General features: G+C 38.8%; 5 protein-coding genes and 2 long non-coding RNA genes across 18 annotated transcripts in view; 3 read left to right on the top strand and 4 right to left on the bottom strand.

The window, feature by feature from the left end:
- The first annotated feature begins 5,388 nt into the window (after positions 1 to 5,388).
- On the top strand, positions 5,389 to 5,829 carry LOC114820367 (uncharacterized). Its single transcript, XM_029090970.1, has one exon. It carries the CDS (start codon positions 5,389 to 5,391, stop codon positions 5,827 to 5,829), a length of 441 nt encoding a protein of 146 aa, XP_028946803.1.
- Positions 5,830 to 13,384: 7,555 nt separating this feature from the next.
- On the bottom strand, positions 13,385 to 13,936 carry LOC103452829 (leucine-rich repeat extensin-like protein 3). Its single transcript, XM_008392364.4, has one exon. It carries the CDS (start codon positions 13,934 to 13,936, stop codon positions 13,385 to 13,387), a length of 552 nt encoding a protein of 183 aa, XP_008390586.1.
- Positions 13,937 to 17,344: 3,408 nt separating this feature from the next.
- On the bottom strand, positions 17,345 to 54,973 carry LOC103452802 (uncharacterized). Of its 10 annotated transcripts, XM_070810511.1 has the most exons (12): positions 36,159 to 36,298; positions 35,939 to 36,087; positions 35,697 to 35,754; positions 32,556 to 32,660; positions 32,123 to 32,226; positions 31,167 to 31,223; positions 30,224 to 30,407; positions 29,324 to 29,547; positions 18,580 to 18,684; positions 18,139 to 18,234; positions 17,721 to 17,762; positions 17,345 to 17,581 (listed from the first exon to the last, which is right to left on the bottom strand). In XM_070810511.1, exons 8-12 carry the CDS (start codon positions 29,544 to 29,546, stop codon positions 17,430 to 17,432), a joined length of 618 nt encoding a protein of 205 aa, XP_070666612.1. In that variant the 5' UTR covers position 29,547; positions 30,224 to 30,407; positions 31,167 to 31,223; positions 32,123 to 32,226; positions 32,556 to 32,660; positions 35,697 to 35,754; positions 35,939 to 36,087; positions 36,159 to 36,298; the 3' UTR covers positions 17,345 to 17,429. The 10 variants fall into 10 exon arrangements, with proteins under 10 accessions (XP_070666612.1, XP_070666615.1, XP_070666616.1 ...); XM_070810514.1 differs by lacking the exons at positions 35,697 to 35,754; positions 35,939 to 36,087; positions 36,159 to 36,298 and adding exons at positions 34,474 to 34,690; positions 35,238 to 35,390 and having other exon boundaries at positions 32,556 to 32,679; XM_070810515.1 differs by lacking the exons at positions 35,697 to 35,754; positions 35,939 to 36,087; positions 36,159 to 36,298 and adding an exon at positions 54,824 to 54,853.
- LOC139190500 (uncharacterized) lies at positions 46,765 to 48,355 on the bottom strand. The gene is made up of 2 exons (XR_011574746.1): positions 47,915 to 48,355; positions 46,765 to 47,209 (listed from the first exon to the last, which is right to left on the bottom strand). It is a non-coding gene; the product is annotated as an uncharacterized lncRNA (long non-coding RNA).
- LOC114820686 (uncharacterized) lies at positions 49,841 to 55,118 on the top strand. 2 transcript variants are annotated; one of them, XR_003768125.2, is made up of 3 exons: positions 49,882 to 50,391; positions 51,293 to 51,962; positions 54,857 to 55,118. It is a non-coding gene; the product is annotated as an uncharacterized lncRNA (long non-coding RNA). The 2 variants fall into 2 exon arrangements; XR_011574546.1 differs by lacking the exon at positions 54,857 to 55,118 and having other exon boundaries at positions 49,841 to 50,391; positions 51,293 to 52,226.
- A 10,130-nt stretch (positions 55,119 to 65,248) lies between these two features.
- LOC103452805 (COBRA-like protein 7) lies at positions 65,249 to 68,731 on the top strand. Its single transcript, XM_008392343.4, has 2 exons — positions 65,249 to 66,131; positions 66,942 to 68,731. The coding sequence occupies exons 1-2, from the start codon at positions 65,579 to 65,581 to the stop codon at positions 68,360 to 68,362; spliced, it is 1,974 nt and encodes a 657-aa protein (XP_008390565.2). The 5' UTR covers positions 65,249 to 65,578; the 3' UTR covers positions 68,363 to 68,731.
- Positions 68,732 to 69,427: 696 nt separating this feature from the next.
- LOC103452804 (two-component response regulator ARR1-like) overlaps positions 69,428 to 71,615 on the bottom strand; it is a 4,188-nt gene continuing 2,000 nt past the window's right edge. The window contains exons 4-6 of one of the 2 annotated variants that reach the window (XM_070810521.1): positions 71,559 to 71,615; positions 70,260 to 71,414; positions 69,428 to 70,151 (exon numbers count right to left, since the gene is read on the bottom strand). The exon at positions 71,559 to 71,615 is cut by the window's right edge and continues 20 nt beyond it. In XM_070810521.1, the coding sequence (XP_070666622.1) occupies positions 70,083 to 70,151; positions 70,260 to 71,414; positions 71,559 to 71,615 (1,281 nt within the window). In that variant the 3' untranslated portion in view covers positions 69,428 to 70,082. Of the gene's footprint in view, positions 70,155 to 70,259; positions 71,415 to 71,558 lie in introns of both variants that reach the window. The other variant, XM_008392342.4, reaches the window with a different exon arrangement.

The raw sequence follows: 71,615 nt of genomic DNA on the forward strand, positions 1-71,615 counted from the left end.
CGTCAACACACTCATCCCTTCCTCCAACCTCTTCGTATTCTAGCCTGAATCTTTCCACCTACCCCTCTCCTCTGCTGAACCCTCTCTTCTGCCAAAAGGTCCATCTTCCATCAAACCCAGCCCTAATCCCTTCTCCTTCGTCTGATTCACCATCGACCCGACTTCTTCACCGAATCAAATCAATCATATCACCTAATCAACAAAGCAGCCCTTCTAAATGAACTAAATGAAGGAAGTTGAGGTTTCATCGTAAAACCAATTGGCAATATGGAGAGTAGCCCAACATCTCCTTTATCTTCACATCCTCACACGCTTCCTCACGTGTGGTGAATTTTCAAGCCAAACACGTGGACACACGAATTCGGTGACGTGAAGCACGTGTAGCTGTTGAGCGTCACGCAGCTCTGATACAATGAAGAAAGTTAAGGTTCCAGTATAAAACTAATTGGCAATATAGGGAGTAGCACAACCTCTTATAAGCCTTTGCAATATTTCTCTTTTCACCAATGTGAGACTCTTTAACCTTAACATCCTCACACTAGAAGCAACAATACCGAGTTTTAAAGATTTAGATATTAACATGTCATTTTCTAAAAAATCATTTATCAAATTGCATTTGGAAAGCACAAAACAATGGTTGATCATTGGGCATGTATCGTGTCTGGGGTTTTTTTTTGTTGTTGGATCATGTATGGGTATTTGGCAACAGAGAAGAAGGGTGTTTGTTACGGGTGAAAAGAAAAGTAGGGTCTAAATTATACAGTGGATGAACAAATAGGACAATGAGGTATAGTCTCAATTATAAAGTATAGTCTGAATTTCTAGGCAACTTAATAGCACTCAAGTTAATAAGCCAGACTGATGCGCCAATTTATTAACCAACACAAAACCGAACTTCTAGGCAACTTGATAGCGCTCCAGTTAATAAACTTGAATGATGCACGGGTTTATTAATCAACCCGAAACCATTTTTAAAGCCTAAATACTAAATTAACTAGTGATGCGATTTCAATGCTACGTAGTAATCAGTGATACGACTGTTTTAGTCATTAAATTTGATTTTCCTAATTATTTAAATATTCTATTTTGAATTTCAGTTACTTATTTTTCGTACAACTATATACTAAGTCCGATCGAAGAAAAATTGATTAATTAGATAAAAAGAATTGGATTAACAAAAAGAAGGAAATGCAGTGAAGTGGTATTTACTGCCATGCATGATGCATGCATCTAATTTTGGATTTGATCATGATTGTTATATGATGAAGACGGCTGCTAGGTCCTTGTAGCGCCACAACTATTGGTGAATAATAGAAAGACAGGAAGGAACTCAACGGATCGTCTTTTTCTTCCCAAAAGGGTAAATCCTGCATTGACTTCTTTTTCATTGTGATTTGTTTGTTAGCCACCCTATCAGGCAATGGCGCCGTCACTGTCTGCCAGAAGCAATAGCATGCACCAATTTACTTCTACGTGTGTGGAATTTAAAATCATTTGTGGCATGTATTTACCAAGAAAAAAACTTTTATTAAACCAGCTGGTTAATTAAGTCACTCGTACAAATCCTTGACCAAAAAAAAAGGTCACTCGTACAAATGATGAGTCCGTGTATTTGTATTACGTTGAGTAGAATGGTACTTAAATACAATTGAGTTCATTCTTACGTGAGAGTATTTATCATCTAAATGTTCGAGTTGCCATATTCAAGTTTTTCTTGTATTTATGGTCCTTATTGACTAAAGGTGACAAACTTGAATATCACGGATTCATATAATCCCTATTTTTTTTCTCCCTTGTTGTGATTTGTCATATGATGAGAGAAATAAAAGAGATTACTATAATTTTGAAATACATTCATAGCCCAAAACGGGATGAATATTTACTGAACAAGACAAGAGATTAACCCCCAAGATCACCGGCGGTCACCCACCACATCATAGCCTCTTGTCTTGGGGGGGGGGATGATGTTCTAGTTGAATATCAAAGTGTAGGATGAACAAACGAATACAAACTACGATATTATTCTATTAATTGAAATCAAATAAACAAGAGCAAAGACGACTGTAAACTCAAGACTATAAGCTTAGGACTAGATTGTGACTGCTTATTGTTCTACGAGATATAAAGCATCTATTTATAGTGAAAACTAACCTAACCCTAATAAGCAAGGAAACAAAACCCTAATTCTAACGGGTTAGGGAGAAAAACCTAAACATTAAAATAAACCTAAATATTAAAATTTTCCAACAATTCCTTCTACGATGATGTTGGACAATTGCATATGATTCACAATTCTAAACAAGAGTTGTATTAACTTGTTTCATGTAAATCTTTTTCTCGTAGATGATATGAGAGTGAGTCAAAGCAATACTTCCCTCCTCATAATGTACAAAATGAATTGAAAACCATGAATACATGCACAATGTATAAAGATTATGCGCTTGGGAGTGGGACGGTTTGTTGTTGTCTAAAAGTGTTTCCAAGCTGACAAGCTAGCTATATTATTTCCTTGTTTTATTATTTATGTCATGGACATATATACAAGACTATATCAAAATAATTAGTATAATACTCTTAAAGATGGAAGCCATTTAGTAGTTGGAACCTTAAAGCTAAGCGCAATAGCCAAATATGTTTCCCCCTTTCATGTCAACACTACTATTTTAGCTTCACCAAATAATAGCATTGAAAGAACACTATTATTTTAGAGCACTTTGCTACTAGATGGTGCACGGTTGTTGAATGCTCAAACTTAATATTCTTAATTACTTTTTGTGCCGGATTTTAAGAGCAAGTTAAATGACTTGAATCATATGTTAATGCGTATTTCGCAGACCAACATCAAATATTATATGATCTATTTTTTACTTTTAAACCAAATTGAACTAAACTCGTCACTTGTGTCTGTTTCCCCAACAAAACCAAAAGCACTCAATGCGTGCTGAAAATGATCACATAAACCATGCACCTAATCTAACTGCTTTGTAATTTTGATTGTTGGGTATGGACAAAACCTACCTTGAGTGCCGCAATACATATTGGGTGACGTAGAAACACGTATGACTGACCGTTTGGCTAATGCGTGAATAACGTGGCTCTACGGATGTAGCCACATAACGAGCGTCATAAGGGGCATGTCCCTTGTTTCTTCCTCAACTGCTTGACCCTTTGGATTCCGGAGTCCCTCCTGCCGTATAAGGCCCCTCCTCCTTTGTAGTCTAGCTCCGCCGGCTAGCTTTGATAACTTGTTAGAATTGGAATCTCCAACTCATAACTAGCAGGCAATGAATGAAGAGACATACCAGACTACTTGAACAATAAAATTAAATCTTTATAAAGCATATAGTTGCAAGTTAACTTTATGTTCTCTGGGTGAATGTTTCGGGGGTCAGACAGAATGTTGGATTTTGTTCATATGTCATGTTTTGGGTGATTTACTCTAGGGTCATTTTGGTTCCGGTCCTTAATCAACCTAATTGTTAGACTGAAACCTTGTTTGTTTAAATATTTTGATCAAGTCCTTAACATCATTTAAGAGATTTAACTCATGCATTTATGCATTTAATGTCCCACAAATTATAAAATTTAAACAAATTCAAATAATATTTTTAAAATATAATCAATACTTAAAATAAATATTAGAGTAATATTGTTCTTCACAAAATTATAGCAAGAAAATAATGTACCCATATAATTATTAACATATTTTAAAAATTAACTACTGATATATTTTAAAACATAAAATAAATACATATAATTAGCATGGGTACATTTAACAAAATAAAAAATGGGTACAAATAAATAAAAAATATGGGTACAAGTACAAATAAAAAATAAAAAATAGGGGCACAAAAAGAAATTAATTAAAAATGGGTACAAAATAAAAATAAAAATATATGATAAAAATTTAGCCATAAATATAAATATACTAATTGTAACATTTTTAACACTAAATGAATATATTTAGAAATAAAAAATATTTTATTATTGAAATAATTAATGATGTTATTAATACTCAATGACCTTGATCAAAAATTGAAAAGAAATAAGGTTTTAATCAAACTGAGGGATGTGAACCTAATTTTACTCTATCCTAATCCATGAATGGTTTCTTGTGTTTTGGGCGTGTTGGTTCCAGAAATAGAGAATGTACTTGTAAATGCAGTAGAACAAGTTGCATACCAGCAATACGTGCCCAAGTCCTCCACATGCCTTGTGCTTGTAAACTTTCCCCACTGCCTTTTCTTTGGAAGACTTGATTCTTTTCCTAATTCCCTTGGCCTTTACTTGAGCTGGTTCATTGATCATATGTTGTTGAAGTTTTCTTTTCGATGGCACTTCTCCAACACCTAAACTTGAGCGTAATCCTTTAATTTCAAATTAAGCGATTCAATTCCTTTTCTTACAAGTTGAGCTGTTCTTCCACAAGGGATGATTCATCAATTAAGCATTGTGAAAGTGAGACAACTAAATATGCCTCATCACTTCATCCTGGAGCTTTAAAAATATTGTTTTTATATAAACCACGCATCTTCTTTTCAATTGGAATAATGTCTTCAATTTTGGTACTTCGTTAACATTCACATGATTAGAAACCAACTCTTTGTGTCTTTGGTGTCTAAGTGCACTTTCAACTCTTTAACTAGTTGACATTCCTGTAGAAAATATATGCATATAAAATGTAGGGACCCATTGCTTACGGAGTTTGTATATTGGGTGCAGCCATTCATGATTCTCCAATGCACTGTGTTGCAATAATGCATGCTTCCAAATTGTGGCAGATAAGCTGAAAGCATTGGGCTTCATCAATCTCATTGTGTGGATCCTTCTTTTTGGAAGCTTATTTGGGGACTGCACACTATGCCTAAGATAAAATTCTTCCTATGGTGGATTGCTAACAATTGCCTCCCCACGATGTCGGGCCTATACCAAAAACGCTCATGTGATTCTCCTCTCTGCCAGTTATGTTCTGAATATACAGAAAGTACGGAACGTTCTATTTTGCTTTGCCCTTGGACAAAGGCTGTTTCGTTTGCTTCTCCGCTGAACTATCATATTGATATCCAAGCTATTACCTCCTTTGACCAATGGTTTATTGCTTTGGCATCTCTTGGGGAGGGCAATAATCTTAGTCGCGGTCGCATCCTCTTTGCCGTGACCTTCTTTTGCTAGGAAATCTGGAAATCCAGATGTCACGCTTGCTTCAACGGCTTGCCTCCCTTTCCTTCCCTAACTGTCAGGAGGGCTATGTCGTCCATGGTGGAGTTCAATGCAGCCAATCCCCTTGAGATTCTTCAACCATCTCCGGTTGCCCCCATATCTAGCATCACTCCCTGACAGCCTTCTCCCTTTTCTTTTTTGAAGGTCAACTGTGATGCCTCATGGTCTATGGATTATAGGCGTTCTGGTTTGGGGGTGGTTATCCGTGACTCCCACGGCTCTTTGGTTGCTGGCAGTTGTGTTAGTGGTTCTGCATCTTCGGTTCTTGAGGCTGAGGCTAAAGCCGCGATTCTTGCTATGCAAACGGCAATATCTCGGAACTTGGACAATGTTCTTTTCGAGTCCGATTCTGCTTCTCTGGTCCAATACATCAATGGGGATAAGAAGAAGGTTTCTTGGTCTATCTTTCAGTTACTACGCCGGATTTGGAATCTCCATCACCGTTTCCATTTTTTTAAATGGTGTTGGGTTCCTCGCCAAGTGAATTCGGCAGCCAATTGGGTCGCCTCGCATTGTAGAAGAGGGATGTGTCCGGAGGTCTGGGTATCCAGAACCCCATCCGCTCTAGTTCATATCCTTTCCATTGATGGACTTCCTTGTCCCCAATGACTTAGCTCTTGGATGCTTGGTTCTTAAGGATAATGACTCAGCTAGGCTATATGTCTCCCCTATATGTCCTTAAGTTCCATGTCTCTCCTGCTTATGTGTTTTGTTCTTTCTTTTGGTCGACTTTGGCTTGTATTCTCTGTTGTTATTTATGGAAGAGTATCTCTGTTCAAAAAAAGAAAAAACAAAAGCTCAAAGCATTGGGCCTAGCTTTTGTGAAAACTTATCCTTAGACCATCTCCAACCCTTGGGCTAAAAGACAATTTTTTTAGCCCGAAAAATTTGACTTTTAGCCCAAAAACATCTTTTCTGCTCCAACCATTCTGGCCTAAAATTTTAGTCCGGAATTCTTAAAGAATGAACTTAGGCTAATTTTTTTCTTAAATCAATTTAAAAAAAATAAATATGTAGACTATTGTAAATTAATTTTATGAACATTTTAATCCAAAAAAATTTAAATTCTGATAAATATTGAAAAATCATTAAATTTTTTACAAAGCAAGCTTTCAACTTTCACCAACCTTAATTAATAAGACATAAATTTAATAAAGTACATAAACCACATAATAAACAACATAAACTTAATACAAACGACAATTAATAAACTTAATTAATAAAGCACATAATTCATACACTACATAAACTTAACAATCATATCCACCATCTTCACTTGGTGATGGACTTCGTTGAAATGTTGGGATATAGGGTTCAGAGGATTCATCATCTTGAAACATACTCCTTGAGACAAACTTTCGCATAATTTCCTTTTGCTTATCACGTAAGAACTTCTTCCTCTCTGGAGTGTATTTGCTGAGGTCCTTCATCATGAATTCAATTTCAAACCTATTTCCCTCCCTATCCGAGATTTCCTTCATTTGCAAACGCATTCGGGTCGCTTCTTCTTGGCGAGTGCTATGAGTTTCGTGCAATTTTGTAATTCCGGTAGCAAAGTCTCCCCTCATCGAATCTTGGGCCTTCCCTTTTCTCTTTGATTCCTTTTGCTTATCTCTTCCTGGGGGCCTTGCTAAAGAAGGAGATGGGGTCATTTCATCGACACCTTCATTTCTCGGTGCGGCTTCACGTTGAAATAATCTTCCCCATTGTTGGTCGGCATCGGTTGCCCACCTTGGACAATCCTTGAGGACGTCCCAAGCATGTTGCAACTTAAAAACTTGATTTTTTTGGTGTTACTCTTGTCTTGTAAATTTCCATTGCTTTGTCACCCTATGCAAAAAATACATAAAAATAATTAGTTGCAAAATAATATTATGTACATGACAAATAAAATATCAAGAAAAAAACTCACAATTTCTTTGGCGCTCCTTCCACTAGGCATGCCAACCATGGCTCTCTCCAAGCTTCCCTTCCATAAAGTGCATGCTTTGTTGATAGTCTTCCACCGATCATAAACACCACCACTGTCCCGCCCGCTGCCGTTGCAGTTTTCTTGAAACTTTGCAATGATTTTATCCCACAAAACCTTTTTATTTTGATTTGTGCCAACTGCACCATCTTCGCTAACAGAAACTCATGCCAAGCATAAAGAAACATCTTCCTCACAGGTCCAATTACGACCTCTAACATGCTCTCTTGCCATGTTGAACAATTTGGAAATGGAAAGAAATGGTAGAAAGATAAATTGGAAGAATTGTAGGAGAAAATTGAGTTTTGTGTGGATGTTTGAACAAATACATAGGTATTTATAGAGTTTTTGGGTAAATTTTATGTTAAATAAATTTATTTAATTATTTTAGCCGTTGGATTTTAATTTGGGCCGTTAGATCTTTTTTTTACCGTTAGATTTGAGTATATTCAATCTCAACCGTAGGATTCAATGTATTTTAAAATAATATTTTTTAAAATGAAATTTGAATATGGACCGTTGGATCCAACGGTCCTTAAAAGATGGCCGTCAGATGCGGAAAAGAGCCGTTGGGCTCAGGCAAGTGGGCGACATGGCCTTGACACTGGGGTCTCATGCTGTCGGGACGTGATGGCAACCAGCCCGCGTGGGGCGCGTCCGCGAGTGACCGGGCCGAGACTGGCCCAAAATCAGGCGAGTCCACGCGTGTTTGGGGGGAATTTTGGGGGGGGGGGGGGAATTTGGCCCAACTTTAGCATTTGGCTTTTAGCCCAATGTTTTAGCTTGGGTTGGATGGTGTTTGGGGGGAAATTTTGGGGGGAAATTTGGCAAATAGCCCAGGATTGGAGTTGGTCTTGTGTGCAAAATAATACTCGTGGAATGTAAGAGTAAAAACTTGAGCTGTGGCCCTTGATGTGGACCGCTAGGAATAGCTCTCGACCATTGCTTAAATAACTAAATGAATGACACAATTTTCTCATTACTTGACAACCCACAAGCAAATATAATTCTCTGGGTGTGATTGTTAACTCCTACAAATGGAGCAAAGATCATACTATACTTATTTGTGTTATAATTCGTATTAAAAGCAACTACATCACCAAAAAAACAAGTACGATTTTCTTGCAGTAGAATCAACCCAAAAACAATGGTTCAACCCTTATCATCTCTATCAATTTCGAAATAAAAAGATGGGTTCTTTTCCTTTTTTGAACCAAAATATTCAAGAAGCATGTCGGCATCATGTCCCTTGATATTTTTCTTCAAATCTCTTTCAACGTTTCTCAAATCCTTGTTAATACATCCAATGTTTGCAATTCCACCTGCCTCAAACTCCATTATTCTGAATTGTTGACTGGTAGGTACATTGCACTGCTTAGTGTTTCCATGTGAAACTTCTTTGCTTTCAAAACTTTGCAGTGTGAAGGTAGTAGAAGTACGTTTGTAGGAGTTGAAGGTACATGCTTATAATACTCTTCAAAGTTACAAATAGACCACTTCGTCCCAAACTTGTCAAAAGAGATGCTTAACTTTGCCTTACAACTCCTTCGTTATCTTTGCAAACAATTTGCCTTAGCTTTGCCTCATTCTTCATTATTCTTCTTTGTTTTATGATAAGTTTCGTCTGGTTCACCTTTCTTAGAACAAACAAATTGTTTCAAGGTAATTTCTTTCGTTCATTTTTCTTCTTACTTTAACCCATTCTGACACTAAACCCAACTTTTAAATCATCCTTTTTCTTCTTCTCCTTCTTTCTCCTTGCACTTTCAACACCAGCAAAACTTTACTAAGCTTGGCACATAAGTCGGGGATGACTATGGAATTGACGGAGAGCGATTGTGCTCCAAATGAAACGAAGTCTGCGAGATAGAGAAATGTGTGGGCTGCTTTGGTGTGGCTAGCATTTTGCTGGTGTTGAAAGTGCAAGGTGACAGTTTATGATGATGATGAGGTCTTCGTGCTTTTGGTTTGTAGAGATTTAGTACGCGAGGCTTGAGATCAAGTTCATGTATAAAAGTGAAAGGAATTATTCTGGCTATATATGATAGGCTTGATAAGCCAACGTGATGATCAAATGAGTTGGTTATGTTTGCTTTCTCGTCTGGTTGTCATTCATGCATTGTTCTTGTAATAACGAAATCATACAGGATTTAAGTGGTTCGTCAATTCGGCTACGTCCACCAGAGTTGTATATGTATTTGTATTTCACTATGTAAGAGAGATTTACAACATACAATGAAGATGACTTAGAGCCTTTAAGAAATGGATGATGAAAGATGACTGGTCAGAGAAGGAAAGAGATCTTCTTGTTGCTCGGTGTGTCGTTGCTCATGCGTTCGTTCTTCCCCCCTTTTATAGAGAGATGAATCATATATATCAAGACTGAAGTTGGATGCTTGAAATCTTCACTTACGTCTCAAGTAGTCCACCTGTTATCATCTCATTGCAAGATTTGGAACAAAATCGAATAAGAGAATATTGCAGCCAAATGATTGATATCCCTATAGGTTGATGAGTAATCACTTCTAATACATAAGGTGTTGCCACCTGCATGATATATTAGACACACGTACAAGCTATAGACCTCCCGCCACCACATTTTAGAGTGGTGAGTAATCACCAAGTCATTAGTTCTCAATGATTACCAACTTACCACCTCATCTTTGGAGAAAATCAAAGACAAAACTACTCAAAATAGTCCCACCTCAAGCTCTCGGCTCTTTGTTGCTGGTTGTATTTTGAATTAAACCAAAGAGGCATATAGCAATGATGAGTTGCCATTAACAAGTAAAAAGCAATTTTAAGGCCTAACAAACAATCTAATGAGGATGGCAAATAATAGAAACCTCTCGAGCTAGGCTTAAGATTATATTCTTGTAGTGAAAGACTCTTTACTAATTTACATGCTAAATATACGAGTTCTTATAGGCATAATGTATAAAAGGAAATTGAAATAAAAATTGCTACAGTTGTAATAAAATTAAATACTCACATACACACACGCATATATATACTCGTTTTTTTTTAAGAATGGTATTACATGAACCCTTTTTTTTTTTTTAATTAATTCGTGCTATGCAATTTGTTTAGGTATAACACAATTATATAACCTCATTAATTTTCCTACCATTAGATTAATTCAGGGTTCATATAAAAGAGGTCTTTGCAGGTTCTCAAAATGAAGACCTCATGAGAGCAACTCTTTACATCTGAGTGTTATCTTTTCGAGCCAACCCCTACACTCTTGTAACTGATAATATTGTTCGACTTTCATACATAAGGAGTCATTTCTTCTTAACTTACACATATTCAAAAGTACACCTCTTACAACTACTAAAAAAGTTAGACGTGGATTGATTTGCTGGACAATGTATTATTCTTTTACTCATTATGCACCAGATTCAAATCTCAATCTCATAATTAATTTAGATAAATTTAATACAAATTATCTATTATTTGTAAAAATAAAATACTTTAAATTTATGTTTACGAAACAAATTCTAGAACTAGAAATGATGTAAAGTATTTTATTCATATAATTTTTTAGCTGGTATTTCGTTTTATGCAAGCGATAGTGATAAGGGAAGAATCAAACTTATCCTTGATATCTATTTTTTGAGGGGCCATTAGAATTTCGATGCAGAGTCAGAGTAAGATTGGCAATCTCGAATCTCTATCCTTTCTATTTCCTGTGTGAGTACTCGAGCCTAGGATGCCATATGCCAACTTGTCAGGACCCCCCCCCCCCCCCCCAACCCAAAACCCATTTGATTACGTGCCCTCCAGCTAATTGTTCCCACACCTCTACTCATCTATACAACACATTTTTTCCCTTTATTATTTGTCTCTTTAACAATCTCCTGAGCCACCATCCATTCACAATAGCTGATGCTGACTTGTTTGCATATCACCCATTCTTGCTCAATTTTATGTCGAAAATCTCGTAAGTTTTCTTTACTTTTCATGTCCAAATTCTCAATTTATTATTTACCAAACGAGTTTGGCTTCGGTCGTTCAACCTATAAAGTAATCTGATTTTTTTAACACTCTTTACTGTTTGATTGTTTAGAATCAATTTTTACTTTTCATATCCTGAATTACTCGGTTATTCTGGACGAAGAAAAATTGTTATAAAACATTGAAAAGTTATATAACCCCCTAAAGAGAAGGGAAAGTTTGTTGATTTCTGCCGACATGGTCGGTGGATCTATCGATGATTGTACAACTGAGTTTTGATCTCCAGAATCTGTTAGTCATTTTATTTTTTAAAGAAAAGAAAGCACTTTGAGAGGTTCCTGTTTTTGGCACAAAGAGGGCAACGCATGATGCACCCGTTTGCACATTGATTAATTAATAAAAAGGGACGACTACCGGCACACTTTTGAGAATCTTTAATAGGAGTGTCACATGATTAGATATGTAAGGCAAACTAATAAGACGTTATCACGTTACATAAGAGCAAACGAACAAAATGATGGCACATTGACACGAGCAATGTCGGTTTAACCAAACAACAAAATAGTTTTTGTGTGTGTGTGTGTGAGAGAGAGAGAGAGAGAGAGAGATAGGCCAAAGAAAGACACTGCTCCCACTGAAGTTTTTCCCATGACACGCCACATTCATCAGAAAAGCATACTAAAAAGAGGCCTCTCTAGCACACAGTTTTTTCGTTGTGATGCTAAACCTTCCTTTCTATTCCTTTCTCTAGCTGAGTAAGAAATAGATGCCTCATGACTCATCAATGACTCTTAGTTGCTTAAGCTAATCAGATCAGTAACGCGTGTCAGAAAAACAGCATCTTCCATATCTTTTGCATACTATTCCTGTTCAAAGCTCGAAAGTAATGATTGCCAGAATATTCTCAAAGACAGTCGCTCACAGGCGCATCGGTGGGTGTCCATGCATGCGGATGCGGACTACTGCCCTAAAATGCCAGTAGAAATATGAACTCAAGTGAAATTATCTCATGGTTGGAATAGGAAGTTCGAAGAGTCTCATGTGTTACTCTTTTTAACCTACCAAAGGTACGAGACATCGTCCCTAATATGTCAGAGAGACAGATGTACATTGCATTTGGGAAGCTGGCAAGGTATTTTTTAGTATGTTTTGTGATAACCTTTACCATCAGGACTTTTAGCCGTTGCATCGTTAGTCAAAAATATAATAAACGTTATTTAACGACTAAAAATCTCTACGTATATAGAAGAATACATCGAAACATAGTAGAGTTTTCAAGCTAGAAACCCTTGGATCAAAAAGAGGGAAATACAGTACTCGGGAGATGGGTCCCCGCAGAGCCTATGTTTGTACCCGAATTAATAAATTTGTTGACATCAGGCACCTCTTGGGACCCAATTGTAAATTCAAATTGCTTAATTAGGCTCGAGCTTAATCTCAAACTGATTTGAAATTACTTTTAAAATAATTTAAAAAATTTAGAGAAAATATTTATAAAACCAATTCTTAATAAAAATTCAAGTGAATTGTAAAAAAACACTTCAAGTGCTTTATGCATAAAATACATAACTGGTGTTTCTTGCAAGAAATACTTTAAGTATTTTTAGAATTCAAATTAAAAAAAATAAAAAAAAACTGTTTCGGTTATTTTAAAAACAGTTTCAAATGAGCCATACAACCAAAAGATAAATATTGGAAATTTAATCTACCAAAGAATGAATCAACAATGTACATTCTACTCTAAAAACACTAGAAGATAATGGTAAAAAGAAGAATATCGAGGTTTATCGATACAAAATTCGTCATGCACAAATAATTTCCACGGAGCTAATGCAAATTTTTAGCAAAAATGAGTAACAATTTACTTTATTTTCATTATCATATTAACCAAATTACAACGGACCAACCTACAAGGCTACTACACCATTATAATTCAGACAGATAAATTAAGGCCAAAGAGAAAAAAAAATTAAAGAGAGATTTGAAGAGAGAGAGAGAGAGAGAGAGAGAGAGAGAGAATTTACTTCCCATCTGTGTTCTTTCAGCTTTAACTTCAAGTGTCAGTGAACAGAAACCCTTGTTCCTCAAGGGCATTTTTGGAAATGTAAAATCAGCAGTAGGCAACTCCCATCTCTTTCTGTCTTGGTTTTCTTCCTCTTCAATTGTTTGCTCAGTCGTAGATCCGTGAATCTGCCACCACATTATTAATTCCACCTTCCTTGTCTGCTTCCGTTTCCGTCAAAACAAACAGAGCATAACAGAAAACAGAGCAACACTGAAAACAGTGTAAACTAATGGGTGGCTAGCCACCAGCTGGACTGAGCTGGACGCCGTATGGGGAGGAGGGTTATAATAGTAAAACGGAAAGTACGGCACAATTGGGTTCGGCGGCGGTGGCACTGGGTAGTTCTTGCCGTTCGGCGGAGGATAAAACGCACCCCCGCCACCCCCGCTGCCGCCTTGCGGTGGCGGGTAGTTGTAGTAAGTGGGCTGGGAAGGTGGCGGAGGAGAGTAGTAGGTGGTTCCGGAGCTCGGTGGCGTGGGAGGCGGCGGACAGTTGGAGGATGAGGATGGCGGAGAAGGCGGCGGAGATGAGGGCGGAGGAGGTGACGGTGGAGGAGGGGATGGCACTTTGCCACATGGGTTTTCGCAGACAGAGCACATTTCGCATTCGATCTGCTCCTTGGAAGTCACTTTAGGCTTCGGCAGCGGCGAAGAAAGCGTTGTGGTGGCGACGGTGAGTAGAAGTAGAAGCTTGAAAGAGAAGTGGGTCTGATGAGTAAATTTCATGGTTAGCTCAGAAAGATCAAGAAAAAGTAGAGAACAATGGAAAAATGGAGTGGGAAGTGGAGGAGTGAGAGTGTTGATAGACTTTAAGAGAGAGAGAGAGAGAGAGAAGGCGCGGGGGCAAGTAATGGTCTTGTCTTGAAGCTACACCACATCTTTTTGTAAGAGTGGGTTTAAATAAGGGGTGTGTAAATACTAAATAGTAGAGTGAGACGAAGGAGCTGGTTAAAGTTGTAAAAAGAGGACACCGAACCGACGCGTTTTACTTTCACAGAAAGTGGCCTCATATTACTCGGAGGACGTTTAGGGCAAAAGTCCAGAATTTGAGCTTAAAGCTTAGCTAATAGATGGGGGGTGGTGGGGTGGGCGTGGGGGGCGCCTTTGATTTTTAGGGGGGGTATCCCTTGTCCTCAATTTCGGCCTAAGCAGAGGAAAGGTGACGTGTATTAACCTTTTTTTCAGTTACATGGGTTGTATTATCCTAATGCCATAGGTGACATGTAACGAAATGTACTACGAATGTGCAATGTTGGGAGTTGATGAGTTTTTCAAGCATGAGAGTAGCTGACACATGAAAAGATGGATTGTATATGCGCATGAGTTGAGCCCTATTTTGTTTCATGTCACTAGAGAGACGGAAACATTAATTTTCTAGTGTGTGGAATTTACATTCTCATTAAATAGCGCGTGAGCACATGAGCTGTTGAGATCGGTATGATTAATATTTACTTTGAAACCGTATTAAAACCAGAGTATCTAACCCAAAACCAAGGATTTGGATCCTCTCCGAGGCAACTGATCAGGATTCTCCTGACCAGTGTTCTTGGACCGTTGGATTTTTATCCAACGACTACAATTATTATAACTTTTAGAGAGCCCCTTGTTTGTAGCCATCGGATAAAAATTCAACGGTCCACAAATACTGATAAGGAGGATCTGACCAGTTGCCTCAGAGAGGATCCAAATCCCAAAGGACAAGGATTGTCTGCCCTCCCACTTCCGATGCCTTCCCGTGCCCTCCAGTTTGTATGGTCACGGTTAAGCCACGTCAACATTTTATATTACTATTCATTTTTTGTCTTATTATCTTTATAAAAAAAATAATATAAAATGTTAGTGTGGCTTAACCATGACCATACAAAACAAGAGGGAACGAGAGGGCATCGGAAATGGGAGGGCAATCAATCCTTTTCCAATCCCAAAACCAATGCGTTGTGGTTGCAGAAAGGAAAGTAATGATGATGTGTTGAAATGATGGGAATCCATTTAGTTCAGTAGGGTACACTCGTGATTAATTAGTTGCTAATGACTTGGTATACTTTGCTAGTGAGTAATGAGCTGTGTTAAAAGGAAGGGATATTTTGATATGGGTTCAAAGTAATTAAAAATTAGACATATTTTAAAAGTTAAAAATCATTAAAAATTAAATCTACTTCAAAACTAGAACTATAAAATTGAGTCTATTTCAAATTTTCTCTAAAAGGAAACGGTGAAAAGGTTGAGGAATTAGCACAATCATTATTGTTGGGCTTGACTTGTACACAGATGTTCATACGTGGAAGGATGACATTTGAGGTGCCGCAGACGTAAACAAGACGCAAGCTCCACGTGGGGTGTGCATGGTATTTTACTAGCATTCAGCCAGATATATTTAGTACACCAAATACTATTGCACTGGAGGATGATTTAAGCAAGAGAATTCTCTTCGGATTCTCTTGGAGGATTCTAGGGATTCGTGAATAATGTTTATTTATCGTATATTGTAAAATTAGTTTTTGTCAGGTACTGTTTGTATTTAATTTTAAATAAAAATATTTAAAATGATTTTTGATCGCATGATGTACGATGAACGGACCGATTCACAGCTTTCTTGTTTTTGTGATCAACAAAAATATGAACGGCAAAGCTATACATACATATACATATACATACATACATATATATATATATATCTCTCTCTCTCTCCAAATGCATGCATAATGGAACATCACATATATATCGACAAATTTTGAAACACGATACCTTCATTTTCAACTTGGCTAAGTAGATAACTTCAGCTCAATCACGTTTGAAATCCTAACTTCGTCTCTGCATATATATTCCTAAGCTGGTATAAAATGGACAAGAAAGATTTAAGTTTGTCAAAATTATACGTAGGAACAACATTGAATTATTATATATACATGTTCATATTCGACCGATTTTGTCAAGAAATAAGTGATGAGGAATGAGTTGTTAAAGGACACATATATAGATATGGGCCAGCTGGCATGCATAAAATAAAATAAAAAGATTCTGCTCTTTTTGGTTGGAAAATTGATAAATCAGATTGTTAACTTGTTAATTTGTTAAGTTAATACTCAGTTAATTAGCTCTTGGTTAATTAATTATTAGAAGTTTTTTTGTCCAAAATGATTAGTTATACGTACGATTTCTTACTTCCCACCGGCCACCGAGTAATTAGGGTTGACAATTCCTCACTGAAGCAAATTTAATAACTGGGAACGTAAATGAAGCAAAAAAACTTGCGAGCATAGAGCATGGAGCTACAGAATATGCACGTATGATGCCAAGAAAAGTTATTCATCAAACATTAATGTTTGGGAAATGTTTGAAATGCACGGTTCCATCTTATGTAAGGTAATGCTGTATCAGTGATCAAGCTGCTAAAAGCGTGCATATTGATACAAAAGCATTGAGTAGGGATGTATAAGACAAAACATCAGGCCGGAAACTACTTTTCTTAATCTCATTAAAAACTGATACGCCTTTAACCACAAGGTGTGGCGCGATTGGCAAATCAAATCATCAGTGGGCGGATTCCTTGGTGCCTAACTGGCAGGGGTTTGAAACTCACTGAAAACACTTTGTGGCCAGAGGCAAGCCACACCTCGAGCGTAGATTAGTCCCATCCTACGGGTGTGGGGACACTGCCTGGTACCTGGACCGAACAAAAAAAAAGCTGATACGCCTCTTTGCTCATCCCATGTGAAGCATATGAACCTAATAGTGCATTATATGAAACAGTGATAGGTTTTAGGCCTTATGTAATAATAAGGCTTCTTGTTCTAAAAGACTGACATAACTTAGAAATTACAAATGCATTTGTCTCCACTGCATTCTATCTATTAAAACCTAAAAAAAAGCTGATACGCCTCTTTGCTCATCCCATGTGAAGCATATGAACCTAATAGTGCATTATATGAAACAGTGATAGGTTTTAGGCCTTATTTAATAATAAGGCTTCTTGTTCTAAAAGACTGACATAACTTAGAAATTACAAATGCATTTGTCTCCACTGCATTCTATCTATTAAAACCTAAAAAAAAGCTGATACGCCTCTTTGCTCATCCCATGTGAAGCATATGAACCTAATAGTGCATTATATGAAACAGTGATAGGTTTTAGGCCTTATTTAATAATAAGGCTTCTTGTTCTAAAAGACTGACATAACTTAGAAATTACAAATGCATTTGTCTCCACTGCATTCTATCTATTAAAACCTAATAGTCTTCAGAGGGCAGTTTTTAGTCGCGTGGTCTTTCTCCTTTCCACAACATTCACAAGGACCATATCTAAGTTTTGCTTCTTCTTCAGGTGTGAGTTTAGTCCCAGAGCCAGCAGCCTTTCGTTCATTGAATTCTTCCACTGTTTGTTTGTGGTTCCGTTGTTAAATACCCACAAATTGAGTAAAACAAATGGCAGTATTTTCCCCTCAAAACACAGAGGATCGACGAGTCCAATAAAACTTCACAAAACCGTAAAACAAAAATAATCAAGAGCGTACCTATAGCCAGCCAATGCGCGAAGTTGTCCGCAGGGCGACACTCTTCATAATAAGTTGACGATGAGAAAACCAGAGAAGAAAAAAACAGTCGGTATATGAATGGGGTAAATATTTAGATGTTTATTCTTCTCCAAGATGGAGGTACTCAAAGTAAATATAATGAAACAATTATATATCAAACACGAAATGAGCATTCAAAAGCAACAAGAACTAGGAAACTACGTATATACAAATGGTCAAACTATTGAGCCAGTTACACAATTCCCAGGCAACTAATTCCTGGCACAATTTCAATGGGAAGCAAGCTAGACATGCTGACTTACTATATATTTTCTCGATTTCATTCAAATACTGCAAACAGAAATTTTACTACAAAAACCCTCAAAGTATAGAAAATAAAGAAAAATCAAAAGCATACCATAATGAGTCAACGGTGAACACGATCCTTTTTGAATTTCATCAACCACAACTTGGCGAGAGTCTTGAACCTTTGGTTGTTCTTCTGCCTTGCTATCTGTTTTCACATTGCAGTTCCATTTTAATGTCAAATACAAATAAAAACAATGGGAGATGACGAGAACGACAAAGCCAAAAAGCTCAGTAAATATGGGGAACATGTACAAGCAACTAGAATTAGGAAACATAAGGACACTACAAGACTGAGTATATACACAAAGTCAAACTATTGAGCCAGTTACACAAATTCCCAGGCTACTAATTCCTGGCACAATTCAATGGGAATCAATCTAGACATATTGACTCACTATATATTTTCTCGATTTCAGTCAAATACTGCAAACATAAATTTTACTACAGAAACCCTGAAAGTAAAGAAAATAAAGAAAAATCAAAAGCATACCTTTGGGCACATCATAAGTAGACGCTGAAGAGTATCTTCTTTGAACTATATCAAGCAAAGATCGGTAACAATATGGAACCTTTGCCTGTTCTTCTGCCTCGCTATCTGTTTTCACATAGCAGTTCCATTTTGATGTCGAATACAAATAAAAACAATGGGAGACGACGAGAACGACAAAGCCAAAAAGCTCGGTATATATGGGAAACATGTACAAGCAACTAAAATTAGGAAACAAAAGAGAACTAGGAATAAGTAAACTCATGTCCCCGAGGGGGGGAGGGTGGGAGGACGAAGAGCATGCCAAGGCTCGTATGGTAGGCACAGCTGAAGATTTTTGCCAGTCTATAAAGTATTGAGGCAATTACACAAATTCTAAGGCAACCATTCTGATGCAGACAGAGTAGCAGTTACATATATGAATTATTGTGATGAAAATCATGCACGAGGAGGTCCATGCATTGCATTAGAAAGTAATTTTAGCTTTAATAATATTCCATGTACTAGGCTCATTGTATTGCAATTAATTGGCTTCATGCATCACATGAATTTGGGTTATGAGTTCAATGGATGGGGTGGAGGATAAAGCCTATAAATCATTGTAAGCCTAGATTTTTCAGGGCAGTTTTTGGGAAGTTAAAGTAAAAGTAAGAGTTTAGTCTCTTCCGTTCTATCAACTTGGCTATTCTCATCTGTGATAGTCAACAAGAATTAAGGGATTATTGTGTTCTAAAGTTTGTTCCGTTTTTCCTATATTATCCGCTGCATCAAAATTCCCAGCACACAAAGTCGATGGGGAGCATAATTAGGTGAGCTAGACATACCCACTATACACAAATACTCAGAGATCGTACATTTAGGTAATGCTCTTTTACTTGTTCAATACATTATCTATCGATCTCATTCAACTACTGCATGCAAAAGTTATTATTCGTTCTTCTACAAACACTACAATTACAAAGCAATTCAACCATTCAATTTCAAGGATAGTATATCCATTCCCCTAACTAAGGACTAAGATAAAATATAAGGAAAATTAATGATAAGGGCTCTAAAACTTTGGATTTTAACCAAAAACCATCTAATAAGTTTATTTAATGGTTAGGACAAAGTCCAACACTTAATCAGTCCAATCAACATGGCCCAACTGAAATAACCTAATGTGTTTCCAATTTTACCCTTGACCTTCCGTTAGTTTTTTCGTGAAACAGACCAAACTACTACCCGCAAGCAAAGCAACAAAAATCCAGATCAATGCACTGCCAAAACCGCATAAAACCCAACCCTCACAAACGGCCGGCCGACTCCAACCGCACTTCGAACAATTTTATCCCTTCGAGTTCCCCATGGTAAATCATTCATTTATGATCTTTTTCTTTTGAATTCTTTCTGCTTTTTGTATGTTTTGAAGATATTTTTCACGCTCTTTTCCCCAATCGGCGGGATGTATTTATGATCTTTTGGTTAAATAATATCTATTCGAGTCTTTCTACTCCAGAGAGCTGGAGATGTTGTTCTTCATCCCGGGTTTGCTCTGCATTTTCATACAAAACTCCTGTTCATCAATAGATGTGCGCGCGGATTGTTGATATATAATTGTTCGTAGTGCGGTGATCATTCCTGACAAGGTACTGTAGTCTGTAGCATATGATTGTTGCCTTGGGACAGCATATGAACTTAATGAAAAAAGATTGGTAGCAAATCAATAGCAGGTCATATGTGGAGAATGGATTACAATATATTCAATTGTTTAAGCTCTCTGATGGCTTCCACTATATATTTTAATTCATGTGTGTGAAGGAAGGATATGTGAAATTAATAAGCCCATATACAATCAGTGGGATCTATTTTTGATCTTTTGGTTAAATAACCGTTCTTTTTATTTTTCATACCATTCTTTTTTAATTTTTCAAGCTCCCCACGGGAAACCTTAGCTTTTTGTATCTTCATAACCTCTGTATCCTCTCATCACGAACCCAAACTGTTATAGAAATAGTTAATATTCAGTTTAAGAAATAGTGATAGTATCCTTATTTAGTTCTAGAAATAGTCAGTGTTCAGTTTAATAAATAGTGATAGTACCAGAGTTGAGTTTCAGAAATAGTGTAGCACCCATGTTTAGTTTAAGAAATAGTTAATATTCAGTTTAAGAAATAGTGATAGTACGGGAATTGAGTTTCAAAAATAGTGTAGTACTAGTGTTCAGTTTCATAAATAGTGTAGTACTCGTGTTTAGTTTCTTAAATAGTCAGTGTTCAGTTTAAGAAATAGTAGTAGTACAAGTGTTCAATTTAAGAAATAGTGATAGTATCCATGTTCACTTCTAGAAATAGTGTAGTACTCGTGTTTAGTTTCATAAATAGTCAGTGTTCAGTTTAAGAAATAGTAATAGTACCAGTGTTCAGTTTAAGAAATAGTAATAGTACCAGTGTTCAGTTTAAGAAATAGTGATAGTACCAGTGTTCAGTTTAAGAAATAGTGATAGTACCCATGTTCAGTTCTAGAAATAGTGTAGTACTAGTTTTCAGTTTTAAGAATTAGTTAGTGCTCAGTTTTAAGAAATAATTAATGTTCAGTTCTACTAGTGATAGTATCGGTGTTTAGTTCTAAAAAATAGTGGTAGCAACTTTTAAACTCGCAACAATCTCAAACTGACTCTTTATAAATAGCTTATAAGAAATTTATATTAATCTTACTTTGATTCTATAAATATTTTGATAAGCATTTCAACACGAGTTTGATTTTAAATCTTCCTCAGTCTAAATCTTTTTCAATTCAATTCCTTTGATTTCATTTAGTAGTTAATAAATTAGTAGATGAGCAATTCTTCCTTCTCATTTTAGTTTCTCTAATTTCATTTACAAATTTTTATGCACGACATAAATAGTTGAAGCTCCTCTCAAACCCCATCACCTCAAAAATAAAAGACATAACCTGGCTCAATTGCCCTTAAAAATTGAGATCAATCGAGACTTAATCAATTCAATTTTAATTATACATGAGTAATGTTCAGCAAGTAAAAGAGTATATGGCAATGGCAAGCGAATGGGGAATATGTTGACGCTTAACTGGGTTCTGAACTTAATTAGTAGATATCATATAGGATGGAAGGGCAGAAGGGACTTCAACATCACATGCATTCAAACAAAAACCCAAAAGCAGACCTAAAGAGAGGAGACGCAGAGGAAAGCAGTTTGCCATGCTCAAAAATACCTCACGAACCTCCACTATATGCCATGCACTCTTTTCTTTCTTGGTTTCAACAAATTTGAATAGGTTACAAAATTGAATATTGACTTCTATTTCTGAACTGAACCAAAATAACCCACCATATTTTTGGTACTAAACCAAAATAACCAACATTATTTCTGCAACTACAACAAAATAACCCACACTATGTTTGAAATTGAACCAAAATAACACACACTATTTCTGAAACTAAACCAAAATAACCAATACTATTCTGGAACTACAGCAAAATAATCCACATTATTTCTGGAATTACAGCAAAATAACTCACACTATTTCTGAAACTACAACAAAATAAACCATACTATTTCTAAAAATGAACCAAAAGCCCACACTATTTTTAAAACTTCAGCAAAATAACCTACACTATTTCTGAAATTACAGCAAAATAACCCACACTATTTCTAAAATTTGAAAAAAAAAACCTACACTAGTTCTGGAACTATAGCAAAATAACTCATATTATTTCTGAAATTGAACCAAAATAACCTATACTATTTTTGAAACTACAGCAAAATAACCAACACTATTTCTGAAATTGGACCAAAGTAACCTACACTATTTCTGGAACTACAGCAAAATAACCCACATTATTTCTTAAACTGAACTAAAATAACCCACACTATTTCTGGAACTACAGCAATATAACCTACACTATTTCTGAAACAGAACCAAAATACTATGCACTACCACTAATTTAATTACAATACTATGGATGATATCATCAATCCCAATATATATTATAGGCCATGGCATATATAAGATTGTGACCATGAAGATAGATCAAAGTACATACTACAAATTTTCTCATCTTACAAGTTGAAACACAACATTCCATTAACATAGCTAATAAGCACCGCTGAGTCTTTATATCGGAATCTTGACTCTTTGGTATTTGATGCCCTGCACTCTTTGAATTTAATATAATTTACAATTGCCTTTTCTTCTAATCTTCTAACTTTTGCTACTTAACATATGATTAATCATTACCTTCTCTTCTGCTTTTTTTGCTTTTGCTACTGAACAAGTAGCTCAAACCTCACTTGCAATCACATCTAATAAAAAAAATATGAAACATTGTTTGTGTTTTTTGACAGCGGGTGGGTTGTTATGTAATTAGCTCATATGATTAAGATGAAGGTCATACAACATGTTGCTCAAACGTTAGACATATTTTAATCTGGTATTCTTTTTTTTGTTTTTTTAATATATAATCTCAAGATGTAATTGACATCTCATACAATCAAATAGCAAACTCAACTAAAACAGAATCAAAATGCAGCATTGTCATACTAAGTCCAGAGCGATCCTAACAAAATTAAATATCGAAACCCAAACCTAGATAACTGGACAATAACAACAGCAGCACCCATTTCTTTTCTTCCACGAGATGAACCTTCAAAATGCCTGCTTTCACATAAACTAACATGAGTCAAAAATGGTATTGGCAGGACAATCAGTCCCCATTCCTCCTGAAAGAGGAACCCTCGGTCTCGGTGAGTCTGGCACGACCACCAGTAGGCTGGCACAGCACAGTCTGGCAGTTCCCACACACCACAACTGTTTGCGAGTGACTGAACACAGTGGTTCTGCACAAACATATTCGATTACATTCACTTTTAAACAACAAATAAATACTCTTATTTTCTAATTTAGCACATAATTTAATAAGTACTTAAACGAAAACAGCAAAAAAAGGATAAAAATTCACATGTTGAAACACCCCTGGCACTTGACATCCTATTCAAGTTCAAAACATTCAAAACTAGTATCATCCCACTTAAACATTCAAAACTACAACAACAACAACAACAACAACAACAAAGCCTTTTCCCACTAAGTGGGGTCGGCTATATGAATCCTAGAACGCCATTGCGCTCGGTTTTGTGTCATGTCCTCCGTTAGATCCAAGTAATCAAGTCTTTTCTTAGGGTCTCTTCCAAAGTTTTCCTAGGTCTTCCTCTACCCCTTCGGCCCTGAACTTCTGTCCCGTAGTCACATTTTCGAACCGGAGCGTCAGTAGGCCTTCTTTGCACATGTCCAAACCACCGGAACCGATTTTCTCTCATATTTCCTTCAATTTTGGCTACTCCTACTTTACCTTGGATATCCTCATTCCCAATCTTATCCTTTCTCGTGTGCCCATACATCCCACGAAGCATCCTCATCTCCGCTACGCCCATTTTGTGTACGTGTTGATGCTTCACCGCCCAACATTCTGTGCCATACAACATCGTTGGCCTTATTGCCGTCCTATAAAATTTTCCCTTGAGCTTCAGTGGCCTACGACGATCACACAACACGCCGGATACACTCTTACACTTCATCCATCCAACTTGTATTCTATGGTTGAGATCTCCATCTAATTCTCCGTTCTCTTGCAAGATAGATCCTAGGTAGCGAAAACGGTCACTTTTTGTGATTTTCGCTAGATTGCTCCGGTCATTAGTGTGGATAAGTATATAAATGGATAGAGATAGGAAAGCAAACACAAGATGTACGTGATTCACCCAGATTGGCTACGTCCACGGAATAGAGGAGTTCTCATTAATTGTGAAGGGTTTACACAAGTACATAGGTTCAAGCTCTCCTTTAGGGAGTACAAGTGAATGATTTAGTACAAAAGACATTAGGAAATATTGTGGGAGAATGATCTCGTAACCACGAAACTTCTAAGTCCCGGAGTGTGGTATCGGCTTGACTTTCCTTATCTGTCTCATAGGTAGATGTGGAATCTTCTCTGGAAGTACTCTTCCTCCATCCAGGGGTGGTATCTGTAACTGGTGGAGATGCACAAGGTAATGTATCAATGTCACTTGAAGCTTACTTGTAGTTTCAGGCTTGGTCAAGCGCGATACAAACCATGTAGTAGGAGTCCCCCAAGTCGCCGAGCTAGGGGATCTGCTGAAAGAGGTAACAGACAAGGTAAGCAATCAGAGCTCCGGCTGATTGTTCACATTCTCCCTATCTTGCAGGCAGCATGAAGGATAAAGAGAAGAAAAATGAGAAGAGATGATATGGGATACTTTTGCTTTTGAAGAAGTAACTTTCCACAGGCTTATTCTTGAACTGGGCTGGAGGGTTTTCTGGTTTCCTCCAAAGTATAAGGCCGACTGAAGAATTTGAGGGTCAAAACAAGTCCATCAAATCTAGAGTACGTTCGACCCTGCTGATATGGGATACTTTTGCTTTTGACAGAGTAGTGGATGTATCGGCACGTGTGCTGTTACGCTTGTTTCCACATGCTTCCTTGTATCCTTCTCACTTGCCCTATCTGTTCCTCAGGCAGATGCGGTATCTTCCTTGGAAGCATAAGATGTTAAAGATGAGTACTCGGGAGCAATGTCAGGGTAAGGGGTTCCAGGCAGTCAGTTCCTGGCTGGAAGCTTGATTCCAAGTGCTGACTGATTGCTCTCTTTCTCCTTGTCTTGCAGGTAAGAACAAGGCCAAAGGAAAAGACAGGGAAAAAGCATGATATGGGATACTCTTGCTTTTAACCCTGATGATATGAGATATTCTTGCTCTAGTATAGCTTGTTTACAGAGGTATTATCGGGGGGAAAGAAAGCTGAATATTTCGAAAGGCTTCGTTGGGAGTGCCCTCTCAGATAAGAGGAAGGGTTGAGCATTTTTGCAGGTCTGCCTGTCCGTTGGGGATGGAGGTCGACATATATAGGAGTCTCCCTAACATCAAGTAATAATGCTATTCCTTTACCCTGCTTGGTCATAGCACGGTAGTGGGAGCTGCCAGCTTCACAAGTTTTAACTCTGTCAGAGCACTTTGAAAAAAATGGTCTGTGGTATCTGGAAAGCTGATGTTGCGTGTGAAGATTACAGACAAGCTTTATCCAAGGAGATCCGGCTCTTGAAGTTGGGAAAGTGGTGCCTCTTCGGTTTTCGAACAAGCAATCATGTCGGGGATCTGGCTCTCGAGATTCGGAGAACGATGCCTCTTCGATTTTTGAGAAAGCAATCATGCTGGGGGTCTGGCTCTCGAGAATCGGAGAGCGGTGTCTTCGATTTTTGAGAAAGTAATCATGTTGGGAGTGTTTTCTCGAATATGAGTAAAGGTTGGGCATGTTTGCTAGTCTACCTTGCCACGAAGCACAGAGGTTGACACACAGGGACTTTCCAATTATCCAGCAGTGGTACTGTTCCTTTACCCTCTCTTCGATTTTTGAGAAAGTAATCATGTTAGGAGTCTGGCTCTCGAGATTCGGAGGGCGGTGCCTCTTCGATTTTGGAGCAAGCAATCTTGTTGGGGGTGTTTTCTCGAATGTGAGTAAAGGTTGGGCATGTTTGCTAGTCTACCTTGCCACGAAGCACAGAGGGTGACACACAGGGACTTTCAAATTATCCAGCAGTGGTACTGTTCCTTTACCCTCTCTTCGATTTTTGAGAAAGTAATCATGTTGGGAGTCTGGCTCTCGAGATTCGGAGGGCGATGCCTCTTCGATTTTGGGGCAAGCAATCTTGTTGGGAGTGTTTTCTCGAATGTGAGTAAAGGTTGGGCATGTTTGCTAGTCTACCTTGCCATGAAGCACAGAGGTTGACACACCGGGACTTTCCAATTATCCAGCAGTGGTACTGTTCCTTTACCCTTGTGGGTAATAATATGGTAGCTAGGCCGTCAAAATTTATGTGTCTAAACTTTGTTAGTGTTGTTTCTTTGCTATTCTTTTACCCTTCTTGGTCAGAGCGATGTAGTGAGAGTTGCAAGCTTCACGTGTCTCGACTTTGTCAGAGAACTTTGGCAAAGTTATATGTGGTACCCATGAGCTACTGTTGCGTGTGGGAAGTGGGTGATTGAACAGTACGATTCATGTGCTTTCTACTTCGCCAGAAATCTTCGACAGAATGCCCATAATTTCCGCAAAGCTGAGTGTGCGTGTGACAGGTGCTGACAAGGCTGGAAAAGTAGTCTCAACTTTGTCAGAGGACTTTGGCAAAGTTATATGTGGTACCCATGAGCTACTGTTGAGTGTGGGAAGTGGGTGATTGAACAGTATGATTCATGTGCTTTCTACTTCGCCAGAAATCATCGACAGAATGCCCATAATTTCCGCAAAGCTGAGTGCGTGTGACAGGTGCTGACAAGGCTGGAAAAGTAGGTGCCTCTTCGATTTCTGAGATCGACCCTCGTGGTCTCTGAGCAGCCCAGCTTTTGAGAAAGCAAACCTCTTCGATTTCTGAGATCTGCCCTCGTGGTCTCTGAGCAGTCCAGCTTTTGAGAAAGCAAACCTCTTCGATTTTTGAGATCGGCCCTCGTGGTCTCTGAGCAGCCCAGCTTTTGAGAAAGCAAACCTCTTCGATTTCTGAGATCGGCATTCGTGGTCTTTGAGCAGCCCAGCTTTTGAGAAAGCAAACGCCTCTTCGATTTCTGAGATCGACCCTCGTGGTCTCTGAGCAGCCCAGCTTTTGAGAAAGCAACGCCTCTTCGATTTCTGAAGCTTCGTCGAGTGCAGATTTTTATAGAGGCTGACATTAAGTTCCAAAGCACACTTGAATATCCACCAGTAGAAGCTCCATTCTTGCACTTCTAAGATCTTGATTTGTCCGACCTCTTCTCTTTTCTACACCTTTGAAAATGTCTGGCCCCTCCGACCGTCGTTTTGACTTGAACCTTGTTGAAGAGGCAGCCCCGCCTTCTCCAGACAACATATGGCGCCCATCCTTCGTCTCCCCTACTGGTCCTCTTACCGTTGGGGATTCCGTGATGAAGAATGATATGACCGCTGCGGTAGTGGCCAGGAACCTTCTCACTCCCAAAGATAACAGACTACTTTCCAAACGGTCTGATGAGTTGGCTGTTAAGGATTCTCTGGCTCTTAGTGTTCAGTGTGCAGGTTCTGTGTCTAATATGGCCCAACGCCTATTTGCTCGAACCCGCCAAGTTGAATCATTGGCGGCTGAAGTGATGAGTCTCAAACAGGAGATTAGAGGGCTCAAGCATGAGAATAAACAGTTGCACCGGCTCGCACATGACTATGCTACAAACATGAAGAGGAAGCTTGACCAGATGAAGGAATCTGATGGTCAGGTTTTACTTGATCATCAGAGATTTGTGGGTTTGTTCCAAAGGCATTTATTGCCTTCGTCTTCTGGGGCTGTACCGCGTAATGAAGCTCCAAATGATCAACCTCTGATGCCTCCTCCTTCTAGGGTTCTGTCCAGTACTGAGGCTCCGAATGATCCCCCTCCGGTGCCTTCTCTTTCTGGGGCTCTACCGACTGCCGAGACTTCTCCTAAGCAACCTTTGTGAAGGCTCCCTCTTGTTTGTTTATTTTGACTCAAGTATATGTACATATTTGTAATTTATCGGGGATATCAATAAATAAGCTTTCCTTCATTTCAACGTATTGTGTTAAATCACCAAAGCCTTCTTCGCTAAGTTCTTTGAATTTTCTTTTGTTGAAGCTTGTATGTTGGAGCTTTGTGAGTGGAGCATGTAGGTTGAGGTAGTGTTCCCTTAATTTCCCGAGCGAGGACAACTTCTCGGTTGGAGACTTGGAAAATCCAAGTCACTGAGTGGGATCGGCTATATGAATCTTAGAACGCCATTGTGTTCTGTCCTGTGTCATGTCCTCTGTTAGATCCAAGTACTCTAAGTCTTTTCTTAGGGTCTCTCTCAAAGTTTTCCTGGGTCTTCCTCTACCCCTTCGGCCCTGAACCTTTGTCCCATAGTCGCATCTTCTAATCGGAGCGTCAGTAGGCCTTCTTTGCACAAAATTTGGACCATCGTTCGACCAAAAAAAAAAAATACAAAACCCAAAATTAGAGCGAATAAGAATAAATACAAAACCCAAAAGCGTAAGCATCCATCGATTAATATCCATACCATAAAGAAAGAGTTGGGGGTCTGTACAAGCCTCTTGATCTTGTGCTTCCTCTTCTCAAGCTCAGCTGATGGATGGAGCAAATCGATATCGTTCTGAAGCACCATCTTGATTGAAATCGAAGATCGTAGAAAATAGCGGCGACCGCGAATGGAAGACTCTAGGGAGAGACCGAGCTTGCAACAATGGCGGGTGAGAGAGCAATTTTGATTTGGTATTTTGGTTGACACCTTTGGTGGAACTGGTTGCAGAGGAAACCATGACAAGGCAACCTCTGAATCTACTAGAAGATATGCACCAAACAATCCTTCATTCAATTCACCAAGGGCTGGCTTCCGTTGGGGTAATTTTGGAAACTTAACTTTGTTCATTTTGGGCTCTGTAATCCAGCCCGTGTGAAATTTGGAACCCTTGTCCTTATGATTAATTTTGAGGTGCTTTTGATTAAAGAAAACTATAAGATGGTTTTTGATTAAAATAATCTTGATCTAAACTCTTTTCATTAAAATTCCCTAAAATATATGAACGAAATCGTGCTGCATAAACCCTAAAAAAAACTTTCTTTTTCCTTTAAAGAAAATCCAGATGAGAAGCAAAATACCAAAAGCTAGCAAACTCCTCGATCACAAACCCTAAAACAAATATCGATTAAAGGCATAATACCATCATCAATCGCGGCCACTGTTTGATTCTGCCCCTCGCCGGATGATCTTGACCCCACGTCGTACTTGACTAGTGGTTTGGCTTCAGAGTTGAGTGCGCGGCGAATCACGGAAACGGATTCGTGTGCGCGGCCAATTACGGCTACGGATTTGTATACGCGGCGGATCATGCTTTTGTCTGAGAGAGAAGAGAGGGAGAAGGGGAGAGAGGAGATACAGGGCATGCTGTATAAAATATAGAGATAAAATCCAAAGCACAAAATATTAAAATGAATAAATAAATAAAATAAGAGATAATCATGGATGGTGTATTCAATTGGGATTTTGAGGGATTTTAATTCTTTTAATAAATCTAGGTGTATCCAATCATGATTTTAAGTAATTCTCAGAAATTCAAGGTATATTCAATTAGAATTTTAAGATAGTTTATTAAAATCCTTATAAATCTAGGTGTATTCAATTAGGATTTTAAAGAAGTTTATAACATTCCAAGTGTATTAAATTAGAAATTAATTTTAAAGAATTTGATAAAGTTGAGGAATTAGAGGGAATTGGAGAGATTTCGTAGTGTATTTTAAGCATCCACAAATTCCACCTCTCCCCATGAAATTTCGAGAGAATTGAATTAAAATTTTATATGGAATCTCGACAAATCAATTAAACTCCATAAAAATCCATGGATTTATAAATCCATTAAAATCTCTCAAATTCTCAGTTGAATACACCCTCCTTATGCTTAGTCAGAACATAAATGGTATAACTGAAGTGTGACAATATAAAAACCGTACTTTGAAACTATGTTTTCATCAGCCATTTATATTAAGATAGGTAAACTACAGTTCGACCACCTAAACTATTATCCATTTTTTTTTTCGGTAAAAAAAAAACTATTTTTTTGTACCTAATCTCATCTCATGGACATGGAGTACAAAGAAGCAAAACACAATGGCCAGGTCTTCTGCAGTGGCAGAGTATAGGTCTCTTATCCATAGGTCTTTTGCCCACACTACTGCTGCTGAGCTCACTTGGGTTTGCAAAATCCTTCAAGACATTTCCTTTCCTCTCTTGTAGAAACTTGTGATTTTCTGCAATAACAAGAGTGCGACTGATTTGACTTTTAATCATGTCTTCCATGCTCGGACTAAACATGTAGAGATAGATAACGACTACATCCGAGATCATGTGGCTGCTAATCTTCAAATTGCATAGATTTTTACGAAATCTTTACATGTAGATTGCTTTGATGTGCTAAGTCACAAGCTTTTAGTTCGTTTCCCTTCCTTTAACTTGAGGGGGTGTGTTAAGAATACCGAAGAACCATCAATTGGTCATGTACCCGAGGCACGAGATTAAATCCTAGATGGCTAGGTTATTCCTGATTAGTTGTTGCTTAGTCAGCATATATGGATTGGGAGATAATGTATTTATATAAGTCACAGACTGTAACCATTTATTCATTACTAATAAAAAGTTATTTTACAACATACTCTCTCTCTCTCTCTCTCTTAGATTCTGGTTTTCCACATTCATCATCAATTATTACTTGTCAATTAGAACTATTACTAAAATATTAACACGTGAACACAGAAAATTAAAAAATAGAAAGAAACATAAAGAAACCAAATGTTTAAATAACGAATCATTTCACATTGTCAATACACATTATATATATATATATATACAAACCAATAAACAAAAACAATAACAACATAGTATTATATATATATATATATATATATATATATATACAAATGGCAGTATTTTACCCGCGGATCGACGAGTCCAATAAAATTCCAGATAATCTTCTTCACAAAACCGTAAAACAAAAATAATCAAGAGCATACCTACAGCCAGCCAATACTCCACCGTACCTGGGGGAAACTTGTCCGCAGGGCGATGCTCTTCATAATAAGTTGATGATGAGAAAACCAAAAAAGAAAAAAACAGTCGGTATATGAATGGGGTGAATATTTTGATGTTTATTCTTCTCCGAGATGGAGGTACTCACAGTAAATATAACGAAACAATTATATATACAAATAGTCAAACTATTGAGCCAGTTACATAAATTCTCAGGCAACTAATTCCTGGCACAATTTCAATGGGAAGCATGTTGGAATCCCACATCGGTGGTGAAAAGAAAAACAATGGGGTTTAAATATGATTACCTCACTCTAACTAATATCGAGGTTTTTTGTGATAAAACTTCACACCTGACGGATGAAGCAGGTGATAAAGTTGGGAACAATATCGATGTTATTAAAGTGGGGCCCAATTGACCCGCCGATCCAAAAATCCAACATGGTATCAGAGCCTAGATTCGGGCCCATGCAAGGCAATAAGCTTGTCACCAAGGAAACAAGCCAGGACTCTTAACCGAGAGTCGGCATCTGAGTTCCATTGAAAACAAGTTTAGACTCTTAACATAATAGAGCCGACCTCTGAGTTTCAATTGTCGATGTGTGGATCTCCACGTGTGAACTACTAAATCACGTTACATGTGAAGGGAAGTGTTGAAATCCCATATAAGGTTTAAATATAATTACCTCACTCTAACTAATATCGAGGCTTTTTGTGATAAAATCTCACACCTGACGGATGAAACAGGTGATAAAGTTGGAGACAGTATCGATGTTGTTAGAATGGGACCCAACGGGCCCGCCGATCCAAAAATCCAACCAAGCAATCTAGACATATTGACTTACTATATATTTTCTCGATTTCATTCAAATACTGCAAACAGAAATTTTACTACAAAAACCCTGAAAGTATAGAAAATAAAGAAAAATCAAAAGCATACCTGTGGGCACATAATAAGTCAAACGGTGAACACGATCCTTTTCGAATTTCATCAACCACAACTTGGCGAGTCTTGAACCCTTGGTTGTTCTTCTGCCTTGCTATCTGCTTTCACATTGCAGTTCCATTTTAATGTCAAATACAAATAAAAACAATGGGAGACGACGAGAACGACAAAGCTCAGTAAATATGGGAAACATGTACAAGCAACTAGAATTGGGAAACATAAGGACACTACAAGACTGTGTATATACACATAGTCAAACTACTGAGCCAGTTACCCAAATTCCCAGGCTACTAATTCCTGGCACAATTTCAATGTGAATCAAGCTAGACATACTAACTCACTATATATTTTCTCGATTTCAGTCAAATACTGCAAACATAAATTTTACTACAGAAACCCTGAAAGTAAAGAAAAATCAAAAGCATACCTTTGGGCACATCATAAGTAGACGCTGAAGAGTATCTTCTTTGAATTCTATCAAACACAGGTCGGTAACAATCTGGAACCTTTGCTTGTTCTTCTGCCTCACTATCTGTTTTCACATTGCAGTTCTATTTTGATGTCGAATACAAATAAAAACAATGGGAGACGACAAGAATGACAAAGCCAAAAAGCTTGGTATATATGGGAAACATGTATAAGCAACTAAAATTAGGAAACATAAGAGAACTAGGAATAAGAAAACTCATGTCCCCGGGGGGGGAGGGTGAAGGGAATGCCAAGGCTCGTATGGTAGGCACACCTGAAGCTTTTTGCCAGTCTGTAAAGTATTGAGGCAATTACACAAATTCTAAGGCAACAATTCTGATGCAGACAAAGTAGCAGTTACATACATGAATTATAGTGATAAAAATCATGCACGAGGAAGTCGATGCATTGCATTAGAAAGTAATTTTAGCCTTAATAATATTCCATGTACTAGGATTATCTACGAGTCATCACAAGTATTTGGTGAGGGGAAATCATCATCCTTCCATATATGAATACAAGTCAAGCCCAACGACAATGAGTGCTAATCCCTCAACCGTTTCCTTTTAACAGCTTATTACACACTAGCAAAGTATAATTAGATATTAGCAACTAATTAAACACGAGTGTGCCCTGCTGAACCAAATGGATTCCAACCGTTTCAACACAACATCATTACTTTCCATCTAACTTGCCACCAATGTGAACACAACTCATTTCAACCCATCATTATAAATGGTTATGGGTCTAAAGCCGCAAGTGGCGTTTTGGAACTGATGGTTAAAGATAATGTCAATTTCACTGTGGCATTTACTGCCCTTCTAACAGTAGCACTATTGGACGCTTGTGCAAGAAGGGTGCTATTGGTTCGACATTTAAGCATGAGATTGAATTGTTTGTTTAATCAAATATCCTCAACCTACATTGGGCATACCATGCTCACAAAATTGCAAGAACAGAGCATGTTCCTTATCTATAAAATTAAATCTGTGCCAGCACATGCAATCAGGAATTGGGCAGAGTAAGTGAGTGATTTTGAGTTGCTTTAATTTCATTACTATTGGTATTTGTAGAAGTTAACCGAGGTTTGTTCTTTTTTTTTTTTTTTTTTTGTGGCAAGGGCATGGGGAAGGGAATAAGTGACCCATTGGTGGCTATAGACCACCCTCTCATTGAGCTGATGGGGGATTTCTATACACAAAAGGGTACTTTTAAAACCAAATGGGTAGCTGGCTTTCAAATGAGCACAAAGAGTCACAGTTCTCCCAATTTTTGCTTGGTCAATTGAAGGTATGAGAAGCTTTATGGTTAATGGTAGACTGTTTCATATATTTGACAAGAAAAAAAAGACTTGGAGAATTTCGTAGTAATCAAGAACACGTGTGATACTTCAAAAGACAACTATTGGTGTGGTTGGGTGCTTAATTACTACGAAATTCTCCAAGTCTTCCTTTCTTGTCAAATATATATGAAACAGTGCACCATTAACCATAAAGCTTCTCATACCTTCAATTGACCGAGCAAAAATTGGGAGAACTGTAACTCTTTGTGCTCCTTTGAAAGCCAATGAAGCTAACCATTTGGTTTTAGAAGTAACCTTCTGTGTATAGAAACCCACCATCAGCTCAATGAGAGGGTGGCCTAGAGCCACCAATGGGTCACTCATTCCCCTCCCCATACCCTTGCCACAGAAAAAAAAAAAAAAAAAAAACAAAACTCGGTTAACTTCTACAAATAACAATAGTAATAAAATTAAAGCAACCCAAAATCACTCACTTACTCTATCCAATTACTGATCGCATGTGCTGACACAAATTTAATTTTATAGATAAGGAAAGCATTGTTATAGACAAAATAATCGTCCAAGAGATCCTTGCTTCTATCAATGTTTGCGGAACACCTGAGCCTAGAGATCTCAACCACAGCTTGGATGACTCAACAAGAATGTAAGGCTCTTTAGCTTCTTGCTTCGTCATCTCTCCTTCTACACTTCTCATCCTCATTCCTTCCCATTTTCTCATTCCTGGAGATTGAACATTTTTTTCTCCTTACTTAAACCATTCTTTCTCTTGCTCATCAATTTCTCACAACATCCTTGAAAAAGACATTGTAAAAAGGAAGGAGAAACTATGAATAAGGATAGACATTTTGAGAGGTTTTGAATTTGGTATGTAATTTCTTAGTAATTTCTGATGCATGGGCTGTAGTAAATTTCTAATGCATAGTAATTTCTGAAGCATTAGTACTCTCATCAAATTTTGAAACACGATAACTATATTCAACAAAAGAAATCTTGGCTAACAAAGTTAGGACGAAAGATAAGTTCAGCTCAGCCCAGTATACGTTTGAAATCCTAGCTTCGTCTCTGCATATATATTCTTAATCTGGTATAAAATAGACAAGAAAGAATAAGTTTGTCAAATTATACGTAGGAACAACATTGTATTATTATGGGGTTTTTGAACTTTAATCCTTGAAGAATATTAAAATTTAATAAAAACCTCATGTTAGATTGGATATTGATTTTAGTCCTCTAATGTATACTTAATTCAAATTTATATTACATTTTTGTTTTAATATTTAATAGATATCTTATTTAATATCATTACATTAAACTTAAAACAAGGAGTAGAGAAAATACCTCTCAGATCTGGAAGCTCGAACTCTTGGTTCAAGCGAGAGCGGCAGAGGCAGTGAGAAATGAAAGCGTAGGGTTTGAGGCGCAACGTGACTTATTTATAGGCTGAGGGGGGTTTGGGAAAATATTTAGGTTTGGTAGCTCGGACTGTACTGACTATTTTTGTGGGATAGAAAAAATAGTCACCGGATAGTACTGACTAAATTAGTCGAGCGTTTGGTGCAATATCAGACTAATAACCGTATTATTTATACTATGTTTGGTACTGAACCGGATAAGAAAAGGGGAGAACAAAAATTTTAACAAAAAAGGTTCACGAAGAAACTGCTCAATTATCAGTACAAAGTTTTCATCTGTTCTTCAAATTAAACATTTTTTTATTGCTTAAAGTGCAAAAATAAATCAGTAAATAAATCAAATTAATTTAAATTGTTGGAATGCAATTTGGTATAAGCTGATTACCCTTGCAATGGAGCTGAATTATTGTACTTGCTAGAGTAGAACTCGATCAGTGTCAGTTCTGTAATGCACACCAACAATCGGAGTCAAATTCGGACAAGTTAAAATCGAAGAAAGCATCGACAATCGAGTTCTAGGCTTGGAGGCTGTTTGGCTGCCGAGAAAATGCAGGAAAAAAAACAGAAATAGTAGGAAAAAACAGTATCTTCCTAGGGAGATTTTAAAGAGAGGGAGAGAGAGTGTACCGGAATTGGAGGCTCGAACGACGTCGTTGTAGAACAATCTGTCGTTGAGATCGGGCCACAGCAATCCAAACGTCTGAGGCTGACATGCTCGCGAGGAGCTATATCTGGGAAGAAGAATAATATTTTCCAAGAACAGAGGGAGGGCGGATCTGGGAAGAAGAAGAAAATTGAAAAGACGAACTGGGATTCAAACGAAGAAGAAGAATTTGAGAAGACGAACCTGGGATTCAGACGAGAGAGCAAGAGTGCGTCTGGAGAGGAAGAGAGAACGTCTGGAGACCGAGAGTGCGTCTGGAGAGGAAGGAGAGAGCGAGGGATTTCAGCCTGACTAAATTGTACCGTGGTTTTCAACGGTATAAGCAAGCGGGTAAAGACCGGATAAAAAAGGTAGGCCGGATTATTTAATCCGGTGGCTATTTAATTCAAATGGACACCAAACATCGTATTCTGTATTATTAGTACTATCTGATGCCTTATATAATATGCCAAACAGGGCCTTAGGGTTTGCTTTGGAGGCCGCTTGCCGGTTTACTTGTTTGCCCCTGAGTGGTATCCGAAATGACGAGTTTGCCTTAGGGTTGAGAGGTAGAGTAATTTCAGAGCCCCCACTTAACAAACAGGAACCCGATTCTTCTGCATTACATACATACATATACATATATAGGAATTGCTTAAGGGGAGGGATCCCCATTTTTTCAAAAAAATAGGGACACGCTCCCCACCGTTGGATTTGAATTAAATGAAATCCTGTGGTTGAGATTCTATGGCCTGTGTTTTAATCTCAACCACACAATTTCATTAAAGTCAATCTAACGGTGGGGAGCGTGTCCCCATTTTTTTTGAAAAAATGGGGATCCCTCCCCTTAAGCTCCCTGTACATATATATATGTATGTATGTATGTATGTATATATTTATTTAAAATAAAACACAATACGAAATTTATAGTTCAAGTAGTTAAGAATTATTAGTTTCATCCGAAATCTTGTGTTTGATTTCTCTGCGATTTTTAATTAGGATGAGTTGGCCTTACTGGGAGGGAAATGAATGAACCTCTCTTGCCATTTGGTGCCAACCGACCAACAAGCAACTCCATAGATAAGTTCGTATGAATTGACATAAATGTTACAGCTAAATAATTATTCACAATAGGGTTCTAATTTATAATTTAATCAGATCAACATATATATATATATATATATTTGAAATATATGTATGGAAATATTATAAGCACATCACAATTATTATGGGTTCTACAATCTGCTTATAGTGGTCACTGTAGATATTGAAATTTCGATGAAATAAATGTTGACCAATAGTTACTATTTCAACGCTCACGTGTCATAAATTTTACACGTAGCGTGTGACTAAACGAAAAATCAAAATAAATCGGAAAAATCATCAAGCAGGACACGTGTCAACACCTGGCAGAAACGATTTATTTCATCTGCATATTATATTCAAAATTAGGCCTTGAAAAATTCTATAAATAGAAGTCATTTCATTCATTTTAGGGGGAATTCATAACCAATCCAAGACCAATAGATGATCAATTCATATTACACCAAAACCTTGAAGCTCTGAAGCTCTGAAACTCCGAAGCTCTCAAGCATCCAGGTTCCTGAAGAATCAAGAAAGCCCTCTTCGTTCTTTGTTCATCGTTCTTCCAAGATCAAGCCCCGACAACTATTGAAGAAAGTGTTCATCGGTCATCATCCGTTCATCCTAAGATCAAGCCCCAACGGCCCTTTGGATCAACAATGTCGACAAATCCACACATCCAACCGTCCTTCAAGATCAAAGCCCAAAAGCCCTTGAAGATCCGTTCATCACCGTTATTCAAGATCAAGCCCAAAAGCCCTTGAAAATCCGTCAATCATTGTTCTTCAAGATCAAAGCCCAAAAGCCCTTGAAGATCCGTTCATCACTGTTTTTCAAGATCAAGCCCAAAAGCCCTTGAAGATCTGTTCATCACTGTTATTCAAGATCAAGCATCAACGGCCCTTGAAGAAACGCTCATCCTTAAGATCAAGCCCCAACGACTCCTTGAAGATCCGCTCAAATCCACCTTCAAGATCAAGCCCACGGCCCTTGAAGAACGTTCATCCTTAGATCAAGCCTAACAGCCATTTGGATCAATCCCACATCCACAAATCAATACCCTACGGATATCGAATCAGATGATCAAATTTGAGAGAGATTGTAACCCAAAATCATCAAATACAAAATATTATTTTGTACACGTGTTCTTGTCTCGTTTGTCGTAGGAAAATTTTGTGTTTACAAATTTGGCACGCCCAGTGAGACCATCTCTACCTCTCATCTCTTTCTTCGTTCAAGAAATTCAAGCACACTTCCAAAATCAATGGCATCAAGACAGGCTCAAACTGTTCCCGCAACCGGCGCAAAGAACAAGAGCGTCCTCGTCGCAAGTGGTGTCACTTTAGGCATCACGACTCAAAGCAAGGCAATAGCTACTTCTGCCGCCTATTTCACCTCTGCATCAACTCTGTCAAGGGAACAAGAGCACCCAAAGCACGAGTCTGTGATCACCTTAGCCTCACTAAGGGCACCAAGGGGGAAAGCCCAAGGAAATACTCTGAATCCATGCTCTCCGATGCCGATTCAAGAGGCAGTTCAGCCATGCAAGTCATGACCTCTGGAGCAACTTCAATCGATGAGCAACTGGCTTAGATGAATGAAGCAATCGCAAGGTTAACCCGAACTGTGGAAGAAAAAGACTTGCAAATTGCTGAACTCGTCAACCAACTGGGGCCACAGAACGGCGATAACCCCGACTCAGAGGATGATCCACTAAAGAGAGGAGCTGGCAAAGAAGAGGAGCCTCAGGTGGAGAAAATCGATGTGAAGCCGGAGCCAGACCAAGCAGCGGCACTCATGGGATCTCTTTCTATCCAGCAGCTACAAAAGATGATCACTAACACCATCAAGGCGCAGTACGAATGGAGCTCACATACCTCCTTGTTCTACTCGAAACCCTACTCCAAGAAGATTGATGCCCTAAAGATGCCAAGGGGTTATCAACCACCAAAGTTCATGCAGTTTGATGGAAAATGAAATCCAAAGTAGCACGTTGCACATTTCGTCGAAACTTGCAACAACGCGGGAACAGAGGGAGACTACATCGCTAAGCAGTTTGTGCGCTCGTTGAAAGGAAACGCCTTTAAGTGGTACACGGACCTAGAGCCTGAGTCTATCAACAACTGGGAGCAATTGGAAAGAGAATTCCTTAATCGCTTGTACAGCACCCACCGCACTGTAAGCATGTTAGAGCTGACAAGTACGAAGCAATGAAAAGATGAGCCAGTCGTGGACTACATCAACCGATGACGCACTCTAAGTCTTAACTGCAAAGACAGACTTTCGAAGACCTCCTCGATCGAGATGTGTGTTCAAGGCATGCAGTAGGGATTACACTACATCCTTCAAGGCATCAAACCACAGACCTTTTAGGAGTTAGCCACCCATGCCCATGACATGGAGTTGAGCATCGCCCATCATGGGAAGAAAGAACCGATCGTCGATTACTAGAACGACAAAGCTCTTGGGACAAAGGTGGAGAAGGCTGCGTGGAAATCCACCAAGGAAGCAATGACGGTCAACACAACTCTCGTCAAAATCTCTACACGAGGCAAGGCGATTCAAGCCAAAGCTTTTCGTAATCAAGAGATGTGTAGACGTACTTTGAATGAGCTCGAGGAGAAGACTTATCCATTCCCCTACTCTGATATGGTTGCCTTGTTGAAAGACTTGCTTAACAAAAAGGTGATCGACCTACTTGAGTGCAAACGGCCAGAAGAGATGAATCGTACTGATAGTCCAAGGTACTGTAAATTCCACCGTTTCATAAGTTATCCAACGGAAAAATGCTTCATACTGAAAGATCTCATCCTGAAGCTAGCACAACAAGGGAAAATCGAGCTTGACCTCAAAGACACGGTTGCGGCACACACTACTACTATCGTGTTTGGATCACTCGATCCTGTGCATCTCCGAAGCATGCATGACCATTCCTGTCAATGTTCAAGTCACACAGCACCTCCTACACAACCATCACCGGGGGCAAGCAACTAAGATGCATCTACTAGTGATAAGGAAGGGTGGACATCGGCGACCTACAAAAAAACGATGAAGCCAAGACCACAAGCCACAAGGCCAAAATAGGAGCTTAAACCCGCCCCTCAAACTTCAGTCTTCGACAGGCTAAATCATTCAAAACTTAGAATTTCAGCACTTGATCGCATCAGTGGTCGAGACCGAAATTTCGTCTTCAAAAGGCTTAAGACGCCAACATTGCAAAGATCTATCTTTGAAAGGTTATCAAAACCCAAGAAACAAAGCGGCACAGCTAAATCTCCTCCGCAACGGTCGGCTGTGGACAGACTTGAAGAAACTAAGAAGCCTTCTAGAAACAGAAAGACAACGCCAAAGGAAGAAAAGCTCGATAGTCTAGCAGGAAAAGACGATGTTCAAAGCTTGATTCCTTCAAGGATGAAGCGCTAAGCAGCTTTGGAGATCGACACAAAATGACCACTGAAGGTAAGGAGGCGCACCATCACCTACACCGGCCAATCTTCACACCAACAAACCTAAGAGGACCGCACTGAAGAGGAGGCCCAAAAAGACAAATAAGACGAAATCCCGGAAGAAGACGTCACTTCCGGCTCTGTCAACTCAAAATCTTCACCTCAATCGCTGGGGGCATGCTCTAAAACCATGCCAGTCAAGTCGAGTGAAGTTGAAGGATGAACTCATGTCACTCCGAAGAAACTGCACAAGAAGCATATGTCTTCTCCACAAGTGCACCTATCGGAAAGAGGGCAAAGCAACTTTCGCCAACCTCCAAAGCAATGTGAAAGTGTTGAAGATGAGGAAATTTTGACACAAAGATCGACCATGCGCGATCTCTCATTCCTCAAAAAATTATTCAGCTATTCGGTCAAGGCTCCTTGCTATAAAGATTGCAAGGAACGCCTCTCCAGGCAGCAACCATCTATTCCACAAGTTCACCAATGGGAAAGAGGGCAAAGTAGCTCATGTCAACCTCTAGAACAATGTGAAAGTGTTGGAGATAATGAAACTTTGACACGAATATCATCCATCCCCATCACGATGTGTGACATCTTCCCAGAAGACTTATTCAACTACTTAGTCAAGGCTCCTTGCTATGAAGATTACGAGGAACGACTCTCTCGGATCGCTTGACGAACAAATAACGCTCCTTGCCTGCACGAGCTAAAACTGCAACACGGCACCAACGCTCCTGGTCCGCACGAGCATAAAAGGCGACAACAAACGCTCCTTGCCTGCATGAGTTGAAACTGCAAACGGCACCAAAAGCTCATGGCCCGCAAGAGCATAAACTGCGTATGGCACAAAAAAAAGTAGTTGAACTACGTTATGACTTTATTTCTTCTTTGGAAGGGTACGTAGGCAGCTCGAACATTTAATTTCGAGTTCAGTCATATCAAAATAAAAAATAAATGTTTTATTAATGAAAGTCAATTTTATTACAAATTTATTTTGTCGAATATATATATATATATATATATATATAAATACATATGTTATAATGTATTATAAAAAAAATACATATGTTATAATGTATTATAAAAAAATAGTGATGGTGGGTTATATCGTTAAGGATAAAGCCCAATGACGTCCTCATTCCTCGCACCCATACCCAGCAACCTCTCCACCACCATGGAAGTGAAGGACCAAGTAAATGCTTCGACACCCACCAACACCAAGCTCCAGAACTGCGAAGCTCCTCTACTGATCGCGACCTCGGTGAACAATGTATGGAGATCCACCGTTCCTGAAGAAGCTTGCCCAAGCCCACAACTTGGTTCCTGAGCCCACAACTTGATTACTGATATGGCTCATCCATTGCTCTATTGGTTTGGGAATGACTTGGCCCTGGAGCTCACTAAAGACGGCTATAGAGCTAGCAGCAGCAACTAAATTAGAAGCACTCCAAGCTCTCTAGCATTCCGCTGCCAGCCGCGACATCTCCATCATCGCCAAGTCCGTTGTCGAAAAGATCGTCGCCTCCCCCGCCAACAAGCCCACCACACGCCACGGTGCTATCATCATCCCCAGCTCGCTCGATGCACCGGATTCCACTAGCCCAAATTTAGGCCCAAGTCTCTCTCTCGAGCCATCACTCTTCCCTCATTCATCTCAGCCATGAAAGCCACCGCAACCTCCCCTTCATTATCTCCGTCATCTGAGTCACCATCACGGTCGCCAAATAGCCCTCAACTAGGCCGTAACTCGATGGGCGAACTCATTGCTTCAAAGCGAACCTTCAAAGCCAGGCTCGGCAGTGTCAATCACTACTGTGTGTTCCACTGCGTCTGTCCTGTCATTGTCGTGAGGTTTCTCCGATGTGAAGGATGATGAAAGTGACGCTGCAAAGCAAGGTTGCCCCGTCATGTTTGAACAGGAGCTCAAGGAGTACGAGATCAACCTCAAGGATTGCGGGCCCATGGTGCTCGACGCCCTTTTCATGCTTTTCTTGTCAAGATCACCTCAGCAGTACCTGCACCAGTATATTAAAGCTCATCGAGGTCCTGCCATGGCCTCTCTGTCCGTCACAACTGCCCTGTCCTCATCCGTCCACTCCCTCGTCTTCCCTCGGTCGCCACCAGCTCTGCATCCTCCTTGCTTCGTGCTGCCTGCATGGCGCATCGTGTCATCGATGAAGCAGAAAAAGGAAGGTCGGAAGAAAGAGGAACACGTGGCGTTCGTCAGATCCAAGGTCGACTCTGAGCTTTCCAATGTCTGTGCCAGTATCTTGAAGCTTCTGGATCCCAATCTCGCGCCGTCTGCGTTGGCCAGTAAGTACAAGGTCTTTTGTCTGAAGATGAAGGGCAACTACCACCGTTGCACCAAGTTCAAGCCTACATGTTGCTCCTCCACCGCAGCGACTATCAAGCACGTGAGCTTTATGCTCCGCTCCCAGCTTCAAGCTTGATTCTAACCCGACTGTGCTCCGGGTCCTAGCTGGATCCGACATCAAGGTCACCCTCATCCTTCTCTTCTTCATCATCAAGGCCAGACCCTACATGGTTGTTGAAGATCCTCTACTGCATCTGCACCTCTGTCTCTCGGACTCGGCCTAGGTTTTCACCCACAAATCCAGCCTTGCAGAGCACCGTAAATAAAGAAAAAAAAGTAGATATAATATTAAAAAAATAAAAGGGTCATGGTATGGTATGATTATGGTGGCCATCATCTAGTTAGTGGTGGTGGGGTGAGCACCACCGAAAGCAGATATAAAAAAAAAAGGGATGATGGTAGAGGTACCATGTGAAAATAAAATAAAAAAATATATATATATATGAAAAAAAATGTGTATATAAATAAATAAATAAAAGAAAAAATGCACTGAATGAAACAAAGCTCACTTCTTATCCAATTTCGGAGGCACATCAATGACTCCACTGTTTGAGGAAGGAGACATGATCTACAAGGGTGAATTACTCTTTTTCCTGCACTAAATGCACTCTCACTGGCAACTGTTGACACTTGAATTGGCAAGACATCTTTCGCTATCAAAGCAAGTGTGGGATATGTGCTCATCCCCTTCAACTTCCACCATTTCAAAACGTCAAATTGTGAACCTTGTGGTACTTTCTCTACAGTGTCGAGGAGATACCTATCCACCTCATGTGCAAGCACAATATCCTCGGTGTCTTCTAGTTCCTTCTCCCAATCATCCATGATTTGACTAAATATCATTGGATTTTCCGTTGGCACACTAGAAGATGATTGTTTTACCCTTGAAGAAGAAGTGTCAAGAACTAAATCTTCTCTACCCTTTTGTTGTGTTTGTGAACCGAAAACTTGGAAAGCATATTCATCACACATCGCCTTCAACAATGTCTTCACTTCATTACTTTTCTGTTCAATCTCTTCTTCAGGAAGTTGTAACTGCTTTCGGCACAAGTGCATGTAGTGCCTCAATTTGAACCTTGGGTCTAAGACAAGGGCAACTACAAATATTTGGTTAAGGGACTCAATTGAACCAAAATACTTTCGATATTTGGCTCTCATGTTGAATGCCATATCACGTAGCACCAACTCTACCGGTTTTCCAGTTTGCATATATTCAGGCAAAAAAAGCTTTTCAATCTCGTTTTCCACAACAATGACATCATGAACAGCTGTATTAGATGTGGGATACTTACTTGCACTAACTTTCAAAGTTATAAGATAGAAAGCCTTCAAAAATTTCACAAACACTTCTGCACTATCCCAATCTTCCTCCTTAGGTGGTCCAACCCTCCCTTTACCCGCCACTTCTTCTCCTTCATCATTAAGCACCTTTTCACTGAAATAGGTGGTGTATATATTGGCTTCATCATCTTCGATCATCCTTTCAAATGCTTTTTGAAACTTCAAGCAAGATTCTAGCATCATGTATGTGCTATTCCACCTAGTAGGCACATCCATAACAACTAGACCCCTACTATCCAACTTCTCACTCTCCACACATTTCTTGAAATAACTTAACCTTCGAGGACTTGACCTCACAAACCGCACGGCATTTCTAAAAGCATCCACACTTGTATCTAACCTTTTCAACCCATGTTTCACTACTAAGTTGATAATATGAGCTAAGCACCTCACATGCATAAACTTGCCATTCATAATCATTTTACTATTAGGCCATTTCTGCATTTTACGAACAACATACTCAATTGCCACCTTATTAGCCGATGCATTGTCAACTGAGATGCACATTACCTTTTCAATCCCCCACTCAACCAAACATTGCTCAATCATCTTCCCTATTTCTTTGCCTTGATGACTTGAAATCAAACAAAAATTTAGAATCCTTTTGTGCATATTCCAATCATCATCCACAAAATGAGCAGTTAGCACCATGTAGTTCAAGTTTTGCACACTTGTCCATGTATCAGTAGTCAAGCTCACTCTATGATTGTGTATCTCCTTTTTTAACTGATCTTTCATGCTATCATACATATTGAATAACTCCCTCATCATAGTTCTCCGAGATGGAACATGCAATCTAGGCTGGACTTTGCACATCATCCGCCTAAACCCTTCACTCTCCACAATACTAAAAGGTATCTCTTCGAGCACAATAAACTCAATAATACCTTCCACACTTTCTTCTTGGCTCCACCCTTTAGCAACAAGCATGTTTTTGACATTCCCATCCCCAGAAGGTCCAGAACTGCCTAGAACCTTTTGCAACTCATCAGTTGGTTTATATGACTTGCAATGTTTATTGAGATGTTTAATGTAAGTACTAGTTCCACCCCCACTAGTATCACATGCAAAAAAAGAGTTACAATGGTTACACGTAGCCTTCAATACTTGTACCTCCCCCTTCTCTTTCTTTCCATCCTTTTCTACTTCTTGCATTTCCGAGACCGTACACTTAGTGAAATGATCCCAAACCCAAGATCTCTCAGAAGAAGATCTCTCTAGTGAAGCTATTATAGTTGGTTGTTTTGTCTTTGTAATAGGTGGTGCTTTTCTTTTTCTAGAGGATGAGGGGTTTGGGGGAGGCATTGATGGTTTTGACTGTATGGGTTATTCTTGTGTTGGTTGTGGCGGACATGGTGATGTAGCCGTAGATGATGCTACATTAGTACTACTAGGGGTACTTTGACTTTGAGATTGAGACATTATGTAAAAATCTGCAAAAATCAAATAATGGAACTATATTCATTAATCAAATAAAGATATTTCAAAATAATTACTCTCTGGGATGGGAAACAGAAGCAGGTAGCACAATTAAACAGAGTGAACACACAACACACAGATTGTTGACCGACAAAAGACCAAAAAGGCTGAGAAGTATCATCATGTTATTAATTTGTGCAGTGTGTGACTGTGCAGTTGCAATCTGTGCAAATCTGTGCAGTGCAGTTTGCAATCTGTGCAGTTTGTGCAGTTTGCAATCAGTGCAGTGCAGTTTGTGCAGATTGCAATCTGTGCAGTGCAGTGCAGTGCAGTTTGTGCAGATTGTGCACATTGCAATATGTGCAGTGTAGTGCAGTTTGTTGTGCAGATTGCAATCTGTGCAGTGCAGTTTGTGCAGATTGCAATCTGTGCAGTGCAGTGCAGTTTGTGCAGATTGTGCAGATTGCAATATGTGCAGTGCAGTGCAGTCTGTTGTGCAGATTGCAATCTGTGCAGTGCAGTTTGTGCAGATTGCAATCTGTTTTTACTATATAAATGTTTTGTACCTAGTGATTTTATCATAAAGTAGTTTATGTCAATGACATAAAAAACATCCTTTGTCCCATGCTCTCGAATCATATCAACATTGAATAGCCGAAGGCCCTAGAAAAAGTCGATTCTTAACTTCTACCATTGCACAACGAGAGAGAGAGAGAGAGGTTACCAATCGTTGGCGGAGCTCCCTTGCAAGGTTCTCTAACAAAGGCCGTTGAGGAAGTTGTGCAACAATGATGCCATTTTTAAATAAGGGGCCCAAGGACCAATAAGGTAGTTTTAGCAACGTATCATTGAAACAGCATTTTGCAAACAGCAAGGAAAATCATACAAGTTTGAAGAAAACAGGACGCCATCTAACATAGTGATTAAACCGTTACTCATGTGAAATCTAAGCAAATACCAGCAAGAACCAAGAAGTTGGCTTCGATTATGACTAAGATATAGCAGTGGCCTCGCATTTCAGTTTTCAATTTATCCCAGGAAAACGGAAAAAATGAACAATTCACAATCTAACCAAACTAACATAGTGATTGCAATTTAATGCAGTTTTAAACCTTCTGCTCCAGGTAGAGTTGAAAAGGAAAAAGGAATAAAGGATGTGGCTGCTCCCAGATATGTATAAAGATCATCAACAAAGAGTATCTAGATACAATGAAATTCCAAAACGCATTTATTGAGCACATATGACAGACTTTACTGCTATAAATTAACTTGATGACAATACACTCTTTATGGGGATGCATGATACATCGTTTACAGTCAAACAAAATTCAAGTCTAATGTATGTACATGGTATAGCTCATAGCTTACTAGGCATGACCAAAAAGTAAATAAAGAACAACAAAGGAAAGGTTAAATCATCTTACAGCAGTGCGTCCTTTGTGAACCCATTCAGTTATTTCGAATGAACTACGACAAAACTATTGAATAAGATAGATATCTGAGATGAGTATCTGAGATGTCCACCCAAATCAAAAGCCTTGAACTTGATTTTACCAATGCTCAACTCTCGGCTGGTGTTGAACTAACCTCTGCAACAATGCATCATCAACAAAACCCAGAAGCAGAAAACTAAATTCTATGCTAATCAAGTAATTATCAAACAGAATCAAAACAATTCCAAGAGCAAATTGCTTTATTCATTTCTTCTTCTTCTTCCTGATATTAAAACTTGAGTGATTCAATAGCATCTTTAAACTCAATACTTATATTGGATTGGGAGCAGAAAATCTAATGAAAAAAAAAACCCATAGGAATTACACAAAAGAAAAGAACAAAGATTTTCAATTGCACAATTAAAAACTACACTCTCAAAAAAACTGTTCCTTCAGCCCATATTTTCTTTTTCTTCACTTTCTCATCAACCAAACAGACCCCGAATTGATTAAATGTAAAACAAAAACGAAAATTTCAGCATAAACCAAATACCAATTAAAAACACCATTGAAGCATTGAAAATTCCCAAATTTCACCGAATTCGAAAGGACCAAAAACCCACCAACAAATTTAGAGAAAGTCCGATTAAAAGGATGAGATTGAAAGAAAAACCTCATCTTTGAGCATATGAAGCAACATCGTTTTTCCGGCATTGTGGAGACCCAAAAACAAGATCTTTGAGAATATTTTTTTATAGCTCAATCATCGATCTACAAATTCTAACTTAAAACCCCTAAAAATCCCTACACCAGAAATTCATATTAATAGTAAATTTTAGAGGGATGATGGTTGGTACTTGCCTTGGTATTAGTAGTAGCAGTGTCCTCGACGGTGGTGATGGGGTGATGATGGTGGTTGCGACGGCGGAGGTGGTGATGGGGGGTGATGATGTTGGTCGCGACTCGCGACAGCGCTGTGAGAGTGGTGGGGTGAGCACTGTGAGTCGGAGTCGAGGGAAGGGATAGGGAGAGGGATTCGAGGGAGAGGGATAGGGAGAGGGACTCAGGGAGAGGAAGTCGAGGAAGGAGAGTCTTTGAGAATCCGAGAGACTGAGGTCTAAGGCTGCTGAGGTTGGATGCTTCTGGAACTCGGGACACAGGGAAGTTGGCTAGGGTTGAAAGTTGAAAACTTAAACCGACGGTTGAGATTGGATGGAGAGATGATATTAAATCTCGTCCGTCCAATCTAACACAAACGGGCCGGTCCGGGTACCCGCGGATCCTATAATTTTGGAACCGGCCCGCCCCTAAAACTTAAATTACCCACCCCGCCCCGCCCCTTTCTATTTTTACAAAACTAAGAACCGGCCCGTACCCAGCCCGTACCCGTATTACCCGCCCTACCCGCGGGTCCAGGACCCGTTTGCCCAGCCCTAGTTGAGACAAAGACAAAGGACCCTTTACCACATTCAAATTAGGAGTCCAACCGTTACTATTTCTTAAAAACGCATTTCTTGCCTTTTGCTTTCAAAGATTTCCAAATCCATGAACCTTCTCTGAATCAGTCGACCACGCCAAAACCGAACGACTGCATCAAACAACAATTTAAATATTTATTAAAAAAAAAAGTTCATAATATAATATACAGCTTCTACTAAGCTGTATTTACATTACATGATTGAAAGTCAAGCACACGCAGAAAGTCACATATATAAACACTCTCTCTCCATCTATCCTCCAAATTCAAAAACCTAATCTTTTGTGTCCTCGCGATTGTCGTACTGAATTATTTCGAACTGGATTAACTTTAAGAATTAAGTTGAATTGACTTGTCGTGGACTAAATAGTATAAAAATAATAAAACATTTGGTGCAATGTCGAACTAAATCATAAACTAACTTATTTTTAAATGTTATATACTATTTTTTGTTACTTTTTAATCATTTTTTTAATATTTTATTATTTTGAATCAAGATATTTTCTCTTCATTCAGAGCAGCTCCAGCGGGAGCTCCTGCTCGAGGGACAGGCTCCGGAACAGGGCTTGATTGCCCGAGGGAGGAAGTCCAGCGTTGGCTGGCGAGGGAGCCCGAGCACCCCCGAGCGCCAGGCCCGTCGATTCTCGCCGGCTCGAGAGCCTGAGGTGGGTCTGACGTTAGCTGACGTCAGACGCCTGTTTTAATGTTTTTTTTTTTCTGTCGAGCCTCGAACTCCTCCAACATCTCGCCGATCTCGTCCACTATCCCCATCCTCTCCAGCACCAGCGGTGGTCACGGTGGAGGAGGAGAAGGAGCTAACGGAAGATTCGGAGCATGCGATTTCGGCACCAAAATTGTGATCTGATGATGCATGCAAGAGAATGAGAGAGATTAAAGAGAGAGAGAGGTTTCAGAAATGAGGGGGGTTGCGTCGTAGAGAGAGAGAGAGAGAGAGAGAGAGAGAGAGATAGATGAGAGACAGAGGGCTAGGAAACATGAAGAGTGTTCTGGAAAAAAATGAGAGAATGGTTGTCGGTTGAGTTTGGAAAAATGAAATGGAAAAGGAATAGGAAAAAAGAAAAAGGAAAACAATTAAAAATGATTTTGTATTATTTTATAAATAAAAAAAATACTAATATTTTATTGCCAATTGCCCCGGCTATTCAGTGCAGGGGTGGAGATTCAAAAGACAATTGCCAGGAGAATGCACTATTTATTAAAGGCGGTTACTGTTTATTGGGTGGATTAAATAGTGAATAGCCTGGGGGGAGGACTCCTACACCGGAGTTGCTCTCAACACATCTTCCACCAACCCAATGGAATCCCCTTTCAAGAGAGTTGCAGAAGGTCCCTTCCAGTCTCCACCAACTCCACCAACCCCATTAAAGTCCCATTCCCATTAAAATTCGTTCCAGATATTTTCACTTACAAGTTTCAGATGAACTGCATCTCTCCACTCTCTCCTTTAAAATCTCACTTATTTTTCCCAAAAATAAAGTTCTCTTTTAAATCCCTTATTTTTTGGGTCCATCAATGGCCTGTAACCTCTGAAATTCAAGCTTTTTCATTTCTTTCTTCCTCACAAGCCTGGCCACCTCAAAATTCCCAGATCCAATATCCTTGATAACGCCTTCGCCAAATCGGAAGAACACCGCCATAATTTTCTCTGTGATTTTGGCGAAGCATTCTGCCCATTTCAGTCTTCCATTTTTCCTCTCAAAACTTGTTCGCAACTTCTTCTCCCATACGAGCACTGCTTTGACTGCGAGCTCGAAGTGCGTAGCAGCGAGACGAAACAAAGGAAAGCAGATGGTCTTAGCAATCCGGTGGTTTCTGAAGGGACTCGTTAAGAACCTTTAGGGTACGTTTGTTGCACCGGACTATCTCAGACTGGACTAGCTTCAGGGACTAAGCTGGACTGGCTTAGATTAGACTAAGCTGGACTGATTTAGTGAAGCGTTTGGTGCAGTGTCGGATTAAAAAGCAGGACTAATATATTTTATTATTAAATTTATATTTACAATATTTTATCATTAATTTAATCTATATATATTAATATTTTATTATTAAATTATCATTTTCCTTTTATCTTCTTTTGTCCGCCAGCCCTCCCCTCTCCTTTTCTCTGCCATTTCATCTCCTTCCCAGAACATCTTCCTCTCTCTCTTTTTTTCCGCACGTTGCATCCCTCCCCTCTCCTCTTTCTCTACCATTTCATCTTCCTCTCTCTTTTTTTTGTCCACCTAAATCTGCCTTGCCGCACCAGCAACTCCACCTGCTGCTGGCAGAGAATTCAGCGACTTGAGGTTCTGGAGCTTCTCGGATGGCTCGTCCATGGCGATGGTGGCGGCAGGAAATATGGGATTGGGGATTTTTTGTGGGTGATGGTTGGTGGTGGGAAATATGAGATGGGGGATTTTTTGTGGTTGATGTTGGTGGTGGAAGAACCCTTGCAGGGAGGAGGAAGAAGCCCAGAACTCACAGAAGGGCTCGCAGGGAGGTGAATCAAGCAGGACGAAGAGAGATGTCGTCGAAATCGAGGTCGATGAGGTGAATCAAGCAGAACGAAGCGAAGTTCCTAGCTAATCCCGTGGTTTTTAGGGGGGACTGGTGAAGACCGGCTAGCACGCCTCGCAGGGACTCGTAGTCGAGGCGAGTCCCATTTATTTTAGTCCCACAACCTACCAAACGTAGGATTATAGTCCTACTTACGGTAGTCCAAGCCAATCCCTCCTAAGGAGGTGTAACAAACGTGCCCTTAGTGAGGGACTTAGTCTAGCGAGTCCCACTTTATCTCATTAAAGTTAGTCCCTGTGTGTAACAAACACAGGATTTCACTAACTATTAATCTAGTGAAACTTGGTGAAGTGAAACAAACACACCCTAAAGATCCCAAAAGCCATGGACTCGAGCTCCAGGAACAGGCCTCCGATCTTGGTCCTCAATCTTCTCCATATTTTCACGATCCTCTCCTTCTCACTCGCCCAATCCACCGCCCAAGCTCCGTCGCCGGCCTCCGATTCCTGCAACGGCGACTTCCTGCCGTACGCCTACACCACCGGAGCCCGAGGTCAAAGACCCGTCCCAGCAGCCCTACCGGTTCGAGTCGGTGCTCAACAACGGACTCGACGATCTCAAGTCGTGGAGGGTTTGTGGGGTTTACTAACAATGAGTACTTGGTCTCTGCCTCCAATACCGGTTTGGCCGACGGGGGTAGCATTCCTGGGAGTGTGGGAAACGGCACCGTCTTTGCTGGGTATCCGATGACCGATCTGAAAACGGCGGTTAAGACGGCGGGGGACTTGACCCAGATGCAGGTTCAGGTCAAATTGACCGGGACCCAGTTCGGTGTGGCCCCACCCAAAGTTCCCATGCCTTCCAATCTTACTTTGGCCAATGATGGGTTCGTCTGCCCAGCGGCTGCAATGCAAGGTGAGCTCTTAAACTTCATTTGGGTAATTTGGATTTGTTTTCTTTTGGTACATTTTTTGGATGTTGCTGTTTGATGGTCTTTGATCTGGAGTAAGCAGATCTAATTTAACTGTTGTGAAGTGAATACTTTTCATAGCCGCAGATCTAATTTAGGTGTTGAGAATTGAGTTTTTATTATTTTTATTATTTTTTTTCTTTTGAGAAACGTGAATTGAATACTTTTGATGGCTTATATATATGAAGTATCCAATCATTTGTTTTGAATGTTTATTCTATAACAGTATAGAATCAGTTGAATTTGATGAGAGAATGCTTGGTATTTGGATTGTGTATAGTGGTTTATTGAACAATTTAATTCAGTACGAGGTGGACCGTATGAGTCTCATTAGGATATGCATCTGTATGCAAACTGCCTCAAAGCTGTTGACTTGCCTTCAGTCACTAGGAGCTTTGTTAGTCTTGGGGTCGTCGTAGTTACAACAGAGAACAAGATGTCTTCCATGTTAGTTTTTTCGTTTTTGGAAGACAATGGTAGTGGATATATGCGAGGAAAAGATATACAGAGAAAAAAATGCTATAACATTAGGGTATATCTTTCGTTTTTCTTTTGGTTGTACTGAGATCATTGGTTTCCATGTTTCCTTCATATTATTAGACAGTCGGTTTAAGGATATTCTTTTATGTAGACCAACTTGTTTATAATAACAAGATTTTACCACGGTAACATACATTTGAGTTTTTACCGTAAGTTGGGTTTTCATTTTCGACTTTTATAACCCATGTTAATCAGCACACTCTTACACTGCTCTGGTAATGTTGGGACCCATGAAATGCAAGTGTCTGTTGCACTGTAGACACAAAATTTAAAACAAACATCACCATGGATGAAGAGTTCCTCCCTCGTCAAAAAGTAGATCTTACAATTATGTATGATGCAATCAGATTGCCCATCTAACTTGCCACCAATGTGAAACACAGCTCATTTCAACGCATCATTATAAATGGTTCAGGGTCTAAAGCCGCAAGTGGCGCTTTGGAACTGATGGTTAAAGATAATGTCAATTTCACTGTGGCATTTACTGCCTGCAAGATTGCCCTTCTAACGGGAGCATTGTTGGACACTTGTGCAGGGGGTGCTATTGGTTTGACATTTGAGCTCGGATGGAATTGAATTGCTTCTTGAAGCAAATGTTCTCGACTTGCATTGGGTATACTATGAATTGCTTACAAAATTGTAAGAACAATGCGTGTTCCTTATCTATAAAATTGAATCTGTGTTAGCACATGCGATTAGGAATTAGGCAGAGTAAATAAGTGATTTTGGGTTGATTTAATTTCATTACTATTGTTATTTGTAGAAATTAACCGAGCCTTGTTTTTTTTTTTCCTTGTGTCAGGGGCATGGGAAAAGGAACAAGTGACCCATTGGTTCTATGTCACCCTTTCATTGAGCCGAATGGGGGTTTCTATACGTAGAAGGTTACTTTTAAAACCAAATGGGTAGTTTCGTTGGCTTTCAAAGGAGGACAAAAAGTCACAGTACTCCCAATTTTTTCTTAATCGGTTGAAGGTATGAGAAGTTTTGTGGTTAATGGTGCACTGTTTCATATATGTTTGACAAGGAAGGAAGTCTTGGAAAACTTCGTGGTAATTAAACCCCCGACCACGAAGTTCTCCAAGTCTTCCTTTCTTGTCAAACATACATGAAACAATGTACCATTAACCACAAAGTTTCTTACATCTTCAACTGATCGAGCAAAAATTGGGAGAACTGTGACTCTTTGTGCTCCTTCGAAAACCAACGAAACAACCCATTTGGTTTTAAAGGTGACCTTCTGTGTGTAGAAACCTCCCATCAGCTCAATGAGAGGGTGGCCTAGAGCCACCAATGAGTCACTCATTCCCTTCCCTATGTCCTGTCACAGAAAAAAAACATAAGTTCGGTTAACTTCTACAAATAACAATAGTAATGAAATTAAAGCAACCCAAAATTACTCTGCCCAATTCATGATCGCGTGTGCTAACACAAATTTAATTTTATAAATAAGGAACACACTTTGTTCTTGCAATTTTGTGAGCAACTCATGGTATACCCAATGCAGGTTGAGGACATTTGCTTCAAAAAGCAATTCAATCTCATCCGAGTTCAAATGTCGAACCAATAGCACCCCTCATGTATAAGTGTCCAACAATGCTTCCATTAAGAGGGTAATCTTACATGCAGTAAATGCTACATTGACATTATCTTTAACCATCAGTTCCAAAACGCCACTTGCGGCTTGAGACCCTAAACGATTTATAATGATGTGTTGAAATGAGCTAAGTTAGATGGACAAAGGGAAATTAATGATGTTGTGTTGAAATGGTGGGAATACATTTGGTTCAGTAGGGGACACTCGTGGTTAATTAGTTGCTAATAACTATGTATACTGAGTGAGCTATGTTAAAATTAGCAGAGTCGTTGTTGGGCTTAACTTGTACACACAGGTTCATATGTGGAAAGATGACATTTGTGGTGGCGCAGACACAAACAAGATGCAAAATCCACGTGGTGTGCATGGTTTTTTACTAGTATTCAGCCAAATATATTTAGTACACCAAATACTATTGCATTGGAGGATGATTTCCCCATCCTTGCTATCTTATCTACTTGGTAAGCATCTGTAATGTAACAGTAATTTTTTGCCCAGAAATGAGACTCATAACACCAAAAACATCATTCTTTTGCACAAAGTAAGAATCATGGTTGCAAACAACAATCATGATTTTGTTGAACGAGTGTCGTATTCTAAAACGACCTCTAAATTACGTATTAGGGAATGCATTGATATAGACAAAATAATTGTCCAAGTGATCATTACCTCATCGTTGCCTGCTTCTATCAATGTTTGCAGAATGCTTGGGCCTGAAGATTTCAACCACATCTTGGATGACTCGACGGGAATGTGAGGTTCTTTGGTTTCTTGCTTCGTCATCTCACTTTCTACACTCATCTTCCTCTTCCATCTCATTCTCCCTCCTAGAGATTGAACATTTATTCCCCTTCCTTAAACAATTCTTTCTTTTGCTCATCGATTTCCCACATCCTTGAAGAAGACATTGTAAGAAGGAAATAAAAACTAAGGATAAAGATTTTGAGAGATTTTGATTTTGGTATGTGATTTCTTAGGATGGATGGTGGGTTATATGGAGAAAAAAGAAATGATTAGGTTGTAGTTAATGTCACGCGGCACGTCGTGATTTGTTTAAAAATCTTATCGAAATCTATCCTCAAAGATTCTAAACAGATTGTGACACGTAGCGCGATGAGATTTGTCAAAAATCTTATTGGAAATCTATTGTCAACTATTCTAAAAAGGTAATGACACGTGACACGATGAAGTTGGATAAAAAGCTTATCGAAATCTATCACAACAAATTGTACTTTCGTATAATGACACGTGACGTAACGAGACCGATTAAAAATCATATCCAAAATTACAAATAAAATTATTTTTTTATTATTTTATAAAATAAAAAATACTAATATGTTGTTGCTTATTGTCATGGCTATTCAGTATGGGGGTGGAGATGCAAAAGGTAATTACTGTTCATTAAAGGCAGTTATTATTCTATGGAAGGGGATTCAATTGCCAATTGTCATGGGGGTCTTCCTACATTGGAAGTGCTCTAAGAGCATTTTCAATGGAGATGTCAAAAGATAAATGTTAATTTGATGATTGACGTGACAATGTTAGATTATCTCTTTTTCCAATCGATATGTTTTTTTTGTTATAAATGATATTTGATGGACTCATTTTAAAAAAGAACTCACTTAAAATAAAATTTCAAGATCTATAATTGGTGCATTAATGAGATTCACATAATAAAATAATTAAAAATTATTTGACATCACATTTCTCATATGTCAATTCACAGAAGATTAACATATTAGTTGGAGCTTACTCATGTCCTTAATTTTGATTACATAACAATCCACTTAGGATTTGACATCTCCTTTTAAGATGGTCTAAATCATAGCCTTCTATTTTTTGCAATCGACAAATCTCTCTCTCTCTCTCTCTCTCTCTCTCTCTCTCTCTCTCTCTCTCTCTCTCTCTCTCTCTCTCTCTCTCTCTCTCTCTCTCTCTCTCTCTCTGTGCGCGAGCGCACAAATGCATACTTACTGAAACATCACATATACATTCAGGTTGTAGTAAATTTCTAATGCATAGTAATTTCTAAAGCATTAGTACTCTCAACAAATTATGAAACACGATAACTATATTCAACAAAAGAAATCTTGGCTAACAAAGTTAGGACAAATGATTAGTTCAGCCCAATCATGTGTTTGAAATCCTAGCTTCGTCTCTGCATATATATTCTTAATCTGGTATAAAATGGACAAGAAAGAATAAATTTTGTCAAAATTATACGTAGGAACAACACTGTATTATTATATATACATGTTCATATTCGACAGAAGACAAAATACTTGTTGTCAAGAAATAAGTGATGTAGAATGAGTTGTTAAAGAACACGAATGAGGATCTTCTTCGGATTCTCTTTGTGAGGATCCCAGAGATCATTTAATCATATCCGTTTATCGTATATCGTGCGGTCATAAATTATTATTAAATTTTTATTTAAAATTGAATATAAACAGTACTTGACGAAAATTAACTGCACGATATACGATGAATGGACGTGGTTGAAGGATTTCCGGAATACTCATAAAGAGGATCCTCATTTAAAGAATACATATATAGATATGGGCAAGCTGGCATGCATAAAATAAAATAAAAAGATTCTGCTCTTTTTGGTTGGAAAATTGATAAATCAGATTGTTAACTTGTAAAGTTAATATCAGTTAATTACCTCTTGGTTAATCAAATATTAGTAAAGATTTTTTGTCCAAAATGATTAGTTATACCATTTCTTATTTCCCACCAGCCACTGAGTAGTTAGGGTTGAGAGGTCGGGTAATTTCAGAGCCCCCACTTAATTAGTAATTAGCTAGTTGGATTGGATAATAACAACAATAATACTGCAGTGCATGCCCATCACATGGTTACCAGCAATATGGGGGAGTCCAGTGATGCATTTTTCACGCAGCTAACACTGGCACAGAAATAAACAAACAGGAATCCGATCCTCCTGCATTACATATATATATATATATATATATATATATATATATATATATATATAATGCAATACGAAATTTATAACTCAAGTAGTTAAGAATCATTACTTTTCATCCGAAATCTTGTGTTTGATTTCTCTGTGATCTTTAATTAGGATGAGTTGGCCTTACTAGGAGGGAAATGAATGAACCTCTCTTGCCATTTGGTGCCAACCGACCAACACGCAACTCCATAGATAAGTTCGTATGAATTGACATAAATGTTACAGCTAAATAATTATTCACAATAGGGTTCTAATTTATAATTTAATCAGATCAACATATATATTTGTAATATATGTATGGAAATAGTATAAGCACATCACAATTATTATGGGTTCTACAATCTGCTTATAGTGGTCACAATTCACAATACATTGAAAAATAATGCACTTCCCCTTTACCAAATTACTCTGTTGGGGCGACTAGCTATAAGAGCAACTCCAGCCTTGCTGGTTGCTCGGGGGACAGTGGAGAGGAAAGGGCCCGAGGCCCTGTGGACTGAGCTCCAGCCGTGTGGAGCCCGAGCGACGGTGGGAGCCCGAGCGAAGGGGGGGTGGGGAGTCGACGGGCCTGTGGCCCGAGGGCTTTGCAATTTTTTATTTTTTATTTTGTGTCAGAGAGAGAGAGAGAGAGAGAGAGAGGGGGACCGGAGATTTGTTTTGTGTGTGAGAGAGAGAGAGAGAGGGGGGGACCGGAGCTGGGCTTCCATGGGTGCGGAAGGGAAGTGGGTCGTCGCGGGGGGGGGGAGGGTGGGTCGTCGCGGGGGCAAGGGGTGGGGGGTGGGTCGTCGCGGCGGCCGGGGGGGGGGGGGGAGGTAGCTGGGTTCTGGTTTTTGCAGGGGGTTCTCGGGGGTAGGAGGAGAGGTGGAAGAAATGGATCTGGGTTCGGGTTTCTGTTTTTTATTTTTAATTTTTTTTTTAATTTTTAATTTTTTTTAATTGGATTAATATTATAATATTTTTAATGTATAAAAAATTATTTATTTTTACCAAAGATTTTGAAAAGATAACGACACATGACACGATAACATTGGATAAAAATCTTATCGAAATCATTCGCTAAATAATTGTTTTTTTTGATAAAATGACACGTGACGCAACGAGAACGATTTAAGAATTTTTATCCGAAATTACAAATAATTTTATTTTGTATTATTTAAACAAACAAAAAAAACTATTATTTTAATTGTCTATTGCCAGGGGGAGGGCTCCAAGGGTGGAGATGCAAATGGCAATTACTGTTCATTTATGGCAGTTACTATTCATTAAAGGCAGTTACTATTCAAAAGGGTGGATTCAATAGTGGATTGCCAGGGGGAATGGCTCGATGGGTGGAGTTGCTCTAAAGGATCATTGAAAGATGTCGGTCCTTTTGTCTCTTTAATTTTATCCTAACATAACTATTAAATGGAAATTCCAACCAAATTTACATTCCAACAAAATAAAAATCATGTTTATATTCTTTAATTTTTACTTTTGTAAATAAACAATATTAGTTAAGTTGGCTACACACTAGTGTGTTTTACTCCTTCCATTTAAATTCGAATCCTCAACTCTTTAGTTTAGACAAATTTTATATATCGTTCAAAAATTGTTTGGGCACGATTTTGCATGCACTCAGCCCATATACTTTAAGATGTTAGATGAGAGAAATATTAAGTATCAATATTAGTTTCCAGATAAAGGTTGAATCAATTGCATAATCACTCTAGGTTTAGACTTCAGAGTCCTAGTAGAAGACGACAAAACTTGGTGGCGATAGAATATCGGCCTAGAATAATTCTGAGTATATTAAGAGAATATACTGACGAACTTGAATATTATAAGCATTTTACAACTCAGCAAACTTGCCATCACGAAATTCACCCTTATAAATACGCGAGCTTGCAACATCGAAGGCCCTTTCAACTCAACAAACAACTCAAAAACTCTACACGAAAATCCTTGCTCTATGCGAAAACCTTCTCACAACCCTAAGAAAAATACTAACTATCGTAACCTTCATGTCAATGCATCTTCAGTTTGGATAAGTAAACAATACTGGAGCCGTAGAACCAGACGATTCAAGAGCATGCACCTTCGGTTTGGATAAGTAAACAAGACTGCTTCTTGTTAGTTATCTATCCAAGTCTCGGCCGACGAAGAGTTCTTAATTCTTTCGCTTTTTTAAGGTTACTTCATTAGCTTCCCAATGAAGTAAGGTGCTACCAATTCACTTTGTTCTGGGTCATTTATCGAACTTCACAATGAAAAGTAACCTTGTCTTAAGGTTAGCAGAACCCTAGGTCGAGAGGTGTTTTTTTCTCAGCCGTAGTCGCTCAGGTGCATAACTCAACAACGCATTCGATATCACCATTATATCTATTCTACTCACCGACCGAGCTCGGTCATGAGTTAGCACACTCACATCCACAAGAATGACGTGATTAGCTTAATAATTACTTGGTTTACGCGCTAGTAAGCTTTGTAATTTGTAGTGGTCAACAAAAGTATAATAAATAAAAACATGCATGCGGTGGAATGCTAGTAATTCTGATTTGCTTGAATTACAAAGCTTCCAAAGAATCCACCGAGTCAGTACTTTCTAATAAAAGTTAAAATGATCATGAATGGATGGGCATAATAAACTTCGAATTACAAGATGAAAAATAATGTTTAACTACAAAAAAATCCAAGTTTAAAGAATCTTGGACTTCACTGATATCATATCATGGTCACCTTTTGCTTTCTTTTTTTTTCTTACTGGCCGGTGACTTTTACGGATTTTGCGAGAGATTTTTAGTGTGTTGGGAACACAGCTTGATACATCAAATGTAATAATATAATTAGTTGAAATTAAAAAAAAAATAATCACTTATATTATGACACTTGGTATACCGAGCTCTGTTCTCGACACATTGAAAAATTTTATGTACTTCGCCTTATGAATGTGAATGAATCATGGATATGAAAAATAAATAATTACCTTCCTCAAGCTCTTTCAAGTACGAAATATAGCTTATTTGATGCCTAATCCAAGATCCAAAAACTGGGTATTTCATACTTCATACATAGATTGGTTTGATTATATTTGCAAATAACCAGAAATATAGCGCGTCAATATAGCACAAATTACATGCATAATCACTCATCACGTGATGAATGCTATACTCTCATAGAATATGTTCCACACAATGCAAAAACCTCTTTAAAATCACTGATGTGACAGTGAAAATAAGAGCAATTTGTGATTATAATCCTTGTCTAATATCCATTAGCTTTGTAATACGTAAATCACGGTATGCAATAATAATAGTACGTGAACATTATGAATTATAGAATTTGACTGCATTAAAATTTAATATCCAAAAGTACTGAATAGTACACATATATTTTATTTACAGATGTGACTTGTTTGAGCCCGATTCATCAACATATTTTAGCTACAAAACGACAGTAAGCAAATTTGGGTTTGGTCCATTTAGGTCATCTTCAATCGAAGGATTGTCAGAAGACTCGTTTTAGCTCACTGATCTTTCAAGAAATTAATATTTTAATGAACAATACATGACCATATTTCTTACCATCTCCAACCGAGGGGCCAGAGAGTCATAGGCCAAACATAGCCATGTGACAAAAAACCATCTCTAATTGAGGGTCAAATGGACCGTAGGGCTAAACATAATTTCTTATTTAAATTTAAAAACTACAACAACTTAAATGTAAAAACTACAACAACTTAAATTTAAAAACTACAACTTAAATTTAAAGTCTACAATCATTATCATATTCATCATCCGCTATTGTAGAAGTATAGTCGGAGGTAAACAACTGTCGTCGGGCCATAATTTCCTTCTTTTTCCTATCAAAATATGCCTTACTCATTAGAGTGTAATCCGAAGTGTTCATTTGCATATTCCTATCGTCCAACTCTTTTTGTATTTGTTTGGCCCGTTCTTCATGCCTACAGTTACTTTCTTCCGCGGCAATGGTATTTGCTCTGTTATGAATCACAAAGAGGCCACCATTTCCTGTTGAAAGGTGATATCATCCTTTACCTTGCCCTTTTCTTTCAATATTCGGGCTTTGTTTCACCCCATAGCCCTAGGTATGGAACATTCACCCGAAGACGGATTTTCTACCCTTGTTTCTTGAATGGTAGGAGATCCATCTTCATCCCCATCTACAGTTGAGGATGCAGTTCCGAACACCAGCGTAGGACCTATTCTATGTTCCCATCTATAAGCCCTGCACTTGTTTGAGAAATCCCCCTCACACTATCATCTGAGACCCATTTATAAGCCCTGCAAAGAGCTTCATCTTCTTTTCGAGTTCAAGCCCTACCTTTCATTGCAGATGTGGCCATTTGAAAATTATTGAAAAAATTGAAGGAAAGATTATTGGAAGAGGTAAGAAAATATAATGTGACGAATTGAAATAGAATGAGGTGAGATAGTGGGGAATAGTGAAAATTATGTGAGAAATTGTGTAGGAATGACTTAGATATATTTATAGGGAAAAAAAAGGAATTTAAAAAAAAATTTAATTTGGCCCAAAAAAGAGGAATCAGGCCAACTGGTTGGCCCAAATGAGCCAGCTAGCTAGCCCCGGGCCACACGCATAATGGCTTGCAAATGGAAAGTGAAGGTCGTGACTCAGGAGGTAGCTACGGCTGATGATGATGGAAAGGAAGTGAGGTTTCTTGGGAAAAAGCTCATTCCCAATTTCATCAAATTTTAGGCTCCAATTGGAAAATTCAACCTCTGATCAAATTGAAATTTGAAATTTAGGGCTTTGATTGGGGGAAATGGCGATGCTTTTGGAGGATATTTTGAAGTCGGTGGAGCTCTGGTTAAAGCTGATCAAGAAGCCTGAGCCTTACGTGGATCGAAATCTTGACCCCGTTCTGCTAGTTCCGAGCATCGCCGGTTCGATCTTGAATGTCGTCGATGAAAAGAGTGGTGCAGAATTAAACAAAAGCTAATTTGTGGCTTTTCATTCTCGTGCAACTGAACCTGGATATGTCAATTGTACCTTTTTAAATGGAATGTCATTTGTTGACGGGTGGGAACATAATTTTTTTATATCAAAATGGAGCATGCACCAACTGGTATGAGTCCATTTCTATGGGTTGTGGAATTTGAAACAAAAATGTAATCTTTTTACGGGATGAAGAAAGTTATTTGTTAAAAGAGAGAATGTTTTAAAATTAAAACAAAAAAATAACATAAGATGGTAGAAGTATTTGATAGTAAAGCATTTCACAAACATTTATTTCTTCTTTGCATTCATTTTTTTCTTATTGAGGTTTGTTGCAATTTTCCAGCTTATTGAGTACCCATTAGTATATGAATTGATGAATTGTTGTTTTTAAATTTAAGTTGTCGTCTTTAAATTTAAATTGTTGTAGTTTTAAATTAAAATAATAAATTAAATTTGGCCCTATGACCCTTTGGCTCCTTCGGTTGGATATGATTTTTTGTCACAAGGCTATGTTTGGCCTATGACTCTCTGGCCCCTCGGTTGGAGATGGTAAGAAATTTGATCTGGTACTGTTCATTCAAATATTAATTTCTTGAAGGGCTATAAAACTAAAATGAGCTATCTGACCCTCCTTCTGTTGGAGATGGCCCTGCGACCTTGACATTGGTAAAGCTAAGCATCGCACACAGGCTTCCAAACAAAAACTTAAAAGGGAAACTCAGATGTGATCATATACAAACCATCCCAACAAGGTCGTTGTGCGCGTCTGGTAGGCATTCTCACTAGGCCGTAATATTTTGGGCCCCTTATGATTTAATTTCACGTTCTTGCTTTATTCTCAACCCATAAACTATATGCCTTGCATAGTGACTTGAGGTTTTTTGTCCCTTTCCATCAGTTATATGTGAGTGATCGGTGGTCGTTGATAGACGTTTAGCGCATGTAATTGATTGATAGTCGTTAGTTAATATTTGTAAACTATACATTTTCATTCTTTAAAAAAAAAATTGAAAAAGAGATCTAGTTGGTGGTGAAGTCACGACAGTCCACGCTTTAGGGGTTTCGAAAGTCTAAAAGTATTTCAGCCTCACCTGACCACCATCGTGTGATTCACCAGCAGTAAAAATCGAACTCAAGACAAACCATGTGGAATACAGGCTTGAAATTTGCCTCAACTACCGGGCGACGTGTGGTGGTTCATTAAACAATACATGTTGGTTCACGTGCATACAAACGCTTGAGGATTATGCCTGTATGCATATTATTTAGAAATATTGTGTTTGATCAATATGGAGCATAATAAACATGAAATTTTTTCTTTATAACTGAGATATACCTTTTTGTATATTTGTGGTGACGTGATAGATTTCCTTGTCGTAAGCATATAAAGAATAGAAAGCAACATTGAGCAAATCATAATTCAATTTCCTGGTAAATTTTAATGAGTTAATGCGTTCCACTAAGGTTGATTTGTCCCTAATCATGAAAGTATTATTGTCCTCGTTCGAGCTCAACAGTTCATTTCCATTTTTGTGTGAAGTGGTTCAAGGTGGACGCTTGTGTGTTGAGGGACTTACAGCTAAGAGGTCACATCTCATGTAATGTCTTACTCTTCCTCTGGTTATATATGTTCATCTTTTATCATAATTGGACGGTTATTGGTTAATCATTTAATCTAAGCCACTAGGTTACCTCATTGTGACGGTAAGTAGGAGTAGGCTAGATCCATGGTTCGTAATCAATTTAACAAAATAAATCCTTTTCAATACCTTCATATCTTATTATAAGCCTTTAAAACTCAAGCGGGTTTGAATGCCAATCAATTCCTAATCCAACTTTCAACAATTTGAACTCGAGTAGGGTTTGGATTTATGCAGGTTCTTTTGAGCTCAAGTTTCAATTACATTTGAGCTTATTTGGGTTGTCAAACTTTATCAAGTTCAAACTTGTAACACTTTTTAGACAGATTTTTCATAATTTGAACCAAAATATTGCTAGTACTAGTTAAATTCAATTTCACAATGCAACATTTACACAAAAGTTTAAATCAAATAGCATCAAAACCATTTTCAAAGTACCAGCCATGCAATGTTAGAATTAAATTACAAAACAATACCCAAGCTTCAACACAATAAAATGTTAATGAAACACTTATGTTCATTGTTGAAATGAAAAAACCACCAACAAACTCCAAGTAATGGCATCCCAAAATTAGGTCAGTAAGCGAATTTAGATTAATAGTCGGGTTAGATTTGGGTTGACATGGCAGACAAGATACCGACCCAAATCATTACAACTCAAGCCAATAAATAATCCGGACGAGGTCGTGTGGAGTTAGAGCTCAGTCCTACCGGCCGAACCAGATTTAAAATCAACTAAACATGAAGGGAATGAGATATGACCCAACCCAAATTATACCTGTAAAATGACCTTCGTATAGAGGCCTTTCAAAATTGGGCCCATGTAAAAGGTAGCAACGGTTAGATTGAGGAAAACCAGAGGAAAACCAGGCCGAGTCGAGGTACATAACTTAGGTATCTACGAAATAACTTGGACAAAAATGACGTGCCCGCAACATAAGGCCTAATTCATGCGCTCTTCTTCCAATAGAAATGCCTTGACTTTGTTGGTTACCCACTGACTTGCATGAAACCACATGCCTTCAAGGGGCTATCATTCTCACAGTCTTACTTAATATCCCCACAATATGGTATTTCTTTCATTTGTAAGTGAGATGCTTTAAATTCAATTCTTGTCAAAAACGAATTTGAACCACATTATTTTAGCTCATTGTGAGGCTTAACCCAATCTCCCACTTTGTTAGCATAGATAATATCATTTGTTCAAAAAACAAAAATCCCGACAACTAAAGATACTTATATTGACGAACGGTGAATTAAAATATCACAATTTAGATAAACTTAAAATTTGACTACATAAATATTGTTGTTTAACAAACATATATTTGATAAGAGAATATTTATGTCTGAATAAATACCTCACACAAACCATGTTCAAACGCGGATTCAAAATCAAATGGGAAGAGAAGGGAAGTGTGGGTTCCGTTGAGACAAAGACAAAGGACCCTTTATCACATTCAAATTAGGAGTCCAAGTCCAACCGTTACTATTTCTTAAAAACGCATTTCTTGCCTTTTGCTTTCAAAGATTTCCAAATCCATGAACCTTCTCTGAATCAGTCGACCACGCCAAAACCGAACGACTGCATCAAACAACAATTTAAATATTTATTAAAAAAAAAAAGAACACTTCTTCATAATATAATATACAGCTTTCTACTAAGCTGTATTTACATTACATAATTGATTATCCAACTCTCTCTCTCTCTCTCTCTCTCTCTCTCTCTCTCTCTCTCTCTACGCGTTTGAAAAAAGCACACGCAGAAACTCACATATATAAACACTCTCTCTCTCTTCCTCCAAATTCAAAAACCCAAACTTTCAAGTCCCCCAAAAGAACCCAGAAGCCATGGACTCGAGCTCCAGGAACTGGCCTCCGATCTTGGCCCTCAATCTTCTGCTTATTTTCATGATCCTCCCCTTCTCACTCGCCCAATCCACCGCCCAAGCTCCGCCGCCGGCCTCCGACTCCTGCAACGGCGTCTTCCTGTCGTACGCCTACACCACCGGAGCCCAGCTCCCGCCCGAGGTCAAAGACCCGTCCCAGCAGCCCTACCGGTTCGAGTCGGTGCTCACGGTGCTCAACAACGGGCTCGACGATCTCAAGTCGTGGAGGGTGTTTGTGGGGTTTACTAACAATGAGTACTTGGTCTCTGCCTCCAATGCCGTTTTGGCCGACGGGAGTAGCATTCCTGGGAGTGTGGGAAACGGCACCGTTTTTGCTGGGTATCCGATGACCGATCTGAAAACGGCGGTTAAGACGGCGGGGGACTTGACCCAGATGCAGGTCCAGGTCAAATTGATCGGGACCCAGTTCGGTGTGGCCCCACCCAAAGTTCCCATGCCTTCCAATCTTACTTTGGCCAATGATGGATTCGTCTGCCCAGCGGCTGCAATGCAAGGTGAGCTCTTAAACTTCATTTGGGTAATTTGGATTTGTTTTCTTTTGGTACATTTTTTGGATGTTGCTATTTGATGGTATTTGATTTGGAGTAAGCAGATCTAATTTAGCTGTTGTGAATTGAATACTTTTCATAGCTTCAGATCTAATTTAGCTGTTGTGAATTGAATTTTTTTTTTTTTTTGAGAAACGTGAATTGAATCCTTTTGATGGCTTATATATATGAAGGTTTCAATCATTTGTTTTGAATGTTTATTGTATAACGGTATAGAATTAGTTGAATTTGATGAGAGAATGCTTGTTATTTGGATTGTGCTTAGTGGTTTATCGAACAATTTAATTCAGTATGAGTTGGACCGTATGAGTCTCATTAGGATATGCATCTGTATGCAAACTGCCTCAAAGCTGTTGACTTGCCTTCAGTCACTAGGAAATTTGTTAGTCTTGGGGTTGTCGTAGTTACAACAGAGAACAAGATGTCTTCCCTGTTAGTTTTTTTGTTTTTGGAAGACAATGGTAGTGGATATATGCATCGAAAAGATATACAGAGAAAAGAATGCTATAACATTAGGGTTTATCTTTCATTTTTCTTTTGGTTGTACTGAGATCATTGGTTTCCATGTTTCCTTCATATTATTAGACAGTCAGTTTAAGGATATTCTTTTCTGTCGACTAACTTGTTTATAATAACCAGATTTTACCACAGTAACATACATTTTAGTTTTTACAGTAAGTTGGGTTTTCATTTTCGACTTTTATTGCCCATGTTAATCAGCACACTCTTACACTGCTCTGGTAATGTTCATCACAGGGACCCATGAAATGCAAGTCTGTTGCACCGTAGACACAAAATTTAAAACAAACATCACTGTGGATGAAGAGTTCCTCCCCCGTCAAAAAGGAGATCTTACAATTATGTATGATGTGATCAGTACTCAGGAGTCAAAATACACGGCGCAAGTTACAATCGCCAACCATAACTCCCTTGGTCGTCTTGATAATTGGAAATTGAGCTGGGACTGGATGGAAGATGAGTTCATATTTTCAATGAAGGGGGCTTATCCATCTGTTGTTGATTCTTCTGACTGTATATTTGGTAAACAAGGTACATTCTATGAGGGTCTAGACTTCTCAACTGTGTTGAACTGTGAAAGACGGCCAACCATTATTGACCTGCCTCCAACAAAAGCCAATGACACACTTCTTGGTCTGGTCCCTTATTGTTGCCGAAATGGTACTATCTTGCCGCCAACAATGGATGCAAGCAAGTCAGTTTCATCATTCCAGATTCAAGTTTTTAAAATGCCTCCAAATCTCAACCGGTCCCAGCTCTCACCGCCACAAAACTGGGGAATCAACGGCACGCTCAACCCTGATTATAAATGTGGCCCTCCTGTCCAGGTGAGTCCTAGCCAGTTCCCTGACCGATCTGGCTTGCCAGTGAATTCAACTGCAGTAGCCAGCTGGCAGGTTGTGTGCAATATTACCCAACCCAAGGGAGCAAGCCCTAGATGCTGTGTTTCGTTTTCTGCTTTCTACAATGAGTCTGTCATCCCATGCAACACTTGCGCTTGTGGCTGCCCTAGTAATATAGCTCGAACTTGTAGCACAACCGCACCAGCTATGCTTCTCCCACCAGAATCACTTCTTGTTCCCTTTGACAACCGAACTGTCAAGGCAAAAGCTTGGGCTGAGCTTAAACATCTACCAGACCCAAACCCGACACCGTGTGGTGATAACTGTGGGGTCAGCATTAACTGGCATTTATATACAGACTACTCTCGTGGATGGAGTGCAAGGGTCACAGTCTTCAATTGGGATGAAACTGCTTTTGTTGATTGGTTTGCTGCAGTACAACTGGATAAAGCAGGCCCTGGTTTTGAAAAGGCGTACTCTTTCAACGCAAGTCACTTGGAATTGAATGGTGTCAATAATACCGTATTCATGCAAGGTCTCGAAGGATTGAACTATCTTGTGGCGGAAACAGATGGAGCCAACCCACAGAAGGATCCTAGGGTGCCCGGGAAACAGCAATCAGTGATCTCATTTACAAAGAAGACTACTCCTGGAATCAATTTGGTTGGTGGAGATGGGTTTCCGACGAAAGTATACTTTAACGGGGAGGAGTGCTCACTTCCTACAATATATCCTAGCAGTGCTTACAGAAAAAGCACATCTATAATTTTCTCACTTCTCGTAATGGTTGTAGCGTTCGTGGTGCTGCAGCAATAGTTGAGGGATGAGGCAATGCTAGACCTTGTAGCTACTGCTGATTTTTTTTTTGTTCTCTCAGTAGTTTGATATGTGCTCAACAGGGAGGTTTTGTGAAATCCCAACTACCAGAAGACGTGCATGCCATTGCCGGTACTTGCGAGGGTTTAAGGCGGATTTTGATTGTGACTGGTATTCTTTTGCTTTTAATCTGCAAATGCTGAAGGGAGGATCGTCGACACGCTGCAAGTAACAGCAAACTATGTAAAGCAAATGTACTCGTATTTTGTATAAACAATATTGAACTAGATGCTTGTTCTTGATTCTTTTTTTGTTATTTGTATACACTTTGTTGGTTGTGGAAACGATAATACAGCGTCCTAGAAAGAACTCAGCATTTCCCCTCCATTTTCGTTTTAAACTCGTCATATTTAGACCTCCGATCGAGTAAAATGATGAGAATGACCTTAAAAAAGCGTACTTATTATTGTCACGCGCCATTATTAGACAGGAAGTTGAGTGCTAAGTTGTAATACCATGTGAAGTTGAGTTGGTTAATTGCACAAAACTGGAGAAGTTCAATTCGCTAGTTGTGCAGAAAAACAAGTCTTAGCAGTGTGGGATTACAAATTGTTTAAGTTAATCCTTGTTTTTAAACTTGTTTAATTGAATACCTAATCACCTTTGGCGACTTGTTAACTGAAATTATTCTATTTCAATCTGCAGGCTCTTCCTTTTTTTGTTTTTCTTTTTTTTTTGTTGTGTTTCTTTTTGTGACAGTTGGACCACATCTGATCTTATCCGACCACTTTCAGGTTGCTTCTTGCATTATTCCCATTTGCCAATTACTCTCCCTCCAGCCGCACCCATATCTTATGGCATTGGTGCCTTAAATTAGTGAAACATCACCACTAGGTTTACTTGATTTGCATAAAACTTAGGTAGGGGCGTCGGAGCCTGTTATTAACTTGGAGTCGGAGCTTGCACTAGTTAGGCAGACCTGCTGAAGTTTCTCTCCAAGCTTCAAACTCATAAACTTGATAAGTGGATTTTATTTTTGGTCGAGTAAAAGTTAAAAACAGGTAGTGAAACTGAAAGATTATTAAGAACAGAGGACATGTTACATATAAGAAGTGGTTAACACCAAAGCTAAAAAGCAAGAAGGAGAATTCCTAGAAATTCAAGTACAAGAAATGCAACCAAGAAAGAATACCCCCGACTTATGTCTTGAGTAACCAAATGGAACATATGTACATCAAAGTCGATTCCTTGAACAAGAACGAAAATGGAGCCAAGGACGGGGAAAAAGAAATTCATTAACGGCAAACTTCATGCGTTATTGAGAGTTAGAAGAAGTATCAAAACCTACCTAGAATACTCAAGAGGAGCCTAAAACCGAGGACAAGTTTCACCGGCACCCCTGGAATCGTTGCTTCTTTCTAGTCACTCAAACATTTGCATGTATGCCTTTGCGCACCATGCAGCAGTGTTGTGCATAACCAATATCTTTAGCACATTTGATCTGCCTCAATGATCCATCATCCTGATCTTTTATCTCCTAAAAACAGCAGAACATGTTATTCACAACGAAAGATATGATTTGTGAAATCACGCACTCCGGTTTTCTTTGAAGTAGAAACAAACTTGAATATCCACCATCTGATTGCAGAAGAAATGACTTCTATTGCAGCAATTATATACACCAGAATTGCAATCATACAAATTATGTAGGAAGCGCATTCTACACAGGAATATTATCCAAGGAATACCCATCAAAGTCAAACTCATTTTCGGCAGGTCCAAGTCCATCCTGCTGTTGAAAAACAAAAGAAATTTCATGAGTAAATAACCACCTTGATATCTCGAAACATGCAACTAAAAATTCAAATACAGTAACATCTCAAAGCAAAAAATGGACCTGTTTGAGAAGTGCACTCATTAGATCATCCTGACCATATTGTTCATGAAAGAAGCTAGTTTGAGAAGTTGCATCGGGGACTGTTTCAGCCTTAATCCTAACTGTATTGTCAACAATACGACCGTTAAGGTGGTGACCAGTATTTTGCATATTCCCAAAATGACTGCCTTCCCCCACTGAGAACATAGTTTTTCCAACAATAGATGGATTCCTGCTTTGTCCACCCCTTTGACTAGAAGAAAATCCTTGATGAACTAAAACCGAGGGATCAAGGCTACCGTGTATGGAGTGTGTATGTTGTGACACATCGAAAGTCAAGCCCACATTCTGCAAGTCCCACTCATTTGACTTGGGCTGCTGTAACTCGTTAAACATATCATAACTTGGCATAAATCCAGAAGATCTTTTTATGTCAGAAGTCACGTCTTCAGGAAATGCTCCTTTAGACGCAAGGCTGGACATTACCGGTGTACTTCCAAGGGTAAAATTGTTGCCTGGTAGTTGTGAACTGTTGTTTAGGGGATAATTCAACATTGAGGAGTTTTGATGCACTGGATTATATCCTACGCCTCTGCCGCTATCAACAATACCATTTCTTCCCAAAACTCCATTACCCATACCATTAGATATGATGGGCTGCCCCACTGATGATGAATGCCGTGGAACATGATTTCCAGAAGATTCATTCAAGATCTGCCCCCTTGGCTGCAATTGAGGTAGCGGCATAAGTAGAGAACTGTTCTGAACTCCATGAGCATTGACTTGCATATTGGCAGCTCCAAGGGTTTGTGCAGACTGGTGCAAGTTGGCAAGCTGTTTTGCCTCCATAGTTGTTGGAATTCCATTAAGTAAGTTCATCGGTTTGCTACTGCTCATATGTTGTTGCTTTGGATTTTCAAAGCTGAATAAGTTCCTTTGATCAACAAGGGGCATAGGTATGCCAGATTTTCCTGTTGACCTCCCAAGTCCGGCTGCTTGGAGTGTGGCAAGGCTTTGAGCAGGGAGTTGACCTGTGACAGCTAGCGTCTGAAGATCGAGCCCATTGAGTGATGACATTGCTCCAAAAGACGCTTCTTGAGGACTCATGAAAGGGTTGCTCAAATTATTCTGGTGCTGAGACACCCCACTCAACCTTCTAAGGTACAGCCTGTATTTCTGTTTCATAAATTTACACGCGAGTTATTCTCAAACAGAAAATATATTTTAACCATGTCACATAATAACAAAGGAGTTTTCTCGAATTCATATCTTAAGAGAATTCCTCCTCATATGTTTTTATATTATGCATGATTATCATACCTGAAGATGGCTAGCAACATTTTCTCTAGTAAGCCCAGGAACATTCATCAACTCCAG

The sequence above is a fragment of the Malus domestica genome, chromosome 13 (assembly GCF_042453785.1).
Source record: "Malus domestica chromosome 13, GDT2T_hap1".
Classification (NCBI taxonomy): Eukaryota; Viridiplantae; Streptophyta; class Magnoliopsida; order Rosales; family Rosaceae; genus Malus; species Malus domestica.

Excerpts from the sequence above, each read along its gene's own strand:
- LOC114820367 (XM_029090970.1), top strand. The coding sequence starts at position 5,389 with ATGGATTATAGGCGTTCTGGTTTGGGGGTGGTTATCCGTGACTCCCAC.
- LOC103452829 (XM_008392364.4), bottom strand. The coding sequence starts at position 13,936 with ATGAAATTTACTCATCAGACCCACTTCTCTTTCAAGCTTCTACTTCTA.
- LOC103452802 (XM_070810515.1), bottom strand. The coding sequence starts at position 29,546 with ATGCCCTGTATCTCCTCTCTCCCCTTCTCCCTCTCTTCTCTCTCAGAC. Across the intron at positions 18,685-29,323 it reads AGTGGCCGCGATTGATGATG|ATAGCGAGGCAGAAGAACAG; the intron begins GTATTATGCCTT and ends ATGTGAAAACAG. Across the intron at positions 17,763-18,138 it reads TTCACCGTTGACTCATTATG|AGTGTCGCCCTGCGGACAAC; the intron begins GTATGCTTTTGA and ends CTTATTATGAAG.
- LOC103452805 (XM_008392343.4), top strand. The coding sequence starts at position 65,579 with ATGGACTCGAGCTCCAGGAACTGGCCTCCGATCTTGGCCCTCAATCTT. Across the intron at positions 66,132-66,941 it reads CCCAGCGGCTGCAATGCAAG|GGACCCATGAAATGCAAGTC; the intron begins GTGAGCTCTTAA and ends TGTTCATCACAG.